Genomic DNA, 60,880 nt, shown 5'->3' on the forward strand with positions numbered 1-60,880 from the left:
TTTTGATATAGGACACTTGGGGTCGGAAATCTAAATTAAGGGTGCCAGAGCCAAATTTACCTTCTGGAATTTCGCGCCTGTAGGTAGGCAACCCAACCGGCCGGCGGTGCACACGGAGCGATCTCAGGCGGCGATGTGTGGCTGACACTTGATCAGAATTTTGTTTAAACCCACGAAATCCCGTCTGCAACGACGCGTATCAAGTGAATAAACACTATGGCACGTTTTACTAACACGGAATACGCGGACATGCACTTCATGTACGGATTGGCAAATGGTAACGCACGAGCTGCACGACCAGCGTACGCTGAGCGGTATCCAAACCGTCAGTTACCCTGCAGACAGGTCTTTCAAGAAGTTCACTTCCGACTGTGCGAGACAGGGCAATTGCAGGTAAGCTGATGGAGGCTTAACTTTACACACAGATTCGTGATGCACATCGATACTTGGGTCATTTAAGCACCCATTTCGAAAAGTTTGTTTGTTTACACCGACCTCCTCCTATTTCGCAGCCCACTAGCGCCCGTGATCGCGATCGCCCGTTCGTAAATGCCTTAGAGGAGGATGTGTTGGAACGTTTCGAGGCAAACCCGCGTACTAGCACTCGACTTGTAGCAGATCAGGTGGGTTGTAGTCAACACACAGTGTGGAACATCGCCAACAACAACAACTTACACCCCTATAAGTTTAAGAAAGTGCAAGAGTTACGGCCGGGTGACCATTAAAGGAGGCTGGAATTCTGCAACTTAGTCGTCCAGGAGGAAGAAGCTTAGCCGAACTTTCTGAGGAGCGTGCTAGTTACTGACGAGAAAGGATTCTCAAGAGAGGGGACCTTCAATCCTCGTAACAGCCACTACTGGGCGGAGCACAATCCTCATGTAACGTTTACGCGAGGATACCAGGACAAGTTTTCTTTAAACGTTTGGGCTGGCATCCTGGGGGACAACCTACTGGGGCCTTACATCCTCCCTCCGCGTCTAAATGCCCATAATTACCTGATTTTCCTGCGCGCGAGGTGCTACCAGAACTTTTAATGGATGTTCCAGTGAACTTGTACTGGGACCACTGGTTCCAGCACGATGGGTGCCCTGCTCACTACGGGCGGCAGGTGAGGGAACACTTGGACCAAACCTATCCGGACAGATGGATCGGCCGTGGATGTGCGGTGGAGTGGCCTGCCCGCTCGCCCGACATCACCCCATTAGATTTTTACTTGTGGGGTGTGATGGAAGCGCACGTCTACGAGACTCCCGTCGAATCCGAAGAGGACTTAATTGCGCGCGTCGTCATGGCCGGAGAGGCTGTTCGCCAGGACATAGGAGTCTTCACGCGAGTTCGAGGGGAGTGGTTGGCTAGATGTAGGAAGTGCATTGAGAACAACGGTGGCCACGTTGAACACTTGTAAACGTTATTGCTTTTGACTGTCGTTTTCCCTCCTTCCCTCCCATGTCGCTTCCTCGCGCTAACTCGCTCTGCATCGCTCCGCGCGAAACGTCGGTCGGTTGGGTTGCCTACATACAGGCGTGAAATTCCAGAAGATAAATTTGGTTCTGGCGCCCTTATTTTGGATTTCCGACCCCAAGTGTCCTATATGAAAAGACTTCCCCTAGGCACCCCCTATACGGTGGCAGGTACTATAGGAATCACCCTGTATAAACGAATATAATAGTAACGGTTTATTTTCTCCATTACAAAGCGTTATTATTGCTTACGGTTTATTAGTTGTTGAAGTTGAAGTATCCCGGTAATTTTTTAAACGTTTTGATAGTGGGCTCCATAAGGCCAGCGCTTTGTGCGTTTACACCAACAGCTGAAAGCGTGAGTTAGAACGCATGAAATTTTAATTGCCATCATACATATATATTGATCTTTGTCGATTGGATTCATAATTTGGGGATTCCGAACTAATTTGTGGCCGGGATTTACCTATACTCCTAGTGAGGATATAATTTGCGTTTTTCCTTTCTTATCGTAAGTACCGCCATTTGCATTTCGTGTACTTAGAGTTTAGTTTCTTTAGGTTCGGCTGTAATTTGTTGTAAGTACTGCAATTTCTATCGACAATCTTAATCTATGATTAACCCTCTTATAGATATACTCGTAAGCATATAAAAGGTAGGTAAATTTTTATGTCATGAACGAAATGGGGGTTACCTTTGATTTGTTTTAGGGTTTTAGTTCCAGCTTAAGTTCAGGATATCTACGTTTTACATTACATACGATTCGGTTCGACTTACAAACCTTTGCAACCTTGGATTAAGCTCACGGACACTCTCAGGTGCCGACGGCTTTGACTTATCTTTCTACCTGTTGATAACAAGCTGCCATATTTTGCTGTCAAATGGGTCACCGGGTCATGAACGAGATTTGATGTCAAGGATCGATCCTCTAAGGGACAACTTCCGTAACTATTGGTTGATAACTATTTTGCCTCTACAGGGTTATATGTTATTACATTTAAGTAATTTTGACTTACTCCGTATCTTTGCCATCTCGGTTAAGTTATGATCAAGTTTGACGACCAGAACCTTCTTTTGCAAGGGAAACCAACCTCCATGATACACTGCTGTGTCGGGGTATCTGAGATGAGCTAATTTGAAGGCGTGCTTGTATTCCCACGCATCCAGAGTGTACCTATTCACCATCGTAAATAATTATTTAAGTACAGCCAAATCGTCGAGATGAGCCATAAGTTCAGGGGCAATCTCAAGCCAAATAAATAAAACACAACATCAGGCCTTTGACAGCTGAACTGCGGATTGTAGCAAGTGGTCGCTTTGCCGTTTTCAAAAATTTGCATTTGAATTTGTATTTTGTCCAACATAGGACAATTTACATGTATATTTATTGGTTCCGGATAATAAAATCTATCTTGTGATTCCTTCGTCTATCGGAAATGCTTTTTACTGTTGGTTTGCTGCTGAATCTGCCAAACCGTCCTAATCTCTTTTTGAAGAAAGTGTAGATCTCTAACTGCCACAGGTTCAAGGGCAACCCGGCAACGGTATCTGGAACTAGAATGCCTCTTTCACTGCGAACTGTGCTCTTGCATAACTTCGTGTATCAAATACATACACAGCCAAAAAAAATGTGTTTTGCTGGTGTCCGAAATGCTTTTAACGCGCCTTTGTTTACACATAAGATTAGATACTTTCCGCGAAGCAGGACGGGTTCAATTAAAGAAGCCAATTTTTAAACATTTATTTTGGTTGCATACAATTAGGCGACCTTCAGAAGAGTTTTTATCTAGAACTAGACATATGAAAAATCCCTATGTCTACTTCTAAATGAATATCCCTGTATATAATTACATAAGATTCTTTTTAAAAGAAAAATACGAATAACTCATATATCTTTTAATTTAAGCAAGAAAATTAAGTTTAGTGACTCAGGTATGAACTAAATAAAATAGTAAAATAGGGGTGAATTGCAGCAGCTTTAGATTACGTTGATCTAAAAATAAGTCGTGTGTGGCATTCTTTTTTAATTTGTAAAGTGGTTTAATACAAAAATACAATTTTTTACAGTAAACGTGAGGTGTGCAAATTTAAAAGTGGTACGATTTTTGCGAAAGTAAACAGAGCGTCACGTAAAGACGGGGAACCTCGTACTTTTCAACACTCAACAACCTTTTATGCATTTAGTCGGTTAATTATGCTATTAATTCGTTTTAACAACCGTCAACCCTTTGACACGCAAGGAATGTGCTACGAAAACGTAATTTTCAGTCCTAATATTATAATTATTCCGGCTTTTACACATCGCAATAAAATTAAAATTGCCCTCCTCTAACAAGTTTTCCGCCATTTAACTGCATCAAATGGTTGGCCCTTATATAAGTATAATTTGTTTGATGTTTACAAAATGTCCCGTTCCTTTGATCCAACGGGGAAATTAGAGTTTTTTTCATTTTTCTTTCGTTAAAACAACGGTCATAAATTAACCTTAAAAGAAAGAAAGTAGGACATTTCTCGTCTTGATACTGCCTTTTCGTGTACCTTCAACTTTTAATACGGGTCCAAACGTTAAAACGAACAACGAATGCATAAATTGTGCACAACTCTTGTGCAGATAAAGCGCATTTTTTTAACCGAAATAGCTTTTGTTTTGCCATATATTTCTTGCAGACGTCTCAATCGCCCTTTGTGAGTACCCTCTTCCGACAATCCGTTCTTGAGATATAAGGGAATATACCCGATCACGGTAAGAGGTCGAGGAGGAGGGCTATGGTTGGTAGAAATTAATTCCTTTCGTTGAGACCTTTCATTAGAGTACCATGAAGGATTAAACTAGTTCCACTGCCCCCCCCCTCCCCCCTCCACCCCGTACTTTGTAAAGAAGACAGAAAGAAGGGCAGTAGTTGGTAGAAAACGGTACCTTTTGTTGTGACCTTTAATTAGAATACAATGAGATAGAATTAATTTTAACCCCCCCCCCCCTCCGCCACCCCTCAGACCCGTCGCTTAGTGATCTCAAAAAAGAGTCGCATGGGAAAATTATAGTTTGTACAAACCAATTTATTTCGATGAGAGCTTTCATTAGAATACCACAGGGAATACCATCAAGGGTAGAACATGTGTTTATCCCCCTCCCCTTTTTCTAAAGTTTAACTTGGCACCATTAAAGGCATGCGTGTGCAAAATCTGAGACTGAGACCAAGTAATTAGTAGAAAACGGTTCCTTTCGTTGAGACCTTTAATTAGAATACAATAAGAGATAAAATTATTAAACCGAACAGTGACTACAAAAACTAAAGGAAGAAATACACCCGAGTATGTAAGGACCCCGTAATTTACCCTAGTTATAACTGGAAACAGTTACACATTTACAGGAGGTCGTATAGCAAACACTATGCCCTCAGTTATCTATTATTAGATAGAACAGTAGAGAAAAAAAAAGCAGTAAACAAAAGAGCAAAAGTTAAAATCGTAACTAAAACAAACATTTACAAAAATATATCTTTGCCTACACTAACAGATACAAAAGGAAACGGGTCTAAATATTCCGGTACAGGGTTTTTTACAATTGCTGGTTATTTTCCACCTACCTACACTCAAGCACCAAATTCCATCGAGGCCATCATTCTTTTCGCACCTTGAAGGTAAGTATATTGGCAAAGCTTTTTGAAAACCGAGAACTAAACGGAACCAAAAAAATTCCAGAACATTGCCTTTTAACCTAAATTCCATATTCTATAATGACAAAGTTTCCCATGCCATCCCACTCGATCTGAGTCACCTCTTTTTAGTCTAAAAAGTCTACTACAGGCGTGGCATTTACGTGAAATGCACTTTAAGTGTTTAGAGAGCTATTTTTGAAGGCCTTAAACGACGGTGTCTGTGCGATTTCTCCATCTGTTGCCTCAGCTCATCTTCTTGATTCTTTTTTTATCTTAGCTCGTCTGTACACCATCGCTCCGGTTTTCTTAGCATGGATAACCACATTTTAAGAAACTCAGCGGGCGCGGTTCGGGAGACAGGATATTTACGAATAAGTATAGAATTGGTTTGTTTCATTTGAATTGGTATTTCTGTAGCTGTTTTTCCAACCTAAAATTTTTTGTAATTTTGTAATTTCTTCAATTTCAGTAACAAGTAAGAAACATCTGCTCAAGTTTGCGTGTTTTATAAAAGGTTTATACTGGTTGCGATAATAACTTTTGATATCAAGCGAAAGGTTAATTAATTTCGACGGAAATACTCATCTAGTACCTACTGATAACTAGTGACTGGACTTATATGCATGAAAACACGTCAGAAATGCACATATAGCACAAAAAATATGGCAAAAAAATTAAATAAGACGCAAAAAATCATTGAAATTTCTTTAATTCAACATTTTCCCCAGCCAATATTCGTCATTTCATTTGCTGAACTTGAAAATGTGCTTGCATTATAAATTAATTCTGAATTGAACACCGCCGACGTTTTATAATTTGCCAAACTTGGGCGCCCAATTTTTAGCGCATTTTTGAAAAAAATACGCTATTATATTCGTTATTGCTGGCAGGCCGGCTGTCCGCGTGAGATCTCCACAACTACAATAGCTAGAGAATTCAAATGTTCACTAAAAGCTTTCTGCTATAGTGTAGATGTGCAGGCACTAGTCTATTTTGAGTTAGATTACTTGTGAGATCGATAATTGAAGAAAATAATTTCGATATGTGTTTCGGAGGTGCTATAATTTTACCGTATAAAAACTTATTATTTACTTTGTGATTTGTTTTACAAAATGAAGACGTACCGTCAATTGAAATTAAATAAAATTAATTATTTAACGCAGCCAAAATTACTCGTGAGATCGATAATTTTAAACTTCGCTAATAAAATACTGACCTGCATGACCAAAAATGCGCTTTAATCATGCATATGCTGATTTACAACTTGTTTAATTAATATAAAAAGTAGCTATACAAACTAATACAATAAAACGAAAAAAATACAATCACAAAATCATTAGTACGCGCTTGAGAAAATGTACCTACCGTGTGCCCTATTTTGGTTGAGACTACAGTGTATCTCAGCTATTTTAAAGATAGAGGTTTTCGCGACCCTATGGTACTCATAATACCACAAACTGAATCAATCTAGGCAATATAGCTACTTTTCGACATTTTGTTTTTGTATGTTGCTGTTTGTTTCTCAGATACCGGGTGGAAATTAAAAGTTTGACTTTCGGAACGCTATCATATAGGTATTACTACGGGTGGTATCTGTGCTAGTCACAGCAATTTTTTTTTAAAATGCGTTGCCCCTCGGCCGTTGGTTTCATCAAATTTCAAAGCAATCGGACATTTCTAAACAAAGTTATCGTTCACAAGGACAGATAGATGGACAGACAGACAATGGAACAGACGGACAGACCAACAGACAGACGACAGACAGCAATACAAAATTATAAACGATCTCTACGATCGTTAATAAACGGCAAAAGTGTAAAATTATGGAACATGTAAAAAACGGTTTTCTGGTTTTTTTACAATAACTTTTTTAGCAATAAACGCAGAAAAAATTCCTTCCTTGGTGCAAGCCTCGACACCATAACGAACCAAATAGCGAAAAAAGTTGAACAATAGCTCTTTAAGATAAAGAACTAGTAGCGTCCAGGCGAAAGGACGGACGGACAAAGTGGCCACAATAGCGCATTTTTTTTAATATTTTTGGGGAAATGCGCTAAAAATAATAAGTGAAGCATTTGCGCAAGTATTTATGCAAAGTTACCTATTCCCAAAACTTTAAAACTGTAAATTCTGATTTGTTTGCAGTGTTTGCAAGTGTTTAGTCCTCAATTGCAGTATAACTAAAGAGTTACTTTTGTTTCCGGAGAAATTAAAGGTAACGAGAAATGAAAAGTAACAGTAACCAACGAACCGTTCCCGGTAACCTCTAAACGCTAACAAAGGTTGATTTACGAACTCGTGTTGAATGCCAGAGTCCTTAACTATGTTAAGTTGTAGTATCATGGTCCTGTTTCCGAAAACAGAATTCAAAAATTCGCTATCGGTCTCGAGTTATCGGAAAAAAGGGGTGCGGGTACACAACGAAACCAAAAGTATTCTTTATTAGTTTTTTGAATATTCTTTTTTGCCGAGTTGCGAGAATCTTACAATGTAACTGACGTTTATTTATATCATAACAAATGAGCAATGGTAATGCTATAAACTATTTGGATCTTAGGTTCTTAGAAATTTGCACTTCGCCATTTAACTTCGTCTCCGCCAACAAACTGCACCCTCGGGTGTTTAACTTTTACAGAAGATCGATAAGCCGAAAGACTTGGTCTTTCATGCTAAAATGTATTCATATTTTTACCTATTCCATAGATTTCACTAAAACAAAAAGACCGACTCTTAGTGAACTTCTGATGTATATTTTAATTACATTTGCAATAAGGCCCTATACAATATAGATTATATAGACATTAAATTACTCTGTTGAATGTAATAAAATCATGTCGCTTGTCCATACATCGATTATCTTTCAATTTGGCATCTATAATGACGATTACTATTTTGATGGTCATTATTTTGTGCACTTTTAATCAATGTTGAAGAATTTGTCCTTGTTACAACAAAATTTAAATTATTTGTAAATTTATGTCTCCACCTGTTCCTTATTTATGCGAAAACATACAAATAACGTATGAAAAGATAGATATATCAAGTAAGCACACCTAAATTCATATAAAACAGGAAGCAACATTTAACTGAAATGGTATTTTATTATTACGACTTTGGCATTGGTATGATTTGCAAACCCACGCCAATCGTTTCCCAATGCTTTTCTTATTGCAAAATTATACACGGGCACCCGTAGGTAGACAATCACCTTGCAGTTATATTTAGCAACAATCTGAATTTAACACAAATAGTGACTGCTAATTTTGCATATATCTACAAATTGGTATAGCGTTCTATTGATTGATCAAAGGAGTACACACCTCTTTTGCTTTTTAACCGTTTTGCTTCTACAACAGCTCCTAAACTAGTACCTGTACCTTAGTACTATGCTAGTACCAACCAACTGTGGGACTTGCGGTGTAATTACTCGACTTGTGCCCCAAGTATTTTGACCAACTACGGAACCTTATGGAAGTCAATTAAATATAACAAATTTTAAAACTAAAGATCTCAGTTATCATAAATAAACCGGCACGTCTGTTTTGATATAGATCTTTTTAATTGTCTAATTATGGTAAAGATAAAGAAGCACACATGGCTTAATATGACATCTGAAGAATAATCCAGAAACTTTACGTGACATATCCTGTTTTACAAACACCGCACCACAGAATGTAAATTTCTGAACAAGTGAACAAAACTTGGCATTTGCGATAACGTTCATAATGTTACATTTCTTTCATCGCAGTGCAATTGTTTCGCTATTAAATAGTAGATTACTTTATGTGGAGGAAAAGTACCTTCTCCGCCTTTCTTGAAACTTCCGCAAATTTAGCCATTATTTTTAATTCAGTTTTTTTAAATTGTTGTGTGCAATGGTATGGGGTCAACTACACCACCCATACGCCTCTGTCCAGCTAACTTAACCAAATGAAAATTCAAACTTAAAATTTTTATAATTTCTCCTCGTACACTTCCGAAATTTGCTACAAAGAAAAGTCCGAATATTAGCCTGAATTAATAATTCAGGTGACTCATGGCCTCGTTCAACTCGATACTCTATCCGGGTCCCACAATAGGTTCGAATAAATACACAATTGATCGATTGACAAAGACAAAAATTTATTCCAAAATACATTGAATGAAAATTAAAACAATATTCCTAAAAGAAAGAAAAGGGCTGAATGTCTACATGACGACACTTTCCTTAAACATTAAGCATTTACTGAGCATTATTAACGAGCTCCTAGCGAGTTTATAATTTTGCGGTGTCTGTCCGTCTGTCCGGTGGATTCTTTATCAAATTTGTAGATCGGAGTTCGTGAATTGGCAGTGCAACCCAAAAATAATTTTGACATCTCCGTGAGTTATGAACCGAATTGCATGAAATTCAATATGCGTATAGCTTTAGCCATATAAAACGCAATTCCAAAAATTGAGCCTAATCGATCAACATTCACAGTGCCCTTTTCGAATCTCGACCATTTTTATTTATGAAGGTACTCGTATTTAAATGAAATTTGACACATAGCCACTTGGAATAAAAGCAAATGTAGCGTTATTTTCCAAATTTGGTTGTGTGTAGGATGTGCAGTGCCAACTTTCTTATTTATGGAAGCAATTAAATGAAATTTCATATATTTATACACTTTAAATAAAAACAAAACTAACATCAGAGTTAAAATTTGGTTTTGCACATGCTATATCCATACCCAGGAACCAAATGTTTTCATCGCCCAGAAGAGAGAACTAAAAATTAAAGTTTTAATTGAGTTAGGGGTGAAAATATTCCTAGGCGAGGTTCACAGTTTATTTCTGGTCATGGTTCTTTTATTTCATGAAAATCTTCATTTCTTCGATATTTTTGACCCAAAGGTAATTTAAAAAAAACGATACAGGTGTTAAAAAGTATTAATTTACCACCTGAAATTTTACGCTCGTTGCCGTCTTTTCTCTTATCTTTTCATAAAATCCCAAAAGGAGGGGGGAGGGAGTGAATACCATGGCATGGAGTGACTTTACGTCCTCGCACTTGCGTTGTTATTTGATACCAACACGATTTGATTTCTTGGAAACTTGTGCGAATAAATGTCTAAAAAAATGTGTAACATTCAACTAGGTACACAAAAATTAATATGTTTAATGAAGGACAGCGACAGCAGCCTCTATCAGCTAATAGTGTTTCTATAATCTAAAACGATTAATAATAATAATATTCAGTTTCGTAACTAAACGATGTCATGGGACGCTTATGGTTTCTGTAGAAATTGGAAATTGAAGGAAGTATGTAAATATTATGGCACAGTTTTGTTTTTTATTGAAAAAAAAAGGTACGAAAGAACATCCCAATTCATCGTCGATTTTCACGTAAAATTTTAACCAAATACTTCAAACGAGCTCCTGGGTCATTGAAAATTTAATCAGTTCTTCCTTGGATTATGATAAACCTAATACTGAAAATATAATTGGAAAATTCGAAATCGTTCGCGAGTTATCATGTATACAGACGGGCGGACAGAAAGTTCAAATTCATGAACTCGCTTTTAGGAGCGCGTTAATAAATCCATCTATTACGTGGTTGTAAATGTATTACATAGAATCAAAACCCCTAGGAGTTTGGATGCTATTTAAATATGTAACAAAATCCGTTTGCTTAATTCAAATTAACACAAGTGTAAATTGTGCACAACTCTTGTGCAGATAAAGCGCATTTTTTAAAACTGAAATAGCTTTTGTTTTTACATCACCAAGGGATATATTTCTTGCAGACGTGAGACGTCTCAATCGCCCTTTGTGAGTACCCTCTTCCGACAATCCGTTCTTGAGGTATTAAGGGAATATACCCGATCACGATAAGAGGTCGAGGAGGAGGGCTATGGTTGGTAGAAATTAATTCCTCATCATTCCTCTCCTCATCTGAGATCAATTGGTTGTCGTATGTAAAAGTTATGCACGTTTTACTTTCAAAAACAGCATCTTAGGAAATAATTCGTGGGGGGGGCCCCTTTTAGACACCGAAATTTGATGGCCGTCTGGCCCACCTTCAAGGTATAGGCTACCTACTGCAAAAAAATTCCAGGACTAGGACCATTCCCCTAGAAGTAGTTCAAAACGGCAGAAGTGGGTCCGGACGGACGGACGGACGGACAAAACGCAAACAATAACACATTTTTTAATTCTTAAAAAATGCGCTAAAAAAAAGTTGCCCGGGGGGAAATCTTACTTTTCATATTGGCCCGTCTGGTTTAAAGGTTTGCCACAAGGTTAGTAGAGAGAGTAGGTTGCCTCGTAACTTTACAGAGACGCGTCATCGAGAATCCGGAAGTCCCATTTGATTGGTGTTGAAATTTTCGTTGACTTTGACAGTTACATATATTTGAACTGTGTAAGTACTTAATTGTCAGATAATGCTGAAGACTTACGTATACTCATTATAATTCGATTGAATACTTACTGTTACTTAAGTAGGTATCAATATAGGGTATTAGATGCCGGATGGAAATCTTTATGACGTTGTTATATGCAATAGCAGCTCCAACAAATCGAAAGCAAATGGATCGCAGATTCAGTTTTTTGCTTTTCCAAAAGGTAATTCCTGTATTACAAAAAAAATGGGTTATAAAGTGCAATTGAAAGGGGAATCTGAACGGTTCAGGTTCAGGCTGAACCCCGTATGCAATAGACTGTGCAGTCTGCATTCCCGGCCGAAGACTAGGTAAGCTGTTTTGAATAAAGTGCGTTTAATATTTCGCTAGCATGTTTCTTTCTATGCAATGCACATCCATGTAAAGTACCATTTCGATCCATTTTGCATTTCTTGAACTTGCTCTGTTTATGATGTGGACAAAATGGGATTCTGGGTGACGTCACTCGCGTATTTTAATACTGAACGTTTATTGGCTGAAAGTTACGAGGCTCTATTAACCTTGGGTTTGCCACCCATGTTCTAAATGTTCACTATAATTCGTTCCCATTGGCTCAGTAATTCGAAATCGCGACATTTCACTGGTCGAAATGTGACAAATGTTAGATGAATTGAATAGTCATAGATGATATTAGATGGTCAAAATCATTACTGTACTTATTTGTTGCATGGTTTAGGTATATTGAATTGTGTCATTCCGTATAACTTCAATTAGCCGTTATCATATAAAAAGATACACCTACATTACTATTGTTCGGTCTATATAATCGCTTCGACAATCATTTCCGTCTTAGATAACTCTTGCTTGTCTTTTAACTTGAAAAGCCACAAGCGTTATCAAAACTAAACCAAACAAGCTTCCTATCTGGCGTAAGAAGTGGCTATTGCAATGTAAATTATCTGTACTAAAAGTGCAACAGTACAGTTCTTTGTAAACTTGCTCGAAGCAATAATATGTAATTTTTGTGTGTTTATTTATTTATTTCTCCATGGTTTTCCGATATTAAAATAAAAATCTGAATTGCGTTAATTGATTATATACCACAACGTCCATATAGTATAGAGGGGTCCCCCTTTTGCTGTTGGAAGAGGTATGTAGATTTACATCAGTTAATGTATGGATAAATAAGTCATATCAAAAATCCAGTCATGAGGAAGGGAAAGCTTCCACGTCTTTACGATTTTGCTTAACTCTCGGCTATGACAATTACATTTTTGTAGTCAAAAAATGGCTCATTTACTGATTTGGCATTGAGATTGTTTTCCCAATTCAATTGTTGTACACATGGTGATTTCGATATCTTGTATAGCAATGATTAACCCATTCCCGTGAGTACGTTAATCAATGCTTGTGGTCATCGAAAATGTAATAAAGGAAGAAAATACGTTTTGCATCACTTTTACCAAATTTCACATTACATTGTGGAATACATCAAATTGACGTCTTAGGTATCTAGATTATGCTCTTCTGCATTTTCTCGTATAAATAAACCGATACAACAAAATATCGAAGGATCCTCAGTATTACAATCACCTTTTTAACGACCATTTATTTTAATCTAACGAAATACATTTTATGGTTAACAAAAATGCATCAAATTGATGTCTTGGAAATGCTCTGAATCTTGTTCCCAATAATCTTGGTGTATGAATAACGATTCTGGCATGTTTTGACCCACGTGGCCGCCAAAAATGCATCAAATTCATGTCTTAGGCGTTGAGATATTGCTCTTAGTCTTTTTCCCAACGATCTTGGTGCATAAATAACGATTTTGTCATGTTTTGATCAAAATCCATGTGTCCTCAGAAAATAATTTAACATTTTTAAATCACACACATGCGGTTATCAAATTTGCACGTGATGTACTTTTTCAGCATCAAGGTAATGCGTTTGAAAGCTTTTGCAACTCCAAAGTCATGCGTAAAGTATAATTTTGGATACATTTTGCTCTAAAACTTTTGTTCCTGTTGAACCAGCTTCCTGAAAATTAGTAGCGTCCGTCCTTAATGTCCATACCCGTAGACCAAATTTAAACACAATCGGTCACTTTTAAAAAGAGTTAGAGCGCACACAGACGGACGGAAGGACAGGCGGGCGACAATACAAAACTATAACGGATCTGGGGATCATTAAAAATGATTTTAAAATGTTACTCACATTGATCAATTGATTAAATTAGAATAAAGCGACTGCTATGTATATATGTATATATGTATAAATGATACAGATACAGCTATAATAATTATTGAGATCACTGTCGATTATTTAAAGAAATAAAAATAATGAATTCGTTAGATGTTTGTCTAAGGTATTTTTCCATTTCTCGGTGAGAGATACCAGATACCTATGGGAAAACTTTTTTCTAAATTCATTTGTGGCATTGAATTTTATTACGATAGTGTCATGAGTACAATAAAGATGTTAGTTTTAAGTTTGCGTAATTCATCAGTGTCAGTTCTTATTAAGGAAAACGTGGATCATGTATACGCGAACAAAATAAGTTTGTGAAAATAGCGTTAATTCAAGTGAAAAGTTTAAATAACAATAATTACTCTTCAGTATGAAATAATGCTATATTTGCGCTATAGTGTTTCTAGTGCGTCTATGCCTTGACCAGAATAATGTTAATTGCTTCGTGCGTCCCAAATTTGAGTGCCGCAAATTTCTTTTTCATTTGTTACTTCACGCACGCCTTGGAGCGATCATAATACATTTTTGATACGATCACTTTCAGAAACACGCAATTTAATTAAAAAGTCGGCGAAGAAGGGCCGATTTTAATTTTATATGGGTGGATAAATTGCGTTTCTATTTTAATTTAGAAATGGAGTTTCATATTTTCTTTGTAATGTTTCAAACGTGCGGCTTGTAAAACTTGATATGTTCTGCACCACATAATTTAACAAAAAAAATAATAAGCCCGACACGAATTGTTCACATTGCGTGATTTGTGGTCACTACTTATATTGGGGACCTTGCTGTAAGCAAAAAATTAGGCGTGTTATATGCATAATGGTACTCTCTCAAAGGAATACATGTATATGTAAATAAACGTTAAATCTTGTATGAATTCCATATTACGCAAGGGGGATAACATTTGAATAAAATTAAATGAACCAAACACCACTAACCAATTATAATATGCAGTTTTTTTGAGTAAGTATACCTATACAGAATATCCAACTGCAACCCTGATTATATGAAAATAAAAACTGTAGGTACCTACTAATTTATTGTCATTTCTTTCATATAAAAACGTTCATTAAGTAAAAAGGTAATCATTTTCTGAAGATGAAAATTTAATCAAAATTTCGATAATATTCGGTTTAGGGAGAAAGTCACTTGCAACAAATGTAATTGAAATTTGCGGAGGATTTAAAAAATCAGTAAAAACCACCCTATTTCATTTAAATTAATGGAGTGTGAGTCACTGACCAGCAACATAAAAAGCGACAGAACATCATTTTGGAGAAACATGCAATTTTTGTTTTACTTTTCACTAAAGTAATTTCTGCATCTACACATATAATTATAGTAACTGTCTCAAGTGTAGAATTTTATATGAAACGTTCCAGACTCTACGTTTTGCACTACGTTTTGTCTGCACAGTTCAACACGTTGCAGATAAAACGTTGCTTGTGGATAGGAAAAATGCGCAGTTTTGAAATCAGCGCGAAGACGGTACAATTGCAGCGATAACTGAGCTAGAGAGCATAGATAATACCTAGATATCCTTTAACTGCGCGGACAAGTCGGCGCATTGTAGACGGTAGCTCCGTTTTCCGATAGTATACAGCTTTGAATATAGACTACTGTATACAGTATCTCTGCACCATGTTGACGCTCTAAAATTGCAACGTTTTCATTCCGTCTTAAGACTGCGCAGGACAAAACGTTGTGCAAAACGTAGCGTCTGGACCGGCCTTAAGAATGTTTGTCATCAACTGATTACATGTCTCATGCATAAAACTAAATCGGAAATTTGCTTATGATTATCACCATCAGAACTATATAAGTGAATGCATAAATATTTCGGCAATCTCTAGAGCAAACAACTTAACTTTCATTCCTGAAATATCACGTAGAATTAGCTACGGCCTACGCCCTACGGTATAACAAATATCAATAGTTTTTATGGCTATTTTAAGAATGATTACGAACTAGGTAAATTTTGACGATTGCTTGGTGATCTCGCATGACAACATATGTGCGGATCAAAATATGTCACCAATTTAGATGTGAAAGTACCTCGACACGTTGTAACCAAATAAATAAATTTCATTTATGCACTTTCGGCCATTATCTTCGAATTTAAACTTGCTCCTTCAATGGTGATGGAGATTGATAAATATAAACACTTTTTTAATAAACCTTTTGCAAGGTATTTTTTGTATTTCATCACATATGAGGGGGGGGGGGGGTTTGATTGCTTCCAGCCTCTGATGGAGTTAATTTGCGAATGCTTGTGATACCTACTGTTAATATGTCATTTGTAGATCTACTTGATGCAAGTTGATATTCTCCCTTTCATCCAAAATACTGTCCAAAGCAATAAAATATTCCAATTAATTAATATGACAGCAAAATCTTCATTTGTTTTAAGAAGTTATTTTGGTTGCATAAAATCAGGCGTCCTTCAGAAGAGTTTTTGTCATTTAAAAGTATACATAGGGAAAACAATACACAAATCCCTATCTCTACTTCTAAATGAATATCACTGTATACCTATTTCTCGTTATGTTTTAATCTCTAAGACCGGATCTTACATGCTTCAGTTATATGTATTTGTATGTGCAATGTCAAATTTCTAATTGACAATTAAAAAAATACAGCAGACTGGATCACATCCACAATTCAAAAGAATTATTTCATTTTTAACTAACACCTGATATAATCCTGGTCACGAATAGAAAATTAAAGATGAGAACTCATATCCTGGGTTGTAATTTGGGCTCGGTAAAACAAAGCTAATCATTTACAGACAACACAAATTTATTTTACAAAATCAATCAATAAAACTGAAACAAAAATAAGCACTCAGTTCCTTAACTAACAAATACCATATACACATGCATTCGATTGAAATTAAATTTAAATAAAGTTTTAATTACCTTAGGATTTAATCGCACAAGGAGCACAAAACCGAATTGGTAAAAGCTTCTGAAACTTCACTTTTGTTTTGATTTACACTAGATTTGATGTAATTACTATCTTAGATGTGACTTTGTTGTTGACTTCTTTGTAACGGATACTTGATGAGTGAGGGTCTACTAACATTCCGATTAATTCTGTACCATCATGAAACGCTTTTCGAGAAGGTAGCGATCCACTTAAGACATTTTACAGAGGCACCCCTAAAAAGCATTATGCGGGTCACTATGTAATTGAGCGAAAGCCTATTGAGGACCCATAACAAGAGATGGACAATAAATAAATAAATTGTGAAAACATTTGATCAAAACAGTAAACGGTATGCAGTAACTGTCCGCTGAGTTTGTGAGATACTTGGACGTAATGAAGCACCGAATGAATCAACAGTGCACAGACTTATTAAGAAGTTCAGAGATACGGCATCAACAGCCAATACTCAAAACCCTATCCGGACGTCCCCATTTTGGTCAAGCTGATGAAAACATTGCGTCGCGTCAATACAATATCAATGCTCTAGCCCACAGTTAGGCATATGGTATTCTTCATTGCAGCAAATTCTTTAAACCCGTTTCATTACCGTCCCTACAAAATTCAATTAACCCAGGAGTTGAAAGCACCCGATCATCACAAGAGACGTGATTTGATTGACTGGGCTCCGACGAGACAACAGGAAAATGATGCCTTCGCGAGGAAAATTACTTTCAGTGACGAGGCACATTTCCACAAACGGAATTGCCATACTTGGTGATTGGAAAATCCCCATTTGGTTCATGAAAGGGAAATTCATCTGCAGTGAATAACCGCTTGGTGTGGATTGGAGGGGGGGGGAGTCATAGAATCTTTATTTTTATGAGACAGGACGATTTAACACCATTTCTTTCTTTGGGATTATGTTACCTCATTGCTTTACGCCAATACACCCCCAAAATATCCTCGAATTAAAAGAAGAAATTCGACGAGTTATCGGCGAAATCGAAATGCAAGTTTGTGACGCTATTTGACAATTTTATGAAGAGAGCTTTGGAATGCCCACAAAGTAGAGAGGTGGTATGCCCGATATTATTTCCCACGCCTAAAATTGGAAGGTTTATGAATGCCTTCGTTAAATGTGCTTTGTAAGAATAAAGTTCCGCTTTTGATAGGTACATTAAAACCTTTGGGATTTTTATATCACCCATTAGAAAGGCTTCACATAATATCAGAGTTTAGCTGTAGCTGTAGCGTTGTTGCGATCGCGATTCGGCCGCGTTTAAAAAATTTAGTCACCATTCACATTGTGCAAACATCCATCAGTCTAGCATTGGTCAACTAACATTCGGTACACACAATGTCATCACGAATGCGCTATTTGAGAATATCAGACGTACGTGGCTTATTAACGACCTCCTAAAAGCGAGTTCATGATTTCAGACTTCCTGTCCATCCGTCCATTCGTCCGTCCGTCCTTCCGTCTGTGTATACGATAACTCCGTCCACTTATTTACAATGATGATAGAACGGTTTTAGTATTATGTTTATCATCATCCAAGGAACAACTGATTAAATTTTCAGTGATAACATAATCTATTTATTATTTATTTATTTATCTGTTTAACCAGAAACCATACAGAATAAAAATCCAATTACATGGCACTGGGGCTCTGAACAAATATTAGGACTTAAGATCTAATTTTATTTATTATTGAATTTAGGGGATCGTGAAAAAAGTCGATATCATTAACTGAGGACAACTTATTTAAAGTCATCAAAATCTTAATAAGTGGGGAAGTTGTGTTGTTAACTGCAAAAATAGTATTATTTTGCCTTAGCTTAACAAATGGTACCTTAAGCTTAATTTCTTGAAGTAATTCGGAAGAGTTTAACAAATTGTGTAAAATTTTGAAGACAAAAATTGTGGAGGCAATGTACCGTCGGGTTTCTAACATCGTTATATTTAAGCCGAAAGTACTATTTTACTCGGATGAACTTTTTCTGCACTTTTTCGATCATGTCTGAGTATTTGACAGTTTGAGGAGACCAGATACATGGAGCATACTCAAGCTTGGATCTAATAAACGCATTATATAAGGTTAGCATTGTCTGTATATTCGTGAAATTGCGTGTATTTCTAATAACGAAACTAAGAAGTTTGTAACACTCATTTGTTAGGTATTCAATGTGTAAGTTGAAGTTAAGGTTGGTATTGAAAAAAATCAATCAATACTATTATTATTAATACATAATACTGTAAACAGATTTGGAATATTCGAAACCGTCCGCGAGTTATCACGTACACAGACGGACGGGCAGAAAGTTCAAATGACCAAAATTGAATCAGTTCGTCCCTAGACCATTGTCTACCTATTACTGAATTACGCAAATTATCATGTAGGTACACAAACGGGCGGACATAAAGTCCAAATCAATTTCTGGAGAATTCAAAAATTCAATAATATACGAGTATTTGTATTTAAGGAAAAAGTATGTTTTATGCCACGCTTTTTTGGGGCACCTTGTATACATGCATGTGTCAAAATATATGCGAAATTCAAAAACAAAATCGCCGGATCCAAAGTTGGTGATATTGGATTATCTTTGGATTATCTCTGCATATGGATCAGTGTGGTACAACAAGGTACCTACCTATGCATATTCTTGTGTTTAGCACATATTTATGTGCTTTTATTTGTAGCGCTCAATTTTGTATAGACCAATTTACTATGTTATGCATAATTTGGGTGTATCTGTCACTATCGCAGAGTACACATAAGTACTCCTAGTTGATAAACTCGACGGTTTTGTGTGTATAAGATTAAGTTACTGTTTACCTTTTCCTGACATTTATCTACGGCACGAACTTTACACGCTGTTATTAATGTCTACTTTTCACATCATAATATGCTTCCAAATTATGCAGTCGTAGATTTAGAGTTGGCAAATTTGCAAGATTTGCACTATCCCTGGCGGTACTGCAGCGCGGTAGTATATACACTCGATGATAATTCACGTTTCTTTTGTTTCAGACCATGCGAAAGATCAAGACCGAACGACATGCCAGAAGCTGAAAGTCCTCTGGGTCATTGGCCACACAGCCTAAGCTCGATGCTTGCTTGTCTGGGATGTACCGTGGGGCTTTTCAATATATCAAGATTTGCCATACTATCCACACATTACGGGGCTAATTTTTTAATACAGTTTCTTCTACTATCCGTCGTAATAGGACTGCCGTTATTTACTTTGCAACTATGCCTTGGTCAACAACTAGGAGCCGGAGTGATTGATATGTGGAGGATATCGCCGCTCTTTCAGGGAGTTGGAGTTGCCTTGCTCGTGTCGCAAGCGTTTATCGGACTGTATAGTATAATTGGCGTCTCGTGGCTTTTTGTATATTTTAGAGATTCTTTTATAACAAAAGATGACCGATATCGTTGGGCAGAACCGTACTACTATTATAGAGGTAACTTGTTCTGTATAATACAGTGTAATTATCATCTGGCGTTTCAGATTTTAATCCAAATGACAACGGTTCAAATTACAATATATGCCAAACCGTTCCTGATTACTTTAGCGGAATTGTTTTACAAAGGCACCATTTAAAATCTGGAGTGTATTCTGGTACAATTAAATTCCAATTAGCTTTCAACTTGGCTGTTGTGTGGATGATTGTGTTTGTGTCACTAAGCAAAGGCTTACGTTCCTATGGAAAAGTGGTTTATGTATTCTCTTTATTGCCAGTGCTTGGCATTTTTATAGTGAGTGCCAAAATGCTTAGTATGATCCCATCAAGTTTTGTGTATGCGGTCTTTCCGGAAACCTCGTGGAATGAATTTTTTCTAAATTCTAGGGTACGTTATCATGAGATCTAGTACCTATCTTCTTTTTAGCGTTCATTCATTTTAATCTTTTGGCGCATTTTTAAATGATCGTTAAGGCAACTGTGTTTTTTTGCAGAGTTGGGTCGCGGCGAGTCAAGAAGTTCTTCTCACATGGGGATTATTAGGCGCCGCTACTATGCAGATAGCCTCACATAATAAAAATAAACATCTCCTACAACGCGATTCTAGTCTTATAGCTATTATCACATTTGCTATTTTATTACTAACTGCGTTCCTAGCAAACACTTGTGTTCAGTTATTGCGTTCCCATGGTTACAATTATATTCCGACGTCTTTCGGTAAGTTGTATTAAAGCACTTTCAATGTTACTAATTGTTACGTTGTTTATAGAAAAAATAAGCGCGTACAGTTTCTTACAATCTTCACATTCTAATTTGCCGGCAAGCTTAACCACAATTCCCGTTCGATATATGCCACATCAATCGTTTATTGTTGGAGAGAGAGTTACAAAAAACGGAATTGACCCGACCATGGAAAGTGGATATCAGGTAAGCACTCCGTGATTTTTCACAATCGTCCTTATCAATCTTTCTGCTACAAATCGAAATGTGATTTGGCAGATCATTTGTTCCATAATAATGCAAAGTTTCCATCTCCATAATTTATGCTTTTAATAATCTTTTTTTTTCAGGCCCTTCGTCTGGCAACCGAGTTGGTACCAGCTACGTTTGCTATAATGGGCACGGAAGAAATTTACCCTTTTTGGGCTGTACTGTTCTATTTTATCCTAATACTATTCGGAATAGCTCAACAATTGGCAATATGGCATTGTGTAATTACGGGGATAATGGCGATAAAAGCAAATTTATTAAAGTCATGGGAAACAACCATAACGTTTTTTAGTTGTGCATGCGGTTTCTTGCTAGGATTGCCTATGGCTACAGAGGTAAGGTAAGACTTGTTTAAGTTGATGAATGACTTCGCTATTTTAGTATGGTATATACTTGGTGTACTTTATGGACTTTACAATTGGAGGAATGTGGTGGTTAATTTTGATCATCTTACTGAAAATTGTAGCGGTATTCGTAGTACGAGGCAGACCTTACAGTGGAGATGCACTGGTGAACACATTCTTTGCTTCTCAATCACGCCCTTGCCTACTCACTTGGGCACCAGCTCTCTTGTCGTTTACATGGAACGTTATTTTACCAGTGGGACTAATGGTGTGTTGCGTGACATTTTTTAAAAATGGAAACTTCAGGGAAATGTTTGTTTGGCATCATGCTCCAAGTTCTGATTACTGGCCACTGTGGGCGAGGCAAGTTGGATCCATGCTGCAGCTACTGCCAGTTCTTTGTGTACCTATCGTGGCAGTTATTCAAAGCTACAGATATTTAAACAATGGACCTGCGGATATTTTAGACGTAAGTACCTATCGTTAATAATTTACGAACACAATATACCTACCTTAAAACTGTTACTGCTTGCAAGGAGTTGGAAGCAGAAGCGTATTACGTTAGTATTCCAATGATTACACATCAAAGACACATTTCTTTAATGGCTTCTTTTTAGAGAGTGCAATTATTATATCGGCCACCCATTGGTGAACATATGGAGGAAATTCCTGCTCAACAATCTTCTGCAAATACTACCACTACAACTGCAACTGCTGTAATTGGAATCCCTGCTACTGTGGCTTCATCAGAAGATCCACCCCCAAAGTATACACCCCCTCCCTCGTACACAACGGCAACTGGAGCAAGAATAGCAAAATTTTTAAGACAGAGCATCCGACGAAGTGTGAGAAGGTTAACAAGTGCCTTAGGCGAGAGCAGTTCAAGAAATCGCGCCACGCTACCAGCTGTTCAGGTACCTCCACCAGATTACACCGACGTTCTGGTAGAAATGAATCAGTCGCACACTAACGGTCTTTCAAGTGTCAACGTTATTACGGACAGAAATGATACGAACTTGAGCACTTTCGGTCGCGAGCTTGCCGAACATCGAAGATCAAGTTCTGGTGTACTTACAATCGCAGATGTTGCAAGCATACTCCGCAACAGTTTTAGAAGAAGCCGAGTGAGGTCTGCCAACACGATGAGGAATGTGGTAACACCCTGTGACAGTAATGATACGTCTATAACTGCACAAAATTTGGTAGATTCGGCCGCGCCAATAGGCGAAACGTCTTTAGTTTTAGATAATCTATCGAATGGCGAAGGTGAAGCGAAGCTTCATTCTGATAATCTCTCAGCTGTGATATAAATTTGGTTAGGTATTTATTGTGTAGATTACGTAAGCAGGTATGGATGTGTGCAAGTGTGAATTTTAATACTTTAAATATTGTATATATAAAAAAAATAAAGCTCACAAAATTCTTTCCCACCCTTTTACCTTTGTACATCAATTAATAGTTGAATATAGGTATATAAACCAATACAATTTGTAGAAAAGGATACTATTTGACAGTTTCAATTATTTTGTCTGATGAAGAGATTGAAAATCATGGTTACAATTTCTTGAAAATTGTACGACGACGACGAAGGGTTGTAAAAACCAATTCAGCGCAACGCATTTTTGGGGGTGATGGATGATTATATGGGGATCAAATTTTTAGCGATTTCTACATCGAAGCAATATTTGAAGAATTTTTTTTAAAAGATCGTTAGTTTGTATTTCCAAATTGGAAAGAAATCATTTCATAGATTTTATCTCTATATATAAAAATGAACCCCTGTTTCTTCTGGTCACGCAATAACTTTGGAACGACTTTATCGATTTCATCCATCTTTTTTTTTTAAGTTTTGTAATACTCTGTAGAAGGTTCTTACGGCAAGAAAAACTAAGAAAATCGCGCAGAAAATTGAAAAATTGGAGAAAACTTAACGACTATTTAAAATCGCGCGTTTGACGGTGCGGCAGCAATTGTTTTAACAGCTACATCGATCGGCATATATCTGTAACAAAATTAATTTATTCATTTCATAGTGTGCTGTCAATTCGATCAGATAGTTTATCCAGATTTCAGTGAGTTTTTTGGGATGTTTCGAGGTTATTTCACCGCCATCACGCGTTTTATATTAAAAGTGATATTTATATCCATTTTGGCATTGAATTGTTGATAGACTAAACACGTTGTATGCATAGTTATACAGGAACACTTAAGGGAGTCAATTTCTATTTTCAGTTGAATTTTAGTTTTTTCAAGATTGTGGTAAATGGATGGGTATGGATAAATACCGAGAGCAATGATAAACGCTATTCAGGACGATTTTGTATATTACAAACATTAACGGATAAAACGTACATACCTTCTGACAATTACATTATTGCAAGTGTCTCTTGTCCCAAACTCGCTTATTGCCAACCTAACACTACCCCCTCACAATTCTATTTCGAACTATAAATCTAACTTATCTGGCTTTCTAATATTACGCTTTGGTCGTGTACTTGCAGTAACAATTCCTTGATCGATATTGTCTAATACTTCGTCTTCAACTAATACTTCGTTTTGAATCGTGTGGCTTCTCTCATCCAAATTTGATGTCGTCTTATTTTCTTCCATCGTCTTCGGTACATACCCTATCCTTTTAGTTTTTGATTTTCCTTTGTCTCCTGTGCTCCTTGAATGTTTTTCTACTTGTATTATCTGGTCCCGATGTCTTCTGTGCGTTGTCCCGGTTTCCGGAATTTCACATTCATATATTACCTCGCCGATCTTCTTTGTTATCGATGCTCTAATCCATTTTTGTTCTTTGGGATTTCTATAATCTCTTATATAAACTTGTGCCCCCACCAAACATTGCTTCTTGTCTGTTACTTGGCCTTCCAGTTCGATGTTATTATTTGATCTAATCCTATCAAACTTCATTCGTAGTTTCCTTCCAAACATCTTTTGGGCTGGTGATTCTCCTGTTGTGCTATGCATTGCATTCCTATACCACAACAGATATCTTGATATCAGTGTTTCTATGGATGCACTTCTGCATTTGGGATCCTTTAATGCTTTATTCAAACTTGCTTTAAAGGTTTTTACTGTGTTTTCAGCTGCTCCATTGCTGTTCGGATGGTAAGGTGGTGTAAAAACATGTTTAATGCCGTTATTTTCGCAAAAGGTTTTCATCTCCGATGATGTGAACTGTCTTCCATTGTCTGATACGATTGTTTTAGGAATTCCATAGCGAGCGAATGTTTCCCTTAATTTTTCAATTGTAATTTTTGTATTAATTGTATTTAACTGAAATATTTCAGGCCATTTACTGAAAGAATCAATTATGATTAAAAAATATTTATCCTTAAACGGTCCTGCAAAGTCTAAATGTATTCGCTCAAAAACTTCATTTGTTTTTGGCCATGGTTTTACTAATTTCTGTGGTTCTGGTCTATTCACCAAACAAGCATCATATGATAATATCAAATTTTCAATTTCTTTATTCATTGTGCTCCACCAAAAATATGATCTAGCTATACTCTTGGTTTTATTAATTCCTAAATGAGTGGAATGTAATTCCTCAAGTATACTTTTTCGTAATATTTCAGGAATCACTATTCTATATCCTAACATGATAATGTTCTCTTCTACAGTTAATTCATTCCTTTTGTCAAAATACGGTTTTAATACAACATCGTCTTTATTTAAATATTTAGGCCACCCCCTCATTATAAAGTTATATACTTGCTTTAGTACTGTATCATTTTGAGTTTCTTGTTGAATTTGACTTAAGTTTGCTAATTTTTCAGTTTCAATAAAATTGAGCTGAGGGTGTACATCTAGATTTTCTACAAAATTTACTACTAATGGCATTCTAGATAATGCATCAGCACTAGAATTTTGTGTTCCCTTTATGTACTTAATTTTATAATCGTAATTACTAATATATATACCCCATCTCTGTAATCGACTTGCTGCTAACGCAGGCATATCTTTATTTTCCCCAAATAATGATACAAGCGGCTTATGATCGGTAAGCAACGTAAATGAATGTCCTAGCAAATATTGAGAAAATTTTTTAATTCCATAATAAATAGCTAAAGCTTCCTTATCTAACATTGAATATCCTTGCTCAGCTTTCGATAAAATTCTTGAAGTGAATGCTATTGGTCTTTCCATTCCCTGTTCGTCAATATGTGACAAAACCGCACCAATGCCATACATAGAAGCATCGCAAGCTAACTGAAGTGGTAACTTTGGATTGAAATGTATCAGTACATTATCTGAACTAATAGCATCCTTTGCTTTCTCCATTGCCTCCTCGCAACTTTTGTTCCAACGAAACTTTTCATCTTTACGCAATAGTTCATACAACGGTTTTAGAATATTTGCCAAATTTTTTATGAATCGGCCATAATAATTGACCATACCTATAAAAGCTTTTAATTGAGTGACATTTTCAGGCCTATTTACATTTTTAATTGCTTGAATTTTCGCATTATCTTTGTGTAACCCCTCTCGATCAATAACGTAACCTAGATAATTAATTTTACTTTTAAAAAATTCACATTTATCTAGCTTTACTTTGATACCAGAAGCGGCTAACTTAACTAAAACTGCTTCTAAATTTTGCAAATGTTCTTGGCGAGTACTACCTGTTATAATAATGTCATCAATAAAACAACACACTCCTTTTAACCCTTTTAAGATAGTATCAATTTCTTTTTGAAAAATTGCACATGCCGTTTTCACCCCAAATGGTAATCGTTCAACTAAATAAACTCCTTTGTGAGTACTCCACGCTAATAGTGATTTTGTCTGATCATCCACTATGAGCTGATTATATGCTTGGCTTAAATCTAATTTGGTAAATTCTACACCTCCTTGTAATGCTACAAATATATCTTCAATTAAAGGTATTGGGTAATTGAAGTTATCTAAAAACTTATTTACAGTTATTTTGTAATTAGCACATAAACGAATTGAATTATCTTTCTTAATAATTGGAACTAGTGGTGTTCCCCAATTATTTGTTTCGACTTTTGTAATTACGCCAATTTTCTCTAATCTATCAAGTTCTTGCTCAACTTTGGCCTTGTATGCAAATGGAATATTATAAGGTTTGCAAAATATTGGTTTTGTATTAACTGGAACGGTAATAGAAACTTTACTTTTGGAAAATTTTCCTAACTCGTCACGAAAAATGATTTCATATTTATCTAACAAAGCGTTCAAGCTCTTAGAATTCCCTACCACGTTAATACTATAAACATTATTGTTTTTCGATTCCACTAACTTAATTCCTAATCTACTTATCAGATCTCGACCCAATAATGGTGGACCATTACTATTTACAATTAACAAAGTTGTCATAAAATTGTTATTTTGATAACATAGGTTTACCCTTATCGATCCTAATGGAATAATCATTTTTCCATCATAACATTGTAAACTAGTACTACATCTTCTTAATGGAATCATAGACAATTTTTCCTTATAAATACCTTCGGGCAAAATGGACACACTAGCCCCCGTATCTACCTCAAAACAAAATTTAATGTTCTCTATTTCTAGCTGAATACTAAATAAACTTTGCCTATCTACAATGTCTTTATCGCTCAATTTAAATAGATTGTACAATGCCTCTGGAAAATCGTCTGTTTCAACAACTTCTTCATCGTTAACTTGTAAAAAATGTTGCTTTTTTATATTAATTGCACATACTTTACTAATATGCCCAAACTTTGAACAGTTAGTACACTTATATCGTTTATATTTACAAAATTTATAATTATGATTTGTCTCACCACAAGCGTAGCACCTCGTATTAGCCCCTGGCTGGAATTTACTTGAAGATTTTTGAATCGGTTGAAAACTCCTTGACGGCACCTCTCGTTTCTGTTGTCCAGATTTCCCCTGCAACTGTGAAGATTTTCTTCGCCCCACAAAATGAATGTTGTCTCTCTCTTTCAGCGTCACCTCCAAACTTTGTGCTAAAACTTTGAGTGCTTCCAAATCTTTCTTGGTTGGATCTTCTTCACAAATACGACTTAAAATTCTGCCTGGCAACATTCCCGTGACAAATTTGTCTTTGAGGATGTCTTCCAAATGATGAAAATTGCAATTTGAAGCTAAGCTTTTAATTCGTAAATACCAATCGTTGATAGTTTCTCCGTCCTCTTGCTTTGCACTATAGAATTCAATCCTCTCTTTAAATACTGCTACCGCTGGAGTAAAATGCTGTCTTAACAATTGACAAAGCTCCGCATATGTCTTCTCCTTTGGCAAAACTGGGCTGCATAAATCTCGCAAAATTCGGTACGTTGATGTTCCAATTAACGTGATGAGTGTCGCTGTGCAATATGGTGCATGTGTAATCTGGTTCGCCTCAAAAAATTGATCCAAACGCTCTTTATATAACTCCCAATCTTCCTTTGGATTGTATTCTGCCATCGAGCCTACAATTGGTCTGTGTCCCATGACTGCGTCAGTAACTACAACGTTTTGTGCACCGGCTGGCCTAACTGGGTCAGTAACTACAGCGTTTTGTACACCGGCTGGCATCTTTCCACCAAGTTGTAACGAACGTAGCCCAAAAAAATATGTATTAGAAAAATTAGAGCACGCGTCCAATTAGGTTATGTTGAAAAAAAATATCGACCTTTTCTTTTAACCAATTATCCTTTCCAATTATCTTTAATCCAATTATCCTCGTCGCCAATTGTGGTAAATGGATGGGTATGGATAAATACCGAGAGCAATGATAAACGCTATTCAGGACGATTTTGTATATTACAAACATTAACGGATAAAACGTACATACCTTCTGACAATTACATTATTGCAAGTGTCTCTTGTCCCAAACTCGCTTATTGCCAACCTAACAAAGATGCTACTTATTAGACGTACCAACATGGTACCAACTTACGTCGCAGAATTCATAATCCTACAAGTCAAACTAATACGAGTAAGTCAAACTGACGAGCAAAGCAAAGCGCGAAACGAAGTTACCGGAATCGATATGACCAACGCAGAAATGTCCCCTTTAAACCCTATCGAGCTGCATTTAGGTATAACGATTATCAATCAATCGATTACAGTTAAAGTAAATCGTTGCTATTAGGCTTTTAAGTTTAACACTGAAGCCCCGGGATTATGTTGCGCCAGTGGGCAAGTGAATTTGACGCCATTGGTACCGCCACCAGAGCCACTACATTCATTGGCTAGATTCTATACATTTTTTGACTCATATCCAGAAATACAATAATTGCTTTCAAATTACGGAATTTGGCGCAACAAAAAAAAGGTACGTTGGTAGATCTGAATTGCCAAAAGCAACTAGAAGTGAGTGCGTTTATTTTTTATTATTTTGGGGAGTGATGGGGAGATTTTGGGGCAAGTGTGTCAAAATCTCTTTTCCGGCTAAACGGTTGAACCAATTTAAACCAAATTTGCTACACCTATTCTTAGACATAAAAGGGCAGAATCGCGCATGCGCAGGTAGGGTCGGTGGTACCTGTGCTAGCCACAGCGAATTTCATGAAATAATTTTTTGTTATTATTTATTCCAGTTCGAATTGGATAGGTATTCATAGCTAAGAAAGAGGACAACGTCCGTCGGGCCAACTAGTTATTAATATTACTGTCGTGATGTTATTATCAATACCATGGAATAAAATATTACAATACTCATCGATTTGGACTTGACGATCTACGCTGTAGCAAATAGCAACTAATATTCTTTGGCTGTCGCTCCACAAACTTAGTAGATCCACATTATGTGTTGTCGTTTACATTTTACTGCTTGAACCTTTCAATTTCAAATCGCAAGGGCCGCACGTGTGCGCGCATTTTATTTGTTTAGTAAGTACCAGAATTTACATACCGCCCTTCCTTTTTTTTTAGTTCATGCAATAATCAATTTAAAATTGGAAACAATCCCCGATCGATCCCGATCCTTTTGATATCGTGTAGTAAATACTAATAGAAATGGTAGGGGTGACATGACCATTCAGATCTAGTTGATGCTAATAGATTAGCGGGCCAAAATAACCATACTGTACCGAGCTCCTTATTACTCCACCTCGCCGGGGGGCCCACGTGGATAAATATCGTAAAGGGGCACGTTATTCTGATTGCACTGATACAGTTGATAGTACTTAGAAGTTGCGGCGGCGTTTTGATTTATTCATTTCTAGAGTCACGCGGAATCGTTTCGGAAGCCAGTCTGGCAAACGATGAACCCAGGGATTTGAAGGGTATACGGCGAACGGCCTGCAACAGAATTACGACACAGGTTAAACTATAATTTCCCAAAGCGGGAATGAAAAAATTAACTAGCCATATGTATGGGGAAACAAAAGAAAGGAAAAAAACTCCTCTTATAATCAACGAAAATAAAAGTTTTAAACTCCTATCTTAAAATCAATGGCTATATTTCAGTAGCGCAAAAGATGCGAAGGAGCAAAAGTGATGCAAAAGCTCAAAATACGGCGACAAATGCCAAAAAGGTAAAACAAGAGCCTTTCTTCATAACGTACACGTACAATACTGCTCAAAATTAAAACTTTCTTTCATTAATTTCTCGAATCCCCGATGTGAAAATCTGGAGGCCTTCTCAAACATCAAGATAGTTAAGCGCGCTTCAAATCGCACCAAACTCCAGTCAAGCGACGTTTGCTGCAACATCTCTATTCAGCTACGGGTTATTATGCTTACTACATTGATCAGATTAAAATTCCTAAATTCAGAAGTCCAGTACTTAATACCAATTATTTCTTGTGAATTTCGGGTCAAACGTAACTTCGATCTCCTTGCAACTTCTATCCTAGTTCTCACTTAGAATTGCGAACATAAAATCGGTGACTAGTTAATAAACGGAACTGAAGCCATAAAATATTAATTTTCCCTCTAACCTACCAAATGACGAATACTTTCGGATGCTGCAAGAATAATTTGAATAGCCTTTCGGGAACGGTTAACATAGGGTCTTATACTATGCGATCAAAAATTAGTTGGTTTCGAGTTACCTTTGGAATTTTTGTTTACATGGGAAATCGTACTTAACTTGAACTTCCAAAGGCGACTCGACAGCAACTCATTTTTGATCGGCTGTTATTTACTCAGCGGTTGGAATACCATGCATTAGGCAGGTTCGACATTTTTTGATTTTTACTGAAATCGGGAGATTTTGTTGTTAAAAAACGCTCAAAAAAAATTTGGGCGCAAAATATTGATATTTACGTTCGCTGTAAGCATTTTAAAATCAAGGGTTCACATTCCGTCACGCAGGAGTTGTGCGCCTTTACAACATCTTTTCGACGACACCAATTTGAAAAGAATCGGACCAAAACTGTAGTAGAAGATAGGAAAAAATTATCAAAGTCCTCGTGTGAGATCGAAGGGACTTCAGCGCATTTTTGTGTAGCAGATCAGTATTCTATTAGCCACTTTTGACTCAACCATCAATAAAAGATCTTGTCGAAGGCTACTACATTCACTTTGTCGGTACCCGCTTCCACTTTCCGCGTGCACCCGCAATTCGCGTTTAAAGTTTTGACTACACCATCAGTAAAATCTTGTCGGGGTCTACCATATTCCCTTTGTCGGTATCCACTTCCGATCTCCCGTTCCCTTCCAATACGCGTTTGAAGATTTGACTCCACCATCAGTGAGATCGTGTCAGGGGCTACCACATTCCCGTTGACGGTATCCACTTCCGACGCCCCGTTCACCCCAAATTCGCGTTTGAAGTTTTCACTCCACGATCAATTAGATCTTGGAGGCTACCACATTTCCTTTTTCGGGGCATACTTATATTACACCCACATTTTGGTGGATTTCGCTAAAAACCTTCCACAAGATAGTACTTAATTTTTGGGGCACTTCTCATTGGTCGAGATTCTATTGGCGACACGAGAAAGAGAGACAGCGATTTGAGCTTTACGAAACGTTAAATCGCGTGACAAAATTCGCAACGGAAGGTAAAAGGCGCCCGAAGTTGACTACATCTCGAAGACGCGTTCGCGCGCCTTGCTAACGGTCGTTAATTTCGCCCCTAGGACAAAAAACAAAATTCCGCCACGCAGGAGTTGTGCGCCTTTACAACATCTTTTCGACGACACTAATTTGAAAAGAATCGGACCAAAACTGTAGTGGAAGATAGGAAAAAACTGAAAAACCTTCACGTTAGTAAACTACGCTCGAGGATGACGCCCAGGTATCGCCAACCCGACATCATGTAGCCCTATCCCTAAGGTTGACAAATTACACGGCCTTGTAGATACACGTACACCCGTTGCCTTTCTACAAGAGTTCTTCTACGCGCCCACATTTGCTGCCAGCCAGCCGGCCAGCCAGCCAGCCAAAGTGAGATTAAAAGCTACTTTTTACAAATAAATTTGCAAAAATGCGCTAAAAAAAAGGTGCGCATTGTCGCAATAGTATATAGTATCTAGCTAAAAGAAATAGGTATATGATTTTCGAGAAAAAATGTCAAGTAAGTAAAGTGAGTTGCGACGACTAAAAACATTATCTGTACATTACGATATACGCAAAACAAAAGTAGTGGAGACAATCGTAAACAAAATCATAGTTATTTTTCAGTAGATGCTTAAAGTAAAAGCGTGTGGAAATTAATTACGGTTGAAAAGTTAACTTTCGTTTGTTAATCACATAACCTTTGTTGAAGGGAGATGATGGCGATGGCGCACTCCTGTTGCAGTTGGAGAAAACCAAACGGAAACGACGCAGATACAGGAAATGGCTCTTGTTGGCATTTTATAATGATTCGCGAGTTCTTATCGGCGTGCAGCGTATTTTTCTCTTAACTGGAAATGCATCTTCGATGACGGTGCTACGGTTTTATTTTAAGTGCCTGTACATTGTATACACTCTATGTAGTTTGCAACCTCCATGAAGCAGAAACTCTTGATCATTTTATTCCGAGATGGGAAACAACATTTTCTCAAAGTTGATCAAGAAACTCAATAAACCAAAAATGTGAATCCTAGAAGTCCAGAGGGTAAGTTTCGATGGGAAGTTTGAAACATGCCGTCTTTTGCCCTGATTTCCAATCCAATACATCAGAATTCAGAACTACATCAACTAAATGCACTTACCTAATCGTTTTCCATGGTGTGATTCAGTAATAGCAGCTGAGATTTTGTTTAATATGCAGCATGCGATCAGAGGTAATCGATTATATCCGTGATGTTGCTTTGAAAAATCAAGGGTGGCTATGATAGAACAGTGAACACCATCTATGATAGCACTTACCTACTTAAACCTTTGAATATATAAATAATATTCAAAGCTTAAACGTTTTCCATTTTGCACATCGAATGGCAATGTCGAACTTATGGGTAAGGTGGGTGTGTTGATAGTATAAGTTGTAAGCAGTATTTTTCGAAACAAAAGTCCCGGAATGACTCGGAAGAAGTGCTCCCCCTACTTGATAACTCGATGAAATAACAAGTGTTAATTTTGAATACCTATGTGTAACTAGTTCTACTGTTTAGCGTAATTGCTGTCTCTCTAAAAATAAAATGTCCTGATAGGGTGAGAAGTGTGTGCGCTATATAGAACAAGGATATGCAAATAATAACAAGTAATTGGACAAAACCAGAATTTACCGCCATAGATTTATTTGCGAATCTTAATAGATATATGCCACAAACTAATTAATTTACTATAAAAACTATCTAAGTTATGGTATCACAGAATATTGTTACCAATCGCCACATTAATGACATCATTCCCTAGAAAGTAATCGGTCGCCACAATATTTACGGAAGAGTTGCTCCATTCACTGCGTACCCATTTTGTGACGTGGCGATTGACGTTGTTTGCAAGTTTCCTTAGGTTATTAGTTCGAAAAATCACATCGAAGGCTTGAGGGGTTAATTCGGCCATTAGGGCCCACAATGGGTTTAAAACGGACTTATGCTGTTTTATTGAAGTGTCTAGGAAGTCTTTTAAATCTCCAACATCACGCTTGTTTCCCCAAAATTGTTCTATTGGATGCCAAAGCCATCGATGACCTGAAACGTTTCACATAAGCAGAGGAGTATGAAATTTGGCAAATGTTGCTGACCTGCCGAGACCTCTTTTTCATTATAACACACGATTATGCTTTTGTTGCGCGCCCATATTTCATTGAACGTCGGACCGCTTCCAATTTGTAGACCACTAGGGTACAATGCCAAATCGTGTAATTCATAATGCAACACTTTTAGTAAAGATTCATGTATGTTTGCGTTAAAATTGGATGGGTAAGGAAATCGGTGAAAGTCTACAACTATTATTTCTCTAGGGGCGAGTTCTGAAAATTTCCGAATTTCTCTTAAGACGGGTCTAACCTTGTAATACGTACCACATCGTGGTTAATATAAAAACTGTAAACAAGTGGTTTGTAGTTCATTAGTAAGACTGATTCATCATACCCTTCCCTTCCATAATAACCCACACGTAGATCAAGGTATCGGATCCCAAACACCAACTGGGTCCAAACGTTTCTGTCTTGATTCATGACGTAGCTCTGCAAAAAAGTAGCCGTCTTCGAACTTCCGGAATTGTGAGTTCCGGGAATGATCACTGAACCTATCCGTTTTTTTCCGATTCGGTGACTGCAAGCAAGGTTAATTATTACTGCGAAGTTTTTATAAATAAGTAGTATAGTTATTGTCCCATTAGGGTATAAATGTAAATACCTTCAAATGTTACCTATTATCAAACATCCACGTTGGATTAATTCTAAGACACTGCACATCGATTAACATGTCTCTTTTTAATGACGCAATCCAATATGGAAAGCAATGCTGGCCGTGCTCTGCTTGGATCATATTCTCTTGATACTCCCAATTTCCAGGTAACCACGGGGAACCAAACTTTACCTTTGTTTTGTAGTAGCCTTCTGGATATCTTCGAGCTAATACTGAAACACGCGGAGGCATCTCTTCCTTATGACACAAAGATTATAGCGTCAGTTTGGGGTTTTAAAAACAGGATCGTGTACTTACGTTGCGATCTAAAGGATTTTTGTCATACAGCGCGATCTCATCGGGAACCATATCGTACATGGAATCGCATTTTGTTACCCAGTTTAGTTCTAAGTAGGTTTCTTCTAAGGACGATACGGTTAGGTGAACTTTTCCACATTTGTCTAAATCTAAAAAATTATAAGTTAGACGTATGGCATAGGATCAAAATAGTTTAGTACAAAATGTGTATCTAAGTAACTATTTTTTAGTAGCAGGTAGATTAACAACCACTTTCAGTCACGTTAAAGAGTTGCATGTCGCTTAGCTTGCAGTGCTATATTATTCGTCGATGCAAGTGGGAAAAAAAGACCAAACATTTTGATTCGCCACGAAGGACCAATTTTTTGGCCACTGTAAGGAAATTTATTGGCAACTGTTTCCCATCTTAAGACTGCATTCGAAAGTACATTGGCATACAGAACGTTTCTTTCAAGGATAGATAATAAATTAGTGGCAGACGGTATTTATTACTTATAATATGCAAATCCCAGCTTCGGATTTGGTAACTATTCTGTCTCCATTTCGATATGAACCATTTATTTCAAATCATTAAAGAAGGTGGCCCATCGCGGTTCACAATGGGAACTATGTACCATAATTGCGCATTTATCAGATAAATATGATATCGTGCGCATGTAACATCGATAACAGTACCTGCATTTATCATAGAGGCCACAGTTTTTGAATGTGGCCCTTTTAGAACCAGTTTCAGGCCTTAAACCGTTCTGCTAGTGTCAAAAATATTACTTTCCATCTTCGACTCTGTCGTACCATCGTCTCGCCATATTGTTTATTGCAAATTTGCGCAAAAAAAGATGCATTCGAAAATTTTCGCTAAACATTTGAATTTAAAAATTCGACATTCATCGATCAGCGCAGTTTTTGGACACAAAGTGGGCTCCTTTAAATCTTTATTTTATAGCAGATGTTAAATTGTCATTTTAATAGGTTTGAATGAGTAGTAACCTACTCAATTCTTGCTTCAATTAAAGCTCTCATCGAAAAGAATTAATTTCTGTCATCCATAGCCCTCCTCCTCGACCCCTATCATGATCGGATACAATTCCTTATATCTAAAAAACAGATTGTCAGAGGAGGGTACTCTCAAAGGGCGATTGATTTATGTGTAAGAGCCCCCCCCCCCCCCAATTTATCATCTACCAAAAAAGTAAACATCGATAAATATAGCATGCTCCTGCTACCTCGGTTCAAAAAATGCGCTTTACCTGCACAATTTATACTTGTTTTAATTTGGTTTAAGTCGATACCTCGAATCTCCATTAAATTACAGAAATGTTTTTCAAACTATTGGATCGAATAGTCTCGGTAATTAGCTTTATGTAAGTTTTTAATCTCTGCCGCACTTTTCTGACATCCCTGTTAATCGGAGCGCGGGGATGAAATGCGTAGTAAACGAACATATAAATTTGCCTCAATGTGAATAGGATGTCCATGCAGGTAGGCTTAATCTATCGATCCCCAAAATTTCAAACAAGATTTTTGTCTCACTCAATCGGTCGGACGGATGGGCAAATGGTCAGTGAAAAGTCCATATAATTAACGAATATCCCTTGAAACAAGTATAAATTGTGCACAACTCTTGTGCAGATAAAGCGCATTTTTCTAACCGAAATAGATTTTGTTGTGACATCACCAATGGATATATTTCTTGCAGACGTCTCACTCGCCCTTTGTGGTACCCGATAACGATAAGAGGTCAAGGAGGAGGGCTATGGTTAGTAGAAATTAATTCTTTTCGTTGAGACCTTTCATTATAGTACCATGAAGGATAAAACTAGTTCCACTCCTCCACGAAGGGTAGAACATGTGTTAACCCCCCCCCCCCATGTTCTAAAGTTTAACTTGGCACCACTAAAGGCATGCGTATGCAAAATCTAGACCGATTGGTTGTTGTATGTAAAAGTTATGCACGTTTGACTTTCAAAAACAGCATCTCAGGACATCTTTAGACAGCGAAATTTGATGGGCGTCTGGCACGCCTTCAAGGTATAGGCTACTTACTGCAAAATTCCAGGACTCCGGACGGACGGACGGACAAAACGCAAACAATAGAACATTTTTTTTTAATTCTTAAAAAATGCTCTAAAAATACAAAATACACTTTTTATGCTTCTCAATCACTTTTGAGGATCGGGTAAAGGTGAGTTTACACTTTCGCGTTTTTAAAATTTGCTTAAAATTGAAACATAATACAAAAATGTCCTCTTACGATTTTGAAAATTTGAAAATAGTATATCGTAATCTATGTACAGATTCTTCGAAAAGGAAAGGGGCGGAATGTAATTTTCTCACTTTTTGTAAGCTATGTATAATTTCGGATATGTTTTGGAAATGTATTACAGAATTGGCTCTAGTTTGTCAGGAACGTAATAATCGCCCCCGCAGACGTCGCGGTACTGGGAGGTGAATGATATATTACGGGTCCAAAACACTTTAAAACCATTTTGAAGGCATTTTCGGAGTTCTGATATTATTTAATCAGTTACTAATTTCAGGTTCGAAAACTACTTACACATTTATTTAGCGATCGTCAACATTTTCGCTAATTTGAGAAAAATAGCTATAGATTTATAATCAAGCGTTATTATTTTGCTATGAACTATCGTACCTGGCACGTTATTAAAAACTCTAAGTTGAAGTAATGTTGGACGACAATAACAAGGTCGCTGTTAATATTTGTGTTATTCACAACACAAAAAATGTTATCAGCAATTTTATATCTTTATATACAGTGTGTCCCCACATAGAACGCACCATAGGGTAACGGCAATGTATTTTTCGCGTAAAGTACATTAATTCTGGTTCCCTATGGTTCGTTCTCCCTGGGACACACAGTATGCACTGTGTCCAAGATAAAGATCTCTATCATGGGGATCTTCGAAACCATAAGGTGATCAAATTAGAGAAAAGATACGTAATTAAAGAATTATTATCATGCTTTAAAGAAAACCAGAAAATTCCGATTACTTTCGAAGATATATCATATTTCTGATGTTCTTTGTGCAGATACAAAAAATAAAAACACTTTCTCATTGCCACTTTTTGAGCTCCAAAAGGCAAATTTGAGAACTTTTCAATACAACGTTTCGTTTCGGAGAAATCATAATCAACTTTATTTTTTTATATGACCCGTAAAAAAAGTAGAATTATTATTACGAATACAACGATGTACGGTACACAAAAAAAAACAAAAGTTGTGCTGGTGCGACCGCGCAAAACGTTCGAGTTGTGCGGGAATACCTATCGGGCATATTTTCCCAGTAAATTTGTCCGATAGGTATTCTTGCACAACTAGAGTGTTGTGTGATCACTGATCATTATGGAATTGGGCGCAAGCCTATTAAGCGCCAAGATCAACGGGGGGATAATAAATAAATAAATAAATAAATTTTGGCATTGGACTGGTGAATATATGCATTGGTGGTTATGGCTGCCCTTATTATCGGCGATTTAAATTTGTGACCGGTTCGACACGTTAGGCACATAAAATATACTTTTTGGTCTGATTTTATGGGCTGGAACATATTAGTCCGGGAGGTAGCGTCAAATTTCACCGGACCATTATACTGAGGCTGAATTTTTCAGTATAGGCCTTTGTGATGTTGACGAAAAAAAAATTTCCATGTTAGCTGCTCAAGATCCGTGACTTATGATTTCGAGAGCCTATGTATCTGGCAAAAAAAAAGGAGATTTTCAGAGGAGTTTACTGTAGTTGAAAATTTTCTGGTAGATAATTGGTAAGATTTTCATGACGAAAAAAAGTGTTAGCTGCGAGATCCCTGTGATTTAACATGTTAGCTACGCGCATGTTCATCATGTATAGAAAATTGGAAAATTCGGACTATTATACTGGAGCTGAAATTTATTTATGTGACAGTTGATGGAATGAGAACTGTATAAATAAATGTTAGCTGATGCACAGGTGTGACTTAACCTGTTAGCTGCGCGTTTGAAGTGCAACGCGCGGTGAGTAAATTACGCGGCGCGTCGCTTGGATTCAGCAGGATATAACGCTAACAGTCATTGAAATTTTGATATAATAACAATGAACAACGATTGTAAGCTCGTGTGCAGTATATATGTATATTCATAAATTTCATAAATGTAAGTCGTAATGTACTTTAAAATCCGATTTTCATACAAAAGAAACAAATATAAAACAGTTTATATGATCGATTATTCAGAATCGGATTCACTTTCTTCTTCCTGTTCGTCAGTGCTACTTTCCGATTGATCTTCAATATCAGAGTGTTCTTCATGTTCCTGGTGATCATTATCATCATCAGATTCTCTGAAAGTATCTGAAAAAAAATACAATTTCATAAGTTTCAAGCATTACTCAAATGAGCATTGGGCAAATCTCAAATTACCTTCTATTTCAGCCTGACTACTTGAGATTTCATCAAGTTTCGGCAATTGATCTCCTTCGAACCATTTAAAATCGTATCTGTTCTCCTCTTCTACTCATCCAAAATCCTTTGGAGATGATAGAGTTGGAGTACGAGACTGTGCGTGAGTCCACAATTGAGCACTATAAGATGTTCGGAGGATATGTTGACGCAACTCGGACTTGCACGGAGGTAGCAATGATCCTTCGAAATTTTGATCTAATTTCAGTACCTCATCTTTATCGCTAAATTTGTAGGCTTTCATAAAAGTCGCTGTACGCGATACATTGATATCGTCTTGAAACTTGATGAAATCTCAAGTAGTCAGGCTGAAATAGAAGGTAATTTGAGATTTGCCCAATGCTCATTTGAGTAATGCTTGAAACTTATGAAATTGTATTTTTTTTCAGATACTTTCAGAGAATCTGATGATGATAATGATCACCAGGAACATGAAGAACACTCTGATATTGAAGATCAATCGGAAAGTAGCACTGACGAACAGGAAGAAGAAAGTGATTCCGATGCTGAATAATCGATCATATAAACTGTTTTATATTTGTTTCTTTTGTATGAAAATCGGATTTTAAAGTACATTACGACTTACATTTATGAAATTTATGAATATATATACTGCACACGAGCTTACAATCGTTGTTCATTGTTATTACATCAAAATTTCAATGACTGTTAGCGTTATATCCTGCTGAATCCAAGTATCCAAGCGACGCGCCGCGTAATTTACTCACCGCGCGTTGCACTTCAAACGCGCAGCTAACAGGTTAAGTCACACCTGTGCATCAGCTGACATTTATTTATACAGTTCTCATTCCATCAACTGTCACATAAATAAATTTCAGCTCCTGTATAATAGTCCGAATTTTCCAATTTTCTATACATGATGAACATGCGCGCAGCTAACATGTTAAATCACAGGGATCTCGCAGCTAACATTTTTTTTCGTCAAGAAAATCTTACCAATTATCTACCAGAAAATTTTCAACTACAGTAAAATGCTCCGAAAATCTATTTTTTCTTGCGAGATGCGCACGCTCTCGGAATCTTAAGTCACGGGGTCGCGTCAGCTAACATACGTTTTCTTCATTTTTGTACGAAAAACTAATCGATAAGAAACTGGAAATTCTCGGTATAATCACCCATGAAAATTTGACGCTACCTCCCGGACTATATAGACTTACTAGTAAGTGGTAGCGAATTAGGACAGTCAATTCTATTATTTGTGCATGAAACAAATATCAGCAACTTCTCTTCTATATTTTAACGGCATGGTATGATTTTCCTCTCTAACTTCGCGATATTGAACATATTGGGGGTAAGTAACGTGCCTCTTAAAATTCAGATTTTTAAACATTTATTCGGGACTGTCTCTATTTGTTGTATGGATTTGTAGACCGGAATTCTAAATACTATACTGTTCTACTCTAACTTAGATCGTACCAAGTGGTTGTAGAGAATTTTTCGGGAAACGATATTTTGTAATTCGGAGGTATTGCGTATTAGAAAACCTAAATTGTTTAGTGCTGAATTGACAACGTTATTTATACGTTCTTCCGATCTTATCGCAATTGTAAATTTTCCTCCCAAATCTAATTACTTTCACAGTTTGCAGTTTTTGTTGGTCCATAGAGTAATCCGCTTCGGTATATCCCTACTTCGTTGTATACGTCAGGCTTTTGCATTTATTGATATTAAAGTAGTTGGTTTCTGTTACTCCAGGCCACGACACTGTCAATATCTGTTTGAAGTAGTTGTACATCATCAACATTCGTAATTCCTTTAAATATCTTTAAATCATTCGCCATTTGATATTTAAAGGAAGGCCACTAATGAAAAGGGAAACAGTAGCGGGCCCAAATTGCTTCTTTGGGGCACTCCTGATATAGCACGAAATGGATCAGATACCTTAGTATAATAACAACTCTTTAAATTGCGTATCTTTTCGACCATCTTCGTATCTTCTATGGATTTCGAGATCCCCATGATAGACGCCCTCATCTTGGACACAGTGTAGGTATATAAAATTCATCTGTACGTGTGTTTGTGACTGAACCCCTCCTGAACGGCTGGACGGATTTTGATGAAATTTTTATGTGTCAGTGTGTCCCTGGGTGGTTTAGACTTTAGATTGAAATAATTTTCAGACTTCTTTCGACGACAGAGATTTTGAGATCCAACCATCCACCAAATGAGATTTGGGTTGGGACATGGTGCGTCACAAGATCGACTTATTGGGAGTGAGTCATATACAGGCATAGTTTGTTTCCATCAGCTGGGACTGCAAACTGCAGGTCTCTTTTTGAATAAATTGGGGACTTAGTGTTGGTTCACATAATCTTTCTTTGTCACACGTATATTTTATTAGAAGCGTTAATTTTCCAACATAAATAAACTAAACTTAGGTACTAAGTAGGTTTAGTCGCATGCATGATATACATTGTATTTGTGTTATTATTCCATCTCCAATATGCCGAAAATATATCATAGTATATTCCTCTACTTCCTTCAGTTTTACACCCGGCTAGAAGAAGGATGTTCAGCACTGTCAAACGTTTCCGTCATACTTACCTTCCTGTAACATTTTTTCAACATCCAAATCATTTACAAATTTATCCCAATGAAAAGTGTCGTAAGGAAAAGTTCGGGTAATTGTTTGGCCGACTACTATCATCCTCAACCATGACTCGAAGGTTTTACTGACACTGCTGAAAAATAAAAGACCTCCGGGTTTAACTGCTTTCACGCAGCTCTTTACGAATACATCATGATTTTTAACGTGATGCAGCACATTATTTGCTATAACGATGTCGTACTTCTCCGCGTTTCTTACGCAATGATTTTCAATACTATCCCATTGGTAAATAACATTCTTCAAACAAGGGTCTAATGAAAGATGGTCTTTGGCCGCTTCTAGTATATCGCTGTTAACATCGATTCCGTAAACATCACCTCCCGCTCTTGCCAGGCATTCGGTTAAATGACCCCCTAGTAAACTTTGAGACACGGTACAATGCAAATGGGACACTTACCTCCGCAACCCACATCTAAGATACGCAGTTTGTCGCGAAACTGGAAGCCTTCGTATCCTTTGACTATATCTTTTTCAATTAAGACTCCTTTAATGTATTCCAAGTCCAGTTGATTTAACTGTATTAGGGGCCTCATCACTGAATTTAAATCCCACCATCCTGACTTATACTTAGAATAAAAAGCGTTGTGAGAAACATCTGCGCTGGGTACGTCTAAAGCTGCAGAATAATGAAAGCTGACAGTATAGATCCTAACATGGTGTTAAATCAGATGGAGTCAAGATGAAACACAGATTAATCACATGATCAACCCACAGAAACGTTATAGACTACGATCTCCGTGAAAATAAGGCAAAACCCAAAACGACGTCTGTTGATACTTTTGACATTTGTAGATAATTATCACTTCCAAACGTACATACATGATCTATTCTAATTCTTTCATTACACACGGGTGTAGGTAATGGGTATAATATCATGACTCTAAATTATACGTTACCTATGACCTCATTTTCAGGAAAGTCGTGGAAAAAGTATGGTAGGTACGTAATTCTGTTGTAATTTGCGTATTATAGGCTCTCGTAGATAATTTTTCTACTCACTTGTAATAAACACTATTACAACTTTATGACGTAATTTACTATTTCGGTAAGCGTGAGTGAAAAATTCTACAGATAAGCAAAGTTGCCCTTTTCCCTTAGTGCAATAAAGTAGTCTCCAAAAAAGTCTGATTATTTCGATTGGTACACTTACTTGGCATTTCTAGAACAGTAGAAGCTATCAAATCTTCCTAAAGACTATAGGTACTACTTAAATCCACACATTGCTTCTGGAAATATCTAAGTTGGAATGATAAGATTAAACCTCCGTTACGACGTGACGACAATTGTACAAAATTGTCTTATCAGCATGCTTTTGAATGCCGAAAAACGTAAACTTTGAGTATTCGTTTATATTAGAGTACCCTCGAGAGTACCACAAGAACAGGTTGGTTCATAAAACTGTGTGATAAAATCGGTCTTTAAATGTTACTAATTATATTGATCCCAAATTGAATTGGCTTGCCCATTGTAACCACTTATCAATCAAGCTATCAAAAGCATGTTATTTGCTACGTTGTTTGAAATCTACAGTATCAACTGATGTAGTAATCAGTGCATATTATGGATGCTTTCATTCTATTATGAGTTATGCGATTATAACGTGGGGGCATTCGGCAGGAATGAAAAGAATATTTTCAATTCAAAGACGTGCCATCCGAATAATATCTAACCTTAATTATAGAGCTTGCTGTAGGTACAAATTCATTGATCTCGGTATCTTAACTTTGCCATGTATTTATATTTTAAATTGCATTTTACATGTTATTGACAATATTTCGTCTTATCAGTCTAGTGATTTTACTCATCGATATGTAACGAGAAGTATCGGTAATTTACGCACAAATCAAGTTCGTCTAACTACTTCACTAAATTGCATTAATTACTATGGGAGTAAATTTTACAACAAAATACCTTTGAAATATCGATCATTACCAATAACTCAGCTAAAAAATGTTATTAGCAATTATCTAAAAGCAAATGCCTTCTATTCAGTGAACGAGTTTCTTCAATCCCAGTCCATTGATCTGTGATATTCAGGTTTAATATATTTTAATTTGTTTTGTTTGTCTTTCTATGTAATTGTAGTTTGTTGTTTTCACTTTGACGAATCTTATATAGTTCTACTATTTATTGATAATAAAGTATTGATTGATTGATTGATTGGAGAAACGGCAAAACATTGATATTGCCGGCCTTAGCTATAAGTATCCAATCAAGCGTTATTATAACGTAAGAATTTTTGTAAATACGAGTAGTGATAGATAACAACAAATAACTTAAAATTAGGGGGAGTTGTGCGCTAATCATGACAGCTTTGCTGTTGAAACGCGTTGATCTATTAATGTAGGTATTATTGTGGTTGATTAGTGTTTTTGTTTTACTTTCTATAACTTCAACAGTCACAGCAGTTCCATTGCTTCCAAAATCAATTCTATTTTGAAATGTGATACCAACATTATTTCTCTAGCGGAAATTCACTAAAAATTTTAGGAACACTTTTAGAATAGTAAGAAAAACAGATATTTAATTTGTTGACGAGTTTATTCAATTTCTACAACACCTTCATTATATACAGCAAATAAATACATCAGAAAAGAAACAAATACAACATGTTTTTTGTGACGTTAATATATGTAAGCAGCGACATTTTTCACCACCACCCCCCTCCCCCCTCCTACAATACTATATCGACACCAAATCTAGGCCATTGCCAGTTGATTAGGGGGCAAGCTTATGTTACTTTTCAATATTACTGACAAACTGTTCAGTTACATAGACTCTTAGATGCCGTGCGCAACCTCAAATTTGCAATGATGACTGGAGCAGTTTTTTGTTTTTTTTGTTATGGAACTTTATTTTTGTCGACTTTTCGTCAAAATCCGCTTACAAAAATAAAATAAACATATAAGAGTGGATAGTGTCTCTAGTTTGGTTATGTTATACCAATGGATAGACCAGACAAACAAGCAGATATTTCAAATTGCGATCTCTACGTTAGTTGTTAAACAAAACTAAAACTTGTGAATACTAAAAATTATACTTTTTCCCAAAATTTGCCACGAAAAGAAAATCATTGGCGATATAGATATAATTCGCCTTTACGTATAGAATGAAACGTGAACAAGTTAAAAAGTAATCGTAAACGAATTACATAAAGCGCATTGCCACCTGCATTCATTTCCCATTTGTAAGATGCAACTTCTGTTAAAATCGTAAAAATCCGGCCACAAATGGGTATTAAAGATAGCGTTGCACATGGGCAATCCATTTTTGACGTGCTACTTCAATTTCAGTTTATAAGAAGAATTTCATTTCAATGATTTTCTAAATAAGAAAGTTGGAACTGCCCATGCGCAAACCTAAATTTTTAAACTAATGTTAGATTTTCCTTTGTATGTATGTATGCTTTATTGGTGATTTATACTTACAAGTATTTTCACACGTCATTTTTTCACAGACATAATTGACCATAAATTATCTACCAATACAATATAAATTTAAAACCTATTTTCTTAGACAAGATGACAATTAGGTAAAATGACAAAGGACAAAATAAATATACATTTAGACAACAAAATCGCAACATCTTCACAAACAGAGCTAGCAATCTAAGTCATTGAAACTATTGTTCAAAAATTCGTTTAGTGAGTAGAATGCTCGACGTTTTAAATATTCCTTTACACTAGCTTTGAATGATAGTGAATATAAGTTTTTAGTTTTCGTGGGTAATGCATTATAAAACTTCATCCCATAATATGATACGCCATCCTTTGTTTTATTGAGCCTATGAAAAGTTATGTAAATGTGTTCTTTGTTCCTTGTGTTATAACTATGCAAATCCTGTTTTACAGTTTGTGAAACTATGTTCTCTTTAATATAGAGTAGGCATTGAAGTATATATGTACAAGGGAGTGTCAAGATACCTAGCTCAACAAATCCACTCCTACAGCACTCTCTGTACTTGATATTTTTTATTATTCGGATACACTTCCGTTGTAAGGCAAATAAAGTATTTGCATGTTTCGAATGGCCCCATGCAAGAATTGCATATGATAAAATTGAATGAAAAATGCCATAATAGGCTGTAATTACAGTTTCCATTGAAGCAACTCTTTTAAGATTCCTGATAACAAATATAGCTTTAGATAATTTAGCACTTTGAATAGCTACATGTCTGTTCCAAGTCAGATGTGGATCTAACGTTACTCCCAATATCCTAAAATCTGAATTTTGATTGATAATTTTTTGTTTCCTTAGCGTCAGTGTCATGGTTTGTGTCTTTGATGCATTTAAAGATAATCTGTTTGATTTTACCCATTTATCAACTCTTCCTATAGCTAACTTCATGCACTCATTGATTTCTTCTTCACTATCAAATTGTTTAATAAGAGAAGTGTCATCAGCAAACATAATGTGGTCGGTGTATAGGTCACAATGGGGAAGATCATTAATATATATAAGGAACAAGATGGGCCCCAAAACAGATCCCTGTGGCACACCGTGCTTTAATTGTGACAATTTTGAAACACCATTATCGTAAATTACATACTGTTGTCTATTTGATAAATAAGAGTGGATTAACTGTGCACTTTTGTTTCCAAAACCATAATTTCTTAGTTTATCGATTAAGATTTTATGTGATACGCAGTCAAATGCTTTGGTAAAATCAAGACCTGCTAAACTAATGTATTTTTTATTTTCAAATCCTTTCATAACTGTTCTTGCTAAATTACTCACAGCCAGAGCAGTAGACTTCCCTTTTCTAAACCCAAATTGCGATTGACTAATTATATGATGATCCTCGAAATAAGTTTCCATTTGAAGTTTTAAAACAGATTCAAAAATTTTGCTAAACACGGGCGTCAAAGAAATAGCTCTATAGTTATTAGGATCAGACAAGCAACCTTTTTTAAAAATTGGTACTACTTTAGAAATTTTTAATACGGAAGGAAACGTACCACTCGCAATACATTTATTAATTAACTTTGTCAATGGAGATAGTATAACATCCTTCATTGACTTCACAATTTTTACAGTAATGTCATAAGGATCTTTGCTACAGCTATTTCTTAGTCGATCGATACACTCCCTAATTGTACTAAAGCCCACTTCTTTAAAGCTAACGGTAAAATGGCTCAATTCCATAAAATCTAAAGGATCTATATCATCATGATCTATTGGAATATTGTTAACAATGTTATCAATTGAGTCAATGAAATAGTCATTAAAAATGTTACAATTCAGTTCAGCGCATGGTTCAAATTTTGCTGTGTTCTTGCGTTTAATGATTTGCCACATCGCAGCTACCTTATTTTTAGAGTTTTTTTTATGAATTTATCATTTGTCATCTTTTTCGCTTTTGATAATTCATTTTTGTATCTCAATTTCACATTTCTGAGCATCTCCTTTGTGACTAGAGATGAATTAGATTTTTAGATTTAAGCATATCACTACAGAGTTGCAGTGTTGAACGTAGTTGCTTTAAGCTATCAGTAAACCAGTTTACTTCCCTGGAAGTAGAAGTTGCAAGCCTACACTTTAGAGGAAAAGTGGTAACAATAGTCTCTGAGAAAAGTTTTACAAACATATCGAATTTAGTCTCGGAATCAATTCGTTCGTCACTGATAAACTCCCAATTGACATATTCTAATATATTATACATGCGAAATAATCCAATGTTGGTGATTGGTCTATATGTAATTCTACCATTATTTCCACTACAATCTTTATGGGAAGTGATGCCAAGGGTAAAACCAACAGCATTGTGATCAGAAAAATATGTATCAAAGACCGTAACTGAAAAGTCTGGAATGTTTGTAAAAATATTGTCCAGACATGATTGCATTCTAGTGTTCTCAAAAACGGACTGCTTCAACCCAAACGTTAGAAAAATGTTACATAGCTGGTGCGCTTTTTCATCTTTAGTATTGAATTTGACGTTAAAATCGCCAGTAATAATGATTAATTTACGAAAATTTAAAGTTTCTAACATATGCAGTAATTGCTCCATAAATATATCGAAGTCTCCGCTGGGCGAACGATAAATAGACACAATGTCAATGTTATGATATTTTAAACCAACCACTTCAAAATTAACTTCCTTCGATAAGCCCAACAAATTCAAAGGTGTACATTTATAAGAATTTTTGATGAGAATGCAAACCCCACCGTGTATTTTACTCGAACGGCAAAAACTCGTTACAACACGACATCCTTGTATACTCAACACTTCAATTTCCTCTTTTCTTAGCCAGTGCTCGTTTATACATAAAACGTCATAGTCATGGGCATGCGCTATTGATTCTAGTTCCAAACACTTGTTTCTCAGACATTGTACATTTATATGCATAATATTTAGTGAATCATTACAATTTTGTATTACTCTATTAGGTGACATTGTTTTATTTGGCGGTAGAGATTGATGAGTAAGAATGTGCGGAGTTATACTTATAAGTAGTGGCGGGCGGTTTAATTACGATTATTGGTAAAAGTATAATTATGTTGATTTGAAGATTTGACGATTTTATTTATTACAACGGGAATTGACTCGCTATACAGTTCAGTTTAATATACGAGATCTCTTGCAAAAGGTAAGTGCACATTCGCACTTTTGCACGTCTATTTAGGTGTATGCCATCCTTTACATAGTCAACCTTTGCGAAAGATTTATAAAGAACTACAAAATAAAATTTATCTCTACATGATACCATACTGTGTATTAATTTATTTGCATGGAATATTAGGTTGTTATATTTAGTGTTAACGTAATTATATGGAATAGAACTAATAAAGACATCACAAGTTAAGTTTAAATTAACGATGCGTTCTAAAACAATTTTAAGTTCGGCCAGTTTAAAAGACGGACACAATATATCGTTGGTGCCCGCTACTATCACTAAACTATCCTTACAATTATACGATTTTGAGATATTTTCAATATCTTCCACAACACTACTAAATTTAGCGTTTGGTTTAAAAAATGAGGTAACATGGAAATTGTTTGAATTTTCATTTAGGATTTGACTTAACCCACGTCCGTGACTATCTGCCCATACACAGATTTTCCTTCTTGTTGATAGATTACATTCATATTCACCCTCGCTCGAATATTTTAGTGGCCCTTGATTTTCATTTTTCTTACATTTTAAGATCGGCACTACCTCAGACAATTCCTCATACAGAGTTTTTACGTTTGTTTTACCAGAATTATGTTTATCACGACGTAATGTATTACTTTGTTTAGTCACTTTGTTAATAGTTTGAGAAACCGCATCGCACTAAAATGCTTCCATAGAAAAAAAAAGTTGGCACTGTGCATGCGCAAAATAAAATTTTGAAACTGGCGTTAGATTTTCCTTTATTCCAAGTGCCTATGTGTCAAATTTCGTTTAAATTCTTCCATAAATAAAAAAGTTGGCACTGCGCATGCGCAAAACCAAATTTTGAAATTGGCGTTAGATTTTCATTTATTCCAAGTGCCTATGTATCAAATTTCATTCAAATACTTTTATAAGTAAAAAAGTTTGCAATTCGGTTTATAAATGGTCGAGATGCGAAAAGGGCACTGTGAATTTTGAATCGATTCGATCAACTTTTGGCATTGCGTATTATATGGCTAAAGCTATGCCCATATTGAATTTCATGCAATTCAGTTCATAACTAACGGAGATCTAAAAGCGATCGGACATTTCTAAACAAAATTATCGTTCACACGGATAGATAGAGGGACAGACAGACAAAGGAATAGGCGGACATACCAACATACAGACGGCAGACAGCAATACAAAATTATAAACGATATCTAGGATCGTTAATAAACGGCAAAAGTGTAAAATTATGGAACATGTAAAAAACGGTTTGTTGGTTTTTTTACAATAACTTTTTTTAGCAATAAACCCAGAAAAAATTCCTTCCTTGGTGCCAGCCTCGACACCATAACGAACCAAATAGCGAAAAAAGTAGAACAATAGCTCTTAAGATAAAGAACTAGTACCGTCTCATAGAACGGACGGACGGACGGACAAAGTGGCCACAATAGCGCATTTTTTTGTTTGTGGAAATGGGCTAAAAAGGATAGTGCATAACGCGGTTGTGCGTTAACGAATAGACGGAGAAGTGTAGATGCACTTTAATACCAAGAACTCCATTGTTGTTATAGGTAACAACAGTATTTAAAGATTATAAAGTTTAAAGGGAGAATAAATGAAATTAATTAATCCTTTTAACTAAGCTAATATTTGAACACACAAATCTGTAACTCCTAACTTTAATTTATTAAATCCTTCGACCTCCCTGACTAACTACTTGCAAATATATCTCTAATGGCCGGTTGCACCGACAAATTTAAGCGGAGCTTAGCTTAAGATGGCAACGATTGTTGAGACAATGGTTGTCATTGATTTTAAGCTACGCTTAAGCTAAGCTCCGCTTAAATTTGTCGGTGCAAACGGCCATAATTCAATTAAGAAATATTAATTAAAAAGAATTTACTTTGTAATGAAGTAATCTAATTGTGAGTTCGCACTGAAAGTAATTTAAAATATCTTCTAAATCACAGGCATATATTTCTACTCAATTGGTGTCAAGAATATTGCACCCTTCCTAACTGAAATCGATGGATTTCATTCAACGACTAAATTGCACTCCTTTATACTAAGTAAGTTACTTTTTTACTCTACAATGAAGCATTTTTTACTGCCTCAATTATCGTGGTATATTTTTAAATTAATAAATTGGGGCTGTTTTGGTTGTTAACACAATCTGTTTTTGTAGCACGTGGATTTCAAAGCCATTTATTAGAAGTGTTAATTTTCAAACATAAATCGACTAAACTCACAAGGTAGGTTTAGTCGCATGCATCATATACATCGTGTTTGTGTTATTATTCCATCTCCAATATGCCGAAAATATATCATAGTATATTCCTCTACTTCCTTCAGTTTTACACCCGGCTAGAAGAAGGATGTTCAGCACTGTCAAACGTTTCCGTCATACTTACCTTCCTGTAACATTTTTTCAACATCCAAATCATTTACAAATTTATCCCAATGAAAAGTGTCGTAAGGAAAAGTTCGGGTAATTGTTTGGCCGACTACTATAATCCTCAACCATGACTCGAAGGTTTTACTAAAACTGCTGAAAAATATAAGACCTCCTGGTTTGACGGCTTTCACACAGCTCTTTACGAATACATCATGATTTTTGACGTGATGCAGCACATTATTTGCTATAACGATGTCGTACTGCTCCGCGTTTTTTACGCAATGATTTTCAATACTATCCCATTGGTAAATAACATTCTTCAAACAAGGGTCTAATAAAAGATGATCTTTGGCCGATTCTATTGCATCGCTGTTAACATCGATTCCGCAAACGTCAGCACCAGCTCTTGCCAGGGATTCGGTCAAATGACCCCCTAGTAAACTTTGAGACGCGGTACAATGCAAATGGGACACTTACCTCCGCAACCCACATCTAAGATACGCAGTTTATCGCGGAACTGGAAGCCTTCGTATCCTTTGATTATATCTTTTTCAAATAAGACTCCTTTAATGTATTCCAAGTCAAGTTGATTTAATTGTATTAGGGGCCTCATCACTGAATTTAAATCCCACCATCCGGACTTATACTTAGAATAAAAAGCGTTGTGAGGAACATCTGCGGTGGGTACGTCTAAAGCTGCAGAAGAATAAATGTTGACAGTAGATCCTAACAATCTTAAATCAGACGATGAAGTACCAAACACAGATTAATCACATAATCAACCGATCAACACATACAGAAACGTTATAGACATTTTCGGGTAGGAGTGAGTGAAAAATTCTAGAGATAAGCAAAGGTGCCTTTTTATTGCATTAAAGTAGTGTTTTCAAAAAATACCTAACCATGTAAAGTAACTCCGTCCAAGTAAAATCAGTTACTGTATTATATGTATTGTATAGTATTTTATGTCTTCGTACTGTTTCTGTAAGTTTAATATGGAACTTCATCGGGACTTACAATTAATTAAACAAATACACATGGCGGTACAAATTTTTGTACCGCAAGAAACCATTATCTAAATTTTTCTAAGACAAAATTTTAACACAATATAAAAAGCGGCCCCTACACGAACAATATTTACGTCAATATATTGTACAATATTTTGTGCAATATTTACTTGGCCAACCCACACGGTGCAATATTATTATTCAATAAATTAGTCCGCAGGGTGATATTTGTGCAGTCAACATGTGGAATAATAAGAAGACGGTAAGTTGTGTGGCTATAGCTTTAGTTATAGCTTCAGCAAAAAACGAAAAAAAGAAGCGCACGTGGATGAAGGAATGGTTTAAAAAAAGAAATATTTTTTTAAATTCTGTTGCTGTAATCGTTACTTTTGATATTCCACAACGCAGGTAAGCTCCGATACACCTCGATACATTCTAAAATGAACTTTCTTTCTTCATCTTTCCCCTTATGTGTAGCCATGGTCGATGTTTATTCCTACTCTGTTAACACAGAACTGAAGTGGTATTGCACAATATTACCAACACACGCAGCAATATTTACTAGATTGCACAACAAAAATCAAACCGTTTTTGATTGAGTCAATATCTTTCAATGTGCCCTACAGACGCTCAATACTATTGTACAATGTAAATTATTGTGCAATATATTGACGTAAATATTGATCGTATAGGGACCGCTAAGACGGCAGGAGAGAGCTTGACTGCTTATTTCGATTAATACACTTACTTGGCATTTCTGGAACTGTAGACGCTATCAAATCTTCCCTACTACTTAAATCTACGGATTGTCACTGGAAATTTCTGACTTGATATGATAAGATTACGCCCTTGTCACGGTACTATAACAATTATAGATACTCTGTACAAGCGTGCATATGCCGAAACACTTAAACTTTGAGTAGGCACTCGTTTATATTGTAACACAGTATCAGACGAACCAAAGTTTGTTTTATAAACCTTTGTGATAAACTCGGCATTTATATAACACCAATTATATTGGCAAAACATGGGTATTGTCTATCTTAGCCTTAGCTATTCCCTTTACAATCAAGCGTTATCATTATACTTCTATGAAGTATCGTATGGTAGGTTTAACACTCATAAGTTGAAGTAATGTTGGACGACAATAGCAAGACGGCTGTTAATATAGGCATGTTAAAAGAGAGAACTTATACTGATATCAAATAAACTGTAGACTATTGACTGCTTTTACCAGTTCATCACCTCCATTATCGCAATTGAATAGTTAAATATTGAAACGATTTTTTCCAAGTTGATTTTAAGAGTTATTGGTAAATAGCGATAGATAAAAATAAATAAAACAAAAAGGGGTTTTTTTAGCTGATGATGGCCGCTTTGTTGTTGAGTCGCATTCAATCTAAGTATTAATACCTATCCATATAACTATTATCTATTGTGGTTCATTGGTAGGTACTTTTTATTTTTCTAATGGCCACAGCCAGCACCAGTCCTTCCAAAATCAATTACCTATGTTTTGAAATGTGACCCCAAAATTATTCCTCTGACCGAAATTTGACAAAAACTATTATAATAAAGAAAAACAGATAATTTATTGGTAGAAAGTTTGATTCAATTACTGCAACACATTCACTACATATACATCGAATAAGTAAATAAAAAAAAGAAAATGTAAACATGTATTGTCTAACGCTACACGTACGACCCGACCGACGTACGTATAGGTACATTAGATTCGTATCATAGTCCGGGAAATAGAGACTGAAAATTGACCATTTCCTGCAAAACGAGAAGTAATTCCAATTTGTTTTACATATCATGAAGGAATATCTGGTGGTTTAAGAATCCAAGTTTTCGACCTCCCACCCCTTGTGCTTCCCCCGTAACACCCCTAAAACCAAAGAAATTTGGTTGGTTTTTAAGTTTTTCAATCATATTTTTTATAGGTTTCATTTTACAAAAAATATTGCTATTAGAAATTGTAGACCATCAAATTTTACACAAATTTCTTATATACTTCTTCTTCGTAAATTTTTTACTTCAAAAGATACAGAGCTTCAAAGCTGTCTTTATTTTGAAAATTCCGAAATTTCTATGTACATATTTTAACAAAATTGTATGTTATCTCTATAATCATAAGATTCATATCGATTATAAAGCTATGGTGCTATTTCAGTACCCTGCACCCTTATCAAAGGGGATGAAAAAGAAATACCTACCGCTTTCGAACACAATTTACACATCATTATTTTATATGAACATGAATAATAAACATTTTTTATTTGCTACAAAACTCTCTCTGATGACTAACTTATGAATCGCCACAGTCCACAAGGGGTTTGAAATATTCATTCCTTCCGGGGAAAAAGGGGGGGGGGTGAAGCTGAACTGAAGTGAGACAATTTTTTTACCCATCGTCCTGAAACCTTCATTTTCATGCATACTTTCTGGCAGGAAATTTTAGTTTCCATGACAGAGGCAGAGCAGACTACGTTTCCTGCCGTTTGTCACTTTACTGCCCGCACCTGTCACTCCTGTCATCACTGCCAGATTGACATTAATCAAAAATTATATAAAAATTGAAACTTTGTATTAAAAAACGATTTCGGGTAAAATTTAATACAAAACTCGTCAGTAAAATGTCATTACCTGACTCGGAAATTAAAGTACTTGGCTCCAAAGGAGCCTCGCACTTCACAATTTCCTCGCTAGTAATGTATCATTTTCCTGACTTTTATGTAATAGTTATTTACGTAGTAAGTCATGAAAGTGGTCGTTTACATGACGCGGAGGCTTATTGAAAAGTACGAGGACGCGCAGCGTCCGAGTATCTCTTTAATGCCTCCAAGTCTTTCATCACATATTATGTATAAAATTTTACCTGAAACCGCGACATGTAGATAAGTTTTCCAAATTAAATTATTCGTGTGTGAAATTTTGATACCTAATCACACATGCTAAAATCACTTTATTTAATTGTTTCCATAGAGATTTCAAAATAATTAAAACAATCAGTGTCATTTTTAAGGCAGTTTATGCTTTGTACTTTTCAACTATACAGTCTTTATAACTAGGTCCCCACTAGCAAGGGTTGAAAGTTGAATTATTATGCATATCCTTTGGTTAGGGTGCAGGGTGGGGGGATTTATACCACGGTAAGTTCAAGATATTCTCTCATAAAACTCTTAATTATAGAGATAAAGTAAAAAATTTGGTTTAAACATCTACATAGGAATTTAAGAATTCTTAAAAATATAAGGTACTTTGAAGCTCTATATCTTTTTTAATAAACATTTCACAAAACAGTAGTGTAGAAGTTTATGTTCTACAATTTTTGATAACAATATTTTTTCTAAAGTGAACCACTAAAAAGATATGATTAAAAAACTAAGAAATCAACCTAATTCCAATTATTTTCCGACGAGATGAGGGGCTATAAATTGGAAGAAAAAACATCTGCAACTGCAAAACTAGTCGTTATTTTGAAGGACCTCGTGATGGACTAATGGGTTCAATATGCGAAGAAACAGAATAGAGAAGACTATAAAGAAAATCTTAAAAGTGATTTTGACTATTGCCTGGCAACAAGTTTTCTAAAACCTGTCGAATTATTTTCAATCTATTCTCACTGTCTTGTGATATTATTACATAAAATAGAATTGTCAGAACTGTAAAACAATAGTAGATTATACATATATCAAGGTAGAGAAGTCCAGTATTATTGCCTGAGCACCAAGATTACATCTCGAGGCGCTAGGCTCGAGGATCTAGCCAATAATACATAAGCTCCTTCCTTAGTCAATGGAAACACTCGATTTCATTTGTTGCCACGCCGGAATCATCAAATAATGTTTTCCTAAAACTACCTTAGAAACAACTACCTAATTTCCCCTATAAAAAGGGTGAAGAAAATGTGATTTTCTTCTCTAGTGAGGAAAGTAAAGAACATTTGCTGCGTTAATCTTAATAATGATTAATGACATTTAAATTTGAAACATACTCGTATCTAGATTGCTATGTGTTTATTACATATTAATGCATACGATTTTTCAATTTTAATTTTAGTTTCAGAAAACAATATGTGTAAAACTTAGAAGAAAGTGATTTTCAACTCTTCTTCTTCTCTAGTTGTACAAATAACTATTTATCGGATACAACATTGAATGAGCTCATGTCAAGACAATACGTGTTCAAAGACTTGCCTGTTGCATTTTCTGGAGGTTTTTTCAGTCACTTTGCCGAGTCTACAAATTCTTGTGGTTTCACAGACTCTGAAGACATTCCGTAGTCCGAAGAATAATTGAAAATTTAAATCGCCTCTACGGGCGACCGAACTTGATTATTAAAACCATAGTACAGAAGACACGAAGTTTGAAACCTGTGATCAAAATATCATCTCATTTAATTTTTTCCAGAAAAATCATAGTTCAATTTCAGTTAAAGCCCTTTAGTGACGGCCGTAAAATTACCAGGTATAAAAGTAAATAGGGTGTTGGTAGGCCACAGTAACTCGTAAACGAGACCAAGTTTGCTAAAATCGGTTAAGCCAAACGCGAGAAATCAATATTTATTCAAAAATCATTTGATTTCCCCTCACCACTTTATTTCGCAAGATAGGAAAAAAGTAAAACCAAAAAGACTGGATATTATATCAGGATTAAAATTCAGCTATCATCGATACCACTTTATTAGATAAAATTAAATTAAAATTAAAATTTGATATTTGATCATGACTATTGAGCTTCCTAGTGCTCATTTTACACATTCGAAAATAATTTCCAACAATTACTCTTGGCCACTTTTATTACATAATCTTTTACCCGAAAGCTCTATGTCTACTATAGTTTGTAATAGCCCTACTATGATCGTCTCACTTTTCTGATTGATAAAAAATAAATCTACATAAATAAACCGATTATATTGAAAAAAATAAAATAAATCCAAATTCCACTGCACTCACAATATTGATTTTCTTTTTTTATATTAAATCTTAATTACTCAATTACTTACATCTATCCTGAATCTGAATAATATTTAAATTTACTTAATATAACACTTAATTAAATACCTATACAGCAATGAATATCCTTCTAACTTCTAACTTATATTTATCCTATCTATATAAAACCATTCGGCAAAAACAATTATAAAATGACAAAATAAAAATTTTATATGAATAAATTTCTAGGTAAATAACTTTTCATAAAAATAACTTACAATTTAGACAGTAGTATTCTTCCCCTTTTTAGATGGTGGGTATTGTAGTGGAGCATGATTTAGATTATTCTCAATCTTCGCCTATTAAATCCAATCGCGTAATCCCAATTGAACAACAATTTCTTAGCGCGCTTTTCGTACTTTAGGTATAATTTCTGAACGGAAGTCTTTCAATCGCACGTTAAACTAAACTGCAGTTACTCAATAATTAATACTTTCCGAACAATTCACTATTCCAGAACGACCAACTTGTTCTTGGTTAAAAAATACGATTTTAAATTAATACGCGCAACAAATGTTATTTGGTTTGGGCCTTGTTACTTAAATGGCCCGTTTCCGCGATGACACTCGCCCGTGCGAATATCTACGAAAAAACTTTATAAGTGGTGGCCGCGTTTTCCGCGGCGGTACCACGCTCCGCGTGAATATCTACGCAAAAAGCTCTTAAAATTACTGATCATTTTGTTTTTATATCGCGAGTAAACCAACGCCCGTAATTAACGCTCCCATCAAGTTTCCGGAATTAAACAAACTCATAATTTTTTAGCCTCGCTGTTTTATTACATATTTTTCTTAGAATCTATTGCGTCTTTTAACCGGTGACCTTTTTTAAATCACGTACTAATCGTTAACTCGCCCAAAATAGGAAGTCCAAAACCAATAACTCATCTTATATTTCACGATATTTGAAACTTAATTACATCGAAAAAAAAAATGTTTGTTAATTTTAATGAACATTACAACTTCACAGAAATCTGAATCATCGATACGCATTTCTACCCGAATATAATTTTGAAATCCACAAAACTTGCAAAATTTAACAAGCTTCCGTTACAAGTTGCTCTGATATGGCCGACGGTCATTCTTATTTGGCCACCTCGTACATTAAATTCTATTGATACGATTCCTGTTTCAAATTCATCATTTCAACATCCCCAACCCAAAATTTTTTCTGCGAATGCCAACACATTTGAATCTACTGAAACTTTTAACGTTGTGCCAGAACGACAACGGCGTGGGGTGCAATCTCATAGAAGAAGAAATTTATTTGTCAGTGTAAATTTAATCATCAGGTGGAACCTTTCCATGAATTCTAAACATTTTTGGTAATTCGAAATTTCGATTGCTTATGTAACAAATTTTATTCCATTGCTGTGCGAGATTGTAAAAGATGATTTGGTTAGTATTTTCGTCGTAGCAAGCCGAGTGGTGTATATTTTATTAAGGCGTTCTGTGTCAAATCACCTCATTTTGTCTTATTTGATAAATGTACTTAATGTATAAATTAAATTATGAAAATTTCGTTTTTGCAAGACATAGTTTGTTTTGTGTTTCCAGAAAATTTAATTTGTTTAGTTCAATGTCTTTTGGAACGAACGTCTCGCAGAGTTTTGAAGTCCTGGTTACGACTCAGCCTAAATTTTGAGACGCATTTACCCAGGATGTTCTGAGCTACAGCAATCGCCGCGAGTCAAAAACGATCAGGAACTTCCCTCTTGTAGGCAAATGCAAATAAGGTAATAGCTCAACGGTGGGGAAAGAACAGCTACAAATCGGTCACTAATCAGATATCGTTTATAACAATTATCTAGTGTTCTGACCCTTATGTCTTGATATAAGTGGCACTTGCTAAAACTTAGAATAAGAACATGGCCCGGAAGTAGCAATAGTTTTGGAAAAATATGCAGGCACGAAAAGGAGAATCCTTGAATAGCGAATTTATATTAGATGCTACTGCAAGCTAACAGCTTAACATTCCAACTTCCAAGGTAATATAATAGCACGAGTTGTATTTGCAATATATAAAATTAAAAGTTAAAAAATATTGCTTATACGATTTTGACTTACCTGTATTGTAATTTTGGGTTGTAAAACCTGGCAAGGAATTAACACGCGAAAAGCAAAAAATCCAAAAAACTGTAACTTCAGTTAACATTTTCTTTGTTCTCGGGACACTAAACTGTTCGTAAAATTAATGATTCACGAAACAAATCATTTCAATTAATTCCGGTTTTAGCACAACAGAAAAACAACCTGCAAATTGTTGAAGTGGACTAACCGTAATTTGCTGGTGTTAACGCTCTAGCAATCGTTTCCAACTCTACTACGTTAATGAACAAATGAAAATGTAAATTAGGTAACAATAAAACACCGACAGTGAAGAGTTAACACGTAATTCACGTCACGGAGGTTGCTCTCTTTATCAAAATAATATCAACAATCACTACCTATGTATCGCTAAAATTATGCTACAATTACAATTGTTTTATTCATAACAGTCGCATTTAATTTGATTACGATTTAACCAGATTGGTATATTGTTGAACCGTTGAGTGAACGGTTGAACACAGTTAGTGAAGTCAACGATAATTTTTTATTACTGTTTAACAGATAAAATATAAGTTCCAACTTTCAACGCGAACGTGTTGTTATTAAAGATAAGAGGCATAGATTTTCGCAATAGATTTAACAATTTCGTTTTAGTTATTCCAAAAACCATAATCTAGGGTTTCTGATGTTATCTAGGTACTGATCAGTTCACCATCCATTGGCAAATCCGTATCGCAGGCTTCTGCAAAATTGGGAAACTTTGACTTTATGATTACAATTCGGCACGGACTAAATAGATTATGAACGATATTAGATGACCAAGATACAGTCACAAAAAGTGGAGAAAAAAAAGATGTTCAACGTTGAAAAGTGAAGACACAACGGCCTTCAAAATATTGCACCTGATCCTAGTGAAAAATACCAATTAGGTTTTTTATTTAGCACGTTTTTGAAAACAATTGGAAAGTACTCGATGCGTCGAGCTACAAACTTACGTGTGTTTTTGAGCGACGGATTGAGGTTTATCTCAATTTATGCTACAGTTTAGAATTGTGCAATACAAAGCTAATGCTTCAAACAATCAAACCAAACCCGAGCATTCTACGATGATTTTTTCGAGAGTTATACCACAGATAGTATTTTGTCTGTGGTTATACTTTAAAAACCTTTGCAGCCGACCGACCGACCGAACAGTTAAAGTGAATATACAAACACTACTTTTTTTCAAAAATCCGCTAAAAACTTTTGCAGCCGACCGACCGACCAAACAGCCAAAGAGAATAAATCCAAACCTCGAGCTGAAATCGGTTAAGTACCTACTGACCGTGGTGCCTACGCAACTTTTTGCACGATCCACGATCAATTTATTTTTGGGATATTTTGTTAGTAAATGTATTATAATATTTATAATATAATAATATGGGATCAGTCACGGATTCATAATTTTTTGTGCGTTGCTGCGGTAACGTTTTTAGCGCATTTTCTATCAAGAAAATGAACGCTATTGTCCGTACTTGGCCGTCGGTCCGTATGTCCGACTGTCCGTCTGTAAGTACCTAGGTACTTTTAGCGCGTTTTCCAAAAGGAAAATGAACTCTATTGTCCGCACTTTGTCCTTCTGTGCCACTACTAGTCCTCAAGTTTAAGCTTTTTCGTTGTGGTTTCGTATACGATGTAGTACAGCCCAGAGACCAGAACGCCAAAAGTTTTATTTGGATTGGTCACTTCCTTCCCGAGTTCAGTAGGGGTTAACTAATGAATGTCCACTGACCACTGTTATTACTGTTATTGAGACTCTGGTATAACTGTTTACTATTATACTAGCTTAAAACCAATTCCCCAAACATGGTGAGCGTTTCTCCACTGGAAGATTTACGACTACACCACTGCAACTTAAGTGTGCAAATTTGCAAGAAAGATTGTTGTTTATAAATTGAAGCTCATTATAATACTACGATGGTTACGGTGTAATAGTAAATGTCGCTCTGCGCAAGAGTCTTGAACAAATGAACTCCGTTTTTAACCATCTGATTTTTTTGGTGTCGGGTTTTGTGAAACTCAGCAAATGTACATGGCTTAAAAGCTAAATTAGCAAAGATTATGACTTTCTTAAGTCACCCATAATATGTTAGACCTGATAATTTTATTTAGGTATATAGTATTAGTGACAAAAATCCGATACAACTGAATACGGAACGATCCTCGAGATCTTCAGACATACATCATTTATACAATACACCTTAAGGGGTTAATTCTGTCCCACCAGATCAACATAGCTTGTAAAACAAATTTTTGTAATCGTCA

At 35.9% G+C, this 60,880-nt stretch overlaps 4 protein-coding genes and 1 pseudogene across 7 annotated transcripts; 1 reads left to right on the top strand and 4 right to left on the bottom strand.

Annotated features, from left to right (window-relative positions):
* Nucleotides 1-12,489: 12,489 nt before the first annotated feature.
* On the top strand, nucleotides 12,490-22,903 carry LOC116163576 (sodium- and chloride-dependent GABA transporter ine). 3 transcript variants are annotated; one of them, XM_031477581.1, is made up of 8 exons: nucleotides 12,490-12,634; nucleotides 19,698-20,131; nucleotides 20,179-20,519; nucleotides 20,626-20,848; nucleotides 20,901-21,058; nucleotides 21,202-21,456; nucleotides 21,503-21,934; nucleotides 22,083-22,903. In XM_031477581.1, exons 2-8 carry the CDS (start codon nucleotides 19,726-19,728, stop codon nucleotides 22,773-22,775), a joined length of 2,508 nt encoding a protein of 835 aa, XP_031333441.1. In that variant the 5' UTR covers nucleotides 12,490-12,634; nucleotides 19,698-19,725; the 3' UTR covers nucleotides 22,776-22,903. The 3 variants fall into 3 exon arrangements, with proteins under 3 accessions (XP_031333441.1, XP_031333440.1, XP_031333439.1); XM_031477580.1 differs by lacking the exon at nucleotides 12,490-12,634 and adding an exon at nucleotides 19,272-19,309; XM_031477579.1 differs by lacking the exon at nucleotides 12,490-12,634 and adding an exon at nucleotides 19,496-19,640.
* A 1,007-nt stretch (nucleotides 22,904-23,910) lies between these two features.
* Nucleotides 23,911-28,024, bottom strand: LOC116164061 (uncharacterized protein K02A2.6-like). The gene is made up of 2 exons (XM_031478189.1): nucleotides 28,004-28,024; nucleotides 23,911-27,961 (listed from the first exon to the last, which is right to left on the bottom strand). Coding segments are annotated over exons 1-2 (4,053 nt in total). The 5' UTR covers nucleotides 28,006-28,024.
* Nucleotides 28,025-33,069: 5,045 nt separating this feature from the next.
* LOC116163296 lies at nucleotides 33,070-59,089 on the bottom strand (annotated as a pseudogene).
* Nucleotides 41,246-44,741, bottom strand: LOC116163298 (ubiquinone biosynthesis O-methyltransferase, mitochondrial-like). The gene is made up of 4 exons (XM_031477177.1): nucleotides 42,691-44,741; nucleotides 41,938-42,156; nucleotides 41,477-41,893; nucleotides 41,246-41,429 (listed from the first exon to the last, which is right to left on the bottom strand). Exons 1-4 carry the CDS (start codon nucleotides 42,695-42,697, stop codon nucleotides 41,314-41,316), a joined length of 759 nt encoding a protein of 252 aa, XP_031333037.1. The 5' UTR covers nucleotides 42,698-44,741; the 3' UTR covers nucleotides 41,246-41,313.
* LOC116163297 (ubiquinone biosynthesis O-methyltransferase-like) lies at nucleotides 50,317-52,758 on the bottom strand. Of its 2 annotated transcripts, none has more exons than XM_031477176.1 (4): nucleotides 52,278-52,758; nucleotides 51,000-51,218; nucleotides 50,539-50,955; nucleotides 50,317-50,491 (listed from the first exon to the last, which is right to left on the bottom strand). In XM_031477176.1, the coding sequence occupies exons 1-4, from the start codon at nucleotides 52,282-52,284 to the stop codon at nucleotides 50,373-50,375; spliced, it is 762 nt and encodes a 253-aa protein (XP_031333036.1). In that variant the 5' UTR covers nucleotides 52,285-52,758; the 3' UTR covers nucleotides 50,317-50,372. The 2 variants fall into 2 exon arrangements, with proteins under 2 accessions (XP_031333036.1, XP_031333035.1); XM_031477175.1 differs by lacking the exon at nucleotides 52,278-52,758 and adding an exon at nucleotides 51,540-51,629.
* Nucleotides 59,090-60,880: the final 1,791 nt, after the last annotated feature.

This window comes from Photinus pyralis, unplaced genomic scaffold (genome assembly GCF_008802855.1).
Source record: "Photinus pyralis isolate 1611_PpyrPB1 unplaced genomic scaffold, Ppyr1.3 Ppyr1.4_LG2, whole genome shotgun sequence".
Classification (NCBI taxonomy): Eukaryota; Metazoa; Arthropoda; class Insecta; order Coleoptera; family Lampyridae; genus Photinus; species Photinus pyralis.

Coding starts and splice junctions, on each gene's coding strand:
- LOC116163297 (XM_031477175.1), bottom strand. CDS start 51,594: ATGGTTTCTTGCGGTACAAAAATTTGTACCGCCATGTGTATTTGTTTA. Junction 50,956..50,999: donor CTTAGATGTGGGTTGCGGAG/GTAAGTGTCCCA, acceptor AAAGTTTACTAG/GGGGTCATTTGACCGAATCC. Junction 50,492..50,538: donor TGAAAAAATGTTACAGGAAG/GTAAGTATGACG, acceptor TCCTTCTTCTAG/CCGGGTGTAAAACTGAAGGA.
- LOC116163576 (XM_031477579.1), top strand. CDS start 19,573: ATGCTTCCAAATTATGCAGTCGTAGATTTAGAGTTGGCAAATTTGCAA. Junction 20,132..20,178: donor ACCGTACTACTATTATAGAG/GTAACTTGTTCT, acceptor CTGGCGTTTCAG/ATTTTAATCCAAATGACAAC. Junction 21,059..21,201: donor CCATGGAAAGTGGATATCAG/GTAAGCACTCCG, acceptor TTTTTTTTTCAG/GCCCTTCGTCTGGCAACCGA.
- LOC116163298 (XM_031477177.1), bottom strand. Junction 41,894..41,937: donor CTTAGATGTGGGTTGCGGAG/GTAAGTGTCCCA, acceptor AAAGTTTACTAG/GGGGTCATTTAACCGAATGC. Junction 41,430..41,476: donor TGAAAAAATGTTACAGGAAG/GTAAGTATGACG, acceptor TCCTTCTTCTAG/CCGGGTGTAAAACTGAAGGA.